Source organism: Chenopodium album, chromosome 7 (genome assembly GCF_948465745.1).
Source record: "Chenopodium album chromosome 7, dcCheAlbu1.1, whole genome shotgun sequence".
In the NCBI taxonomy this organism is placed as follows: domain Eukaryota; kingdom Viridiplantae; phylum Streptophyta; class Magnoliopsida; order Caryophyllales; family Amaranthaceae; genus Chenopodium; species Chenopodium album.
The window spans coordinates 37,906,900-37,978,988 of record NC_137840.1 but is presented as its reverse complement, the minus strand read 5'-3'; the positions used below and the strand labels follow the sequence as shown (position 1 = coordinate 37,978,988).

Genomic DNA, 72,089 nt, shown 5'->3' with positions numbered 1-72,089 from the left:
TTTCTAGAAAATTAATTTTTTTTTCGGTTTTCATTGCTTTAATAAAATAAATTTAAAGTAAATAATTTAATTAAAAGCTGAAATTTCATTAATAAAATAAAATTACATTATTGATGGAATTTAAATAAAGCTTAAATAAATTAACTTTAAATAAAAAAATAAACTAAGTCTAATAATTGAAAATTAAGTAATGCTCTTAATCTTCTTTTTCTTTCCTAGCCCTTTTCCAATTTTTGTCTGCTTCCTCCTCCTCATCCATAACCTTAGCTAGAAGGCATCATTTAGAGGACCTACATTCAATCTTCGAGTAGATAGTTTCCCCTTCAGCTAGGACTCCATGCTTCTTTTTTACCCAAGCTTTTTTCTCTGTGGTGTCAGCTTTCCTTTTTCCCTTATCTTTTGTAGTACTCTTCTTCCTAGGCATTGTAGATGTTTTAAACTCAATTCTTTCACCTAAACATTCCCTAACAGGAACCACCTTGTCACCTAGACGACTCTTCACATCAGTTTTACCCTGATTTTTCTTCAAGTCCTTTGAAGGTTTCTTCAGCAGCCACTTCTTCACATCATTGGGCAAGGAAGGAGGAACCTTTTGGATAATTACTTCCCATAGAGGTCTAGCGCTCCAATAAGCATCAAATTTGTCTACTTCTTGGGAGACAGTGAACTCGTAGGGAGGACGAAGATCTCCGGAAGGAATAGTCTGAAGTAGGTCGTATTGTCTTTTTACCCTGCAGGGATAGTAATAAGTCATACGGGACAAGCTTGGAAGACGGCAGAATGGTTGCTTGTTGACACCAACCATCCTTTCTATTTTCCACCAAGGGATGACCTACTTGATGGCAAAATTGCAGGATTCGAAGACCCTCTTCCATTCGTGGCGCCCCATCTTAGAGAAGCGTTTCTTCCTCCTCACGAAGCAATTCGGAGTGTACTTCTCAATGTTGTCTGGAGGGCTAATTAATTCCAGCCTTTCCATTAGCCACATCTGTAAAAAAAAAATAATTTGCAATGCAAATAAATTATTATTATTATACAAAAATATATTTTTGATTTCTGTAATTAAAAATACTATTTTTCTACCTGTAATAAAATTGGAGAGCCCCGAAAAGGTGCTTTTGGGTTCCACTTTAATTCATCGAGACTAATCATAGTCTCTCCAACTATTAAGGGCATTGGATTTCTCCCTGATTCAATTTGTTCTAATATGGTGGTTATAATTGATTGACCCTCATTATTTTTACCACTAGAAAGAAAAAATTGATTAAGCATACAAATTAAGAAAGCCCTTCTTCTATAAACATGAAAAGATTCGGAGCAAGGTTTATCAAGATAATGGCGAGCAAATTCTTTCAAATTAACTATGTTGCCATCTACTATTTTTGATAGATCCTTGTCTTTTAAATTGAAGAAGCGTTCAAAATCCTTATAATAATATGCATCTATTCTAGGGATTACTACAAGATCTATTACAGGGAAACCTAACATAGCACCAAATTCTTCCGGCAAAGGGCTAATTTCATCATACCCTATTCTAAAGCAATGAGTATCTACATCCCAATATTCTAGAGTGGTATGAATAAAATCTAAGTCAAGATCTACCCCTTTGATACCATAAATACCCCCCAAATGAAACACATCTAATTCTTTTCTTTCTTTGGCATTAAGAGACCGACACTATTCATGGGTGTAGTTAGTGAAAGACTTGGTGACTAGAGACATGATATTATTTTTTCTAAAGCTAAGAAATATTTTATCTAATGAAATTATGAAAAGAATCGGTTGGGCAGGGGGCTATTTATGCACGAAATCGGAGCAGTTTTAATCTGGGAAGGATACGGAGTCCGCGCCCTTTAGCGCCAGACGCTACTATTGGTGCCTGACGCCAAAGCCTGGCGCCAAACGCTAAGTGTAGCGCCTGGCGCTAAACCAAAACGCGTAGCGCTAGCTGGCGCCAATTTGCCTCATCGTACGCGCTTTCTAAAATCGCGTTTTTAACTTAATTCGAGTCTGGTAATGACTTTACGGCTTCCTTATCTTTTTCTAAATATTCATTTATTCTTTTTTTAATTAATATAGCTATTATATTAATTATATTATTCTTTTTTTGGATTTTATTTAGACTAATTTCCAAGTTTTTATAAATCCAATATTTCATTTGACTTTTCCTTTTTTCATTTTTTTCTTTTTTGGGGGGGAAAGTCGGATACCCTCCATCAATAATAAAAATGACGGAATTTTTGCGCAAAATTATTTTTCACATTTCCTTGCACACACAAACATGCACATAATAATAATAATAATAATAATAATAATAATAATAATAATAATAATAATAATAATAATAAATGAAAAAACATGATAAATAAAATAAACTCATAATAGTATGTATATACAAAATATGTCTAAAAAATGAGTCTAACTAAAAGGCAAAGTTCTATACAAAGTCAAATAAATAAATAAAAAGCACAGGAACAAACTACGGCGCCGGGGGACGTAAACCCATCATCGCATAAAACTCCGCGGTACGAGGAGTAACCTCTCCACCAGCTCCGGCTCCAGCTCCAGCATCAGCTCCAGTCTCCGCAGGAGGAGGAAAGCTCAACATAGGACCCGTCCACCCGAGATCTACCTGAGGCTGAGGCTGCGGAGGCTGCTGCGATGACGAGCCAACCTCGTACATCCCACCACCTCTAAGAGCCAAGGTAGCCTCTCCCTAGCCTACCGGCGCAGCATGTGCACCCTAAGAGGAAGAACCTGAGCCCTCTACCACATCAGTACGGGCAGCCTCAAAGCGACCGCCTCTACCTCCAGAAGTAGTGCGGCGACGTCTCGAGCTAGACCTCGCCGGATCCCTCCGCACCTCAGGCCTCGTGCGGGTACGAGAAGGAATGGGCTGACCCTGCAAAAGAAATCAAAATCAGAAACAGGAAAACTCGATGCGGTAATATAAAAACATATGAAAGGAAGACTACCTCCTGAACGGCGTTGTCCGGACGGCAGGTAGCCACGTTCCTCATCCGGACAAGCTGGCTCCGAAAGGCATCTATGCATCGTGCCATCGCCAAAACCACCTCGCGTGAGAACCGTCAAAGAAATAAGTCAGTAAACATGCATAATATATATAGACAAAAGTTGCAAATAAATAAGCTTACCCGAGTCTGGTGGCGAGGAATCGACCGCTATACGAAGCGCTCGTCCTCAGGAGCCGGAGGAATCATCTCCTCAATCGGCCCATATGTCCCCTGATAATGGATAGACATACGGGGTGGCACGAACTCAACAACATCGTCCTGATAAAGCAAAAACAAAGTCAGTGAAGCATCACTTGGGGGCTACTTGACGAAAGGTAAAAGCTGAAAAATCATACCGCCACATCCTCAGCCGGTACAGGAACTGGAGCTAACAACGGCAGTAGCTCCTCAACATAGCATCGCCCAGGGATCGTGTAAGATCGCCAAGGGGTATCAGCTCCCTCTGACATGCTCAACAACCTCGCGGCGTTAAACATGTGACGTGGTGGAGGAGCAGGAACGACGAAGGTATCGGAGGAATGCTGAATAGCAACCCTCTCACCAAGGTACGCGACCGCTCCATAAGTCCTAAGAAATAGCGACGCTCAGCAGAATACTGTGCGGCTAACCCAGGGACTGCCAGGTCGTCCCACGGTCGGTTCAGCACCTCAGGCTCCTACAAAAAAAGTCAATCAGGCAAGAGTCTATCTAAGGCATCACAAAATGTTGAATAAGAAAGGAATCATACCGAGTTGATCCAATCTCGGACATATGCGGTGGACATCCCCACACGGCTGCTGCCCCAAGAAGCACTAACCGAAAACCTGCGCGGCGACGGTCTCGCCGGCGCAGCTGAGGGGAAGTACTCGTAGAACCAGATCTACAAGAAGCTAAAGTTATCAGTAAATGCTAGCTAAAATGTAGAGGTAAACATTATATGGAATAAGGTTTACATCTACGACCCTCCAAAAGCTAGACAAAGCCACATTCGTCGCAAAGGACCGATGTCGACACGAGTCCCTCAGCGCTCGAATGAAATCAGCATAGGCCAAGCTGGCCCAGTCATAAGTCCCAATCCGGTGTAGATTGCGGACGGCAAGAAGGTATTAAAGCAGCGCCCTACTACCCTTGTCAGGGGAGAACGTCCCTGACAACAAGATGAGTGCAAAGATACGCACCCGCTGCTCACGGGTGGTCGCACCATCGTCCAAAGCAGCTGCTAGAGTCGAGCGGCGAATCCCCCTAGCGCTAAACTGAGACGACTCTACCTCAGCTCGAGCCCGAATAGCAATCGGACCCAACAGCTCCTCGACCTCAGGGGAAAAGACGTCGATCCCGCTGTCGAACGGCAGTGGCACAGAACTAAACTCCAGTCCTCTTATGAGACTGAAGTCGGTAGGAGTGACCATCATCTCACCCCAGGGAAAGTGGAAAGTGTTGGTGGTGTCCCAAAAGAACTCCACTAGAGCACGAACTACATGGTGACTTCCGCTGGAGGCAACCATTGCCTCGGAGGTCTCGTACAGCGTAGTAAGACCGCAAGACTCCCATAGAAGTCTCGCTTGATCGTCTCTGGCGATGTACATCTTGTACAGATCGCCCAAGCCGTCACAGCCGGAACCATGACAGCGATCCTCCCAACGGTGATACCCCGTCTCACCCTCTCAGAAATGTGGTGGACAGGGGAAAAGAACAAGGTCCGCTCATCCCACTCGGGGAGTCGATCAAGCGAAGTGGACGGCTCGGCATCGTCCTCTACGGGCTCGTGCTCCCGTCGAACGTCTCGGGACCGTGAACCAAAACCTTGTTGTCTAGCCATGCTACATTGTGCAGAATTATCATAAATTAAGGTTCTATAGTATCTAAGTTTCGCCTAGCCGCATGATACTATGTTCACAAAAAAACAGAGTACGTAGTACTAAAACAGAGCACAAATTCAAATTGAGCATAACGACATTTTTCAAGCAATCAAACAATTTCTTGCAATACTATAGTAATTATTGTGACAAATTGGACAAGAATTACTAGCAAAAACATCAAGAACAAGCCACATTGCATTCCCGACCTTACAATGGCAATTTGTTCATTTCTTCACCAAATTGAGTCAAACAAGTCTCAAATTACTCCCAAGGCAATATATAAACATAATCAAGCAATTTCATGGCATAAAATTTCACAAACAAAGAGAATTAAGCATTCTAAATTTCGAATTTTCATGAAATTCGAGAATAAACACATGCAAAATTCATAAAAACTAGTGTGATTTTGAAGAAAACTTACATCAATCGGGAAAATGGATGGAATAAGCTTTGATTTGCAACAAATTTGAGCGAATTTGGTTGAGAAACGAGCAAGTACGAAGCAATTGAAGTTCAGGAAATTTTTGAAGCCGAAATGCGAAGAAGATAAGGGTATTTAAGGAAAACCCGACTTTGGCGCCAAGCGCCAGACCTTGGCGTCAACAGATAGGCTTGGCGCCTGGTGCTAACTCCAGCGTCTGGCGCTATAGTCAGTTGTGTGGCGCTGATGTTATTTCAGCGGCGCCAAAACGTTCAGCCACTCAGTATGGTTGTTCTAACCTTTGGCAATATATTTTGGGTTCCTTGGTACGCCAGTTAGCCCCTCTAAGCAATTTGACACGATTTTTAGTAATCGTCTTGATTGCATAAAGTGATCGACCTGATGGAAGATCGTCTCACTTAGCTTAAAGCGCATAAGCATTGGCTCATCGCAAAAAACAACGACATACTGGTTCATTTGCAAAAGGCACCAACGTATTGGTTCATTCATTCATCAAAAGGCACCGACATACAGGTTCAAGAAGTAAAACGCCGACGTACAGGCATAGCGGAAGCAAAGTTCAAGCGAACTTTTAAAGATCGACAAGCGGAGGTCTTCGGTAATTTTCTTTGGAAAATTATCGCAACAAATGAGGATAGCTTCAAGCGAGGATATCTTCGACAGCATTCCCTAGATTGTGGAGAGTTGTCAAAAACAACTGAGGGTAATTTCAAGCGAAGTTATCTTTGATCATGTTCCCTTAGACGTGGAAGATGGTCACAAAGCGGAAGAGGATTGTTTCAAGCGAAGCAATCTTCGATAGTGTTCCTGATATGAAATAACCAAGGAAAGACAAGTAAAAGGGAGGAGAAATCAAGTAATAACAAGTTCAAACCAACAAACCAAGATAACCTATCTCAAATTCACAAAGATAGATGAAATAGGGGTCTTAATCAAAGCCAACACCAAGTAAAGCTAAGATTAAGGTGTAACCACAAAGATTACAAGAGATTCAATCACAAAGAAAGCAAGATAATCACAAAGATTATGGTAGAGAGTGAAAGTCTCTTGATTACAAAGTTCAACAAAAATTAATATGCAAAAACGTCTTAAAACAACTTAAATAGTTCGCACAAAGTGGCAGAAAAACGGGAAAAGGTTCGGCCGAACTCTGGGTAAGTTCGGTCGAACTTGTAGGTAGGTTCGGTCGAACTTTTTGAGTTCGACCACTCCTGCAAAGATGCAAAAATCAGCTCTGAAACTGCCTGGGAGTTCGGGCGAACCACAGTGTAGGTTCGGTCGAACTCCCCTACTCCTGGACAGCTCAACTTTAAACGTTCATAACTTCTTCGTTTCTCGCTCAAATTTGGCATGTGACTAGTCGTTGGAAAGCTCTTGAACTCTACTTTTACCTCCAACTTAAATCACCTAAAAATTCCTTGTAACGAAGGAGATATGGCTGAATGAAGTAGCTGCATCATATATTGATGAGCTTCTTTTCTTCAAGTGTGATGATGGTTAGCCCCAAAAGGTGACCTCCAAGGAGCTTGGCCCTACTTCGTGTCATGACACGTGGCATGTCTTCCACTTCTTCCACTAAGTTCCATGCACCCGCGTCAGTTCCCTGCTTTGTGGGATATTATCAAAGCGGAAGAAGATTGTTTCAAGCGAAGCAATCTTCGATAGTGTTCCCTAGTTTGTGGAATATTATCAAAGCGGAAGAGGATTGTTTCAAGCAAAGCAATGTTCTATATTGGAAGCAGTTACAAGCGTAGCGGTTTTCAAGCAGGATGACATTCTCTTGGAAGGAGGTCATCAAAACAGTAAAGCGGCAGCAAATCGGTTACTTTCAGAGACGTGTGCTCGACGGTGCAAGATACGCATTTCTTAACTCTTTTATCTGTTTTAACTAACGCTAGTTTTGCAGGTATCGGCGTTACAAGAATGATTAAGGATTGCAGAACGTTCTGAATCATTCTCCATCCCTATCGATACTTTGACTTTTGTTTTCGAAACTTGCGTTTCTCCAAACTTAGTCAAAGTGGGGGCTTCTGTAGACACCCATTTGTGTCTCCTCAAAACCAAACCCAATGATGAGTACCTTTCACGTTGAATCATAATAGAATGAAGTGAAAGTGTGGAAAGTTTAGTGTTGCGGATAGTTTTTAATTTCTTTTCTCTTCTCTCTGTTTTTGAAAACCTATTTTAAGAAAACGGCCAATCCAGTTTGGTTGGTCCATGATATGGTTCCAATAATAGTGTAGTTGGATGGGTCTTGAAAAGAGCTTTCCAACGATATGTTATAGGCTCAATTCCGATGAATATTGAGGAAGTTATGGCCAAATTACTGAACTGGGCCTGGTTTGAGCCTTATATGCGGCCCAATGATCTAGGGGAGGGCCTAATATAGATTTATCATTCCTGATGCAATTAGGATTGGTTTTAGTCTTCTAGATTCTTCTAGAAGGTTCTTTTCATTCCTAATTCAATTAGCATTGATAAATTGACTTTTGTTGACTTTTTAGAGTTTTAATTAGAATCAAAGAACGTTTTTTGAGGAAAATACAATTTTATCTTCCTGTACGGCAATTTCTATCTGATTTTAAGAAAACGCGTGGATTTCTGAGTCAGCGCCAAACGCCAGCTGGAGCGCTTGACGCTACGCTTGGCGCCTGGCGCTAGCCTTAGCGTCTGGCGCTAAGGTCAGCGTTTAGCGCTAACGTGGCTTTTTGCGTCAGAACTCTGTTTTTGATGTTTTATCTTTTTGGCTGATTTTCTCTATAAATAATCTTCTAAAAACTCTGTTTTAATTCACCAACTCTCATCAAGATTTTCTTGATTACTCTCTCTCTCTCTCTCTTTTTTCTAAACTAGCTTTCTCTCAAATATAAAAATTCCGCATTCATTAGATTTAGATACATCTAGCCATATTCAAAGTTGCCTTCACCCTAGACGTGAAAGGTTTAATTTCTGAGGGTTTGGTCCCAAATCTCTCTTTTAATTATTTAATTTAATTGTTTGTTTATTATTTTCCTTGAAGTTACTAACGTGTGTATTTTGTTATTAGATTGAGGTACGAGGCATCCAAGTAAGTGCTTTAATTGATTTATTGATTTTATGATATAGAAATCATGCTTAGATTGTTATTTTGATTCCTACTATCATGTTTAGGGTAAAGAATAAGTTCCTTAAATCAAGTATGATTGTTATGATGCTTCCTATTTTCTTTCCTAATATTCATGTTAGTATCAGGTTAGAGTTATATATTTGATTTTTATTGTTTAGTGACATGCTAGGGTTTGTTATTAATCTTGTTAGTACCATACCTAGGATCTTGCTATTAATATTATGCTTTAACATGATCATGATTATTTTTATGATTATTATTATTATATGATTGTTATTTCAACCATGATTATGTTGCTTGATATATATTTATTGTTATTTCTTGATCACACCTTTTATGCATGTTTAAAGGGAATTTGTACTTGTAATCACACTTAATAACATAATTAATAATCTTGTTTAGGGTTAATTTGATTATAATTCAAGTGATCGCCAATAATAGTTTTATTTGTGCATTAATATTCAACCAACATAGATAAACAGGTTTAGGGTTAATCATATTGATTGCATGTTAGTCAGAAAGTGCACATGAATATGATCTGAATAAAGTAGAGGCCTATTATTATGGCAGGTTCAATCTCTTTTAGGTTGGATTTGTACCTTCATCCCCGAACCCTATTTGGTTCAAGACCTTATGGAGTTGACGATCTCTTGGATCGTTAAGGGGTGTAACACACCTCGTGAACGGTTTACAAGTTCCTAAAAAAACTTGTTGGCGACTCTTTTGCTCTATCTTCTTTCCCTTTGGACGCTGACAAAGGGAATAAACGCGTCGTCAATTGTCTATCCCTAGATCAAATACAATTTATACAACCTAAACAAACCTAATACGAGTATAAGGCAAGCATAGGGGTCGAACTACAGAGAACGGTAAACACCACCAAATGTTATCGACAATTAAGCTAGTCCGGAATAGGAGATAAATAAACTAAAGTATAAAAATGCTAAAACAAGAAATAAAACGTTAAGGCACCAAGGGAAATGGGTAGATGTAGACGTCACTTGATCATGCAATAACACAGAAGCAAAGAAATGGTAAACTAAGCATGCAAGAATATCGAAATAAAGCTCGATCTAACCGCCTTCCGGGGTTAATCGATTTCTCCTAACATAGCCTCTATGTTTCCGCATTAGAACCATATATTAGAAGGTGCAAACAAAGAATTATCGATAGTAATGAATCTCAACTAAGTCAACTTCCGTTACTTGTTAGTAAAGACTCATCTTTGATCAACTAACAATGTGCACTTGCAAGAAAGACCAAAGAATATCAAGCATGCAAAGACTTTAATCACCATTAACATAACCCCAACATTAAAAGCATGAACAATTAGCAACTACACCATCCCCACACCCTTGGCTAGATGACTACTCACAAATCATGTTGAAAACAATATCAATCATCAAATCAATAAGCATCAACATGATTAATAAGCAAAGAAGAAAAATAAAAGCAAATAAACAAAATCAAGAACAAAGGTAAAGAAAGAGAGTAAGAAATTGCTCATTAATTGAAGATGAAGGTCTACAAAGGATTGAACAAGCTCCTTCTTCAAAATCCAAATTCATTAATGAAGAAAACCTCACTTTCTCTCTCTACCAAAGAAGACTAATCCTAACCTAACCTAAAACTAATTAGAGAGAAGAATCGATGATTATTGAATCCCCCTTGAATGTTTTAAGATCGGACTTATATAGTCCGTACAGAGCCAGCTGATAAAAGGAGAGGTCCGACCGAACAGATGGGAAGGTTCGGCCGGACTACAGGGTAGGTTCGGTCGAACCTCCCTGATCCTAGTCTGGTCGAACTCCTGTGGTTCGGCCACTCCTGCAAAACTGCCAATTTTCATCTTGCCCCTGCCTCAACGTTCGGCCGAACCACTGAGCAGGTTCGGCCACACCTTGGTTCGGCCACACCATCAGGAGGTTAGGCCGAACCTCTTCTGAATCATGCTTCCTCTAGCTTCCCTTGAGCTTAGCTTCCTCCTCTTGAAAATCTTGATGGTTCCTCAGACCTTGAACCTGATTTGGACTTTGAAAATCGAGCATCAACCTGAACACCAAAAACACGAGGGTATTACTAAGAGATAAAATAAAATAAAATAAAACAAAAGGTAAAATAAAGTAAAATAAAATAAGATAAATAACACTAAACTAATAAAAATTAAATAAAACTATACAAGTAAAGAAAGTGAAATAAAATAGACTAAAAACTAATTAAAATAAATAAAAGTAAACTAGAAAACTTTCAAGGAAAAATAAAGAACGAAAAATAACAAATCAAAAGCAAATAAAATACGAAAATAAACTAAAAACTACGAAAAGAACTAAAACACGACAAAATTACCAAAATAAACAAGAAATGTCATTAAGAGAAAACAAGAGAAAGAAAGGGAAAATAGGATAAAATAAACGGGAAAATGACTCTAAAAATACTTCCATCAGACGCCACCGTACTTTAGTGTATGATCACAGTGGGGTTCAAACTAGGGGTTAATGCTTGAAATATTCCCTACACATGGAAATTTGATGTTTAGTTTATCTAATTGGCTTGGTTTTTAACAATATAAGATCCATTGGATCTAATCATTGCATTTGACACATTTTGGTTCGTTATTAATCAAGTTTAAACATGTATGAGCACGTTTTAGGCCTAATTAGTAATTGAACAAGGCTCTAAGATAACTTGGTCTCAAATATATGTTTTCACTTACTTTGTAACACTCCAATAATTCTCCCTTTTCCCAAACCACTTAATTTAAATAAAATAGAAGAGAATCATTGACATGTTACCACCACGTGTTCAAACGTTAAGGCTATATCAGAAATTAGCTGCAGAAAAACTAATTCAGTTATTAATAAGTTTCAAAACCAATAAACAAAACCAAATTAAGTCTTACAACTTGTAACCATTAAGGTCCTTATTCAAAACCAAAAATAATAAAAGTGATAGGTAAATGAAACCAAGTCGAAATAAATTCAAAAGTAAGAAATAAAGTAAATTGTGAATGGTAATCAACACTCCACTCAAAATCCCACCACCTTGATGCAAGTTCATAACATGTAAAAACATGTGGTTAATATGCTCCCCAATATTACAAGTGTAAAAATTGGATCGTCACAGGGTCATTGAAAGGTGAAGGTCATGACCAAAGAAAGACACACAAAGCACATAATCAGCAAAGCTGAGTACATACGGGCTACAAAATATAATAAGAAATCTCTAGCATGCTACTAACATTCAATCATCGCACACAATTAAATTATAGATTCAACACGCGACACAACTGTCAGTTTTACTATGACTTCACTAGTTAACAATAGTTAAATTATTTCATTTTATTCATTGGATTTAGGAATATACAATGTTATCCATCCCATGCTCCATTGGAACATTAATAAAAGAAAAATCCCATGCCTTCTTTCGAAAACATCAATAAAACATCCAACGACCACGGGCGCGACTCCGTAACCGTAGATAGTATGAGATCTCATCTAACTCCTAGTTTTTGAAAAGTATTTGAAATAAGAGACTCGTAGATCAGACGGCCTCAAGAAAAGTGCACGGCTAATACCCCGTGTACCCCAACCCATGATTGTCATTATTCCAGATGTGCACAAATCCAGAGTTTTATTGCTCATCCATCTTGCACTTTACGTGAATTACAAGTTTAGACTTGGTGATGACTCATATGCAAAACAATACAATCAATCCAATATCAATTCAATCAAGTAAAGCAAGTTTTCAATTTCAATTATTGATTATTTATTAGTGAAAAGCAATATTTATTATTTATTCCATTAACTACCCCGGTGTATAAACACCTTGAGTGCATAAAGCACCCCTCAATCTTAATCTCGTCTTATAAGACTTAAATTTCCTCCTTTACTCATTCTATCTCCATGACCATGAACGAGTAATAAATGAATCATTTCACCAAATCACATACCTTTGTCTCTAAGTGCATCTTACATAATTAGAGCATAAACAATACGTGCAATACAGAATAGTGCACAACATACGGAAATCACAATGTACAACCAAACAATTTAGCCCAGTCTTATCTATACATGATACTAAGTTCTTGATACATCCCTAAACATGCATCTAAAGGCAAAGTTTCGTAACCCGTACGTACCTTGAGAAATGAATTGGTATGCCACTTTACTATCTAGAAATCACCTTCAATAAACTCCTCTCCTAAACCAAACAATAAAACTTCAATCAATACCCAAACAATCAAATTTACAGCAATATTAACTTACTTAAGACCTTTAAAATCCAATTAATAAACAACATTAAACCTTTCCTTTAATTAAAATTAAAAGTTTATATATAGTTCTTTAAATTTTCCTCATGAAAACCTTAAAATACACCTTTTTTTTTTTATAGAATTACAGAAATTTTAAAACTTTATAAAAATCTTAAAATTATTTTTAAACCCTTAATTAATCTCTCTTTTAATGGGTAATCAAACCCCTTTCATTAAAATCACAACACTACTTCTTTAAATAAAATTCTAGCAATATAAATTTGATTAAAACTCCTTAAAACTTCCTTTAAAATATGTTTTCATGCTTAATTAATCATTAGAAATTAAATAGGAACAAAATCTCCAATTTAATTGCTCATTAGAACCCTAGAATTCCAATTTAAATAAATTGAAACCCTAGGTTTATAATTTATAAAATCTGAAAATTAAAACAACATTATAATCTGAAAATTATAAACTTTATACCATCAAAATATAATTTGAAACTAAAAATATAAGCTTTATACTATAGAATCAAAACATAAACAAAATTAATACTTTTAAGTAAAATAGGAAAAACAAAGGGGAAGAGAATGATAGGAGCAGCCACAAGGGGCTGCTAGAGGGTCGGTTCCCGGCGACTGGGCCGCGGCAGGGAGGTGCGCCGGTGGTGGCTAGGCGGCAGCAGCAATGAGGGGAGGAAGTGAGCTTTGCTCACGTAAGAAGAGGAGAAAGAAAGAAGAAAGAGAAAAGAAAGAAAAATAAAGGAAAAAGGAAAAGAAAATAAATAAAGGAGAAGGAAAAATAGAACTAACCTTTTGTGAGAGAAAACTTTGGAGATTAATGGGGTATTTATAGGAGATAACGTTGTAGGGTAAGTAAGAAGATTGGGTTGTTGGGGTTTGGTGAGTCCGACTCACCGCGGAAACAAACCCGAAAACAAGACCGCACTCGCAATAAATAAAATCATAAACATAATTAAGTTAATGACAAGATTAAGATAACAATTATACATTTGACGCGTGCTTCGCCCGACCTCGAAGGGCTCTTACTTCGAAAGCTAGCATCGAAATTACGACAACTTTCAACGGAAGTCCACCCACAACTCGAACACCGACTAGGGTCCAATGCCTAGGAGTTAGCAAGGCCCGACCTAAATTCGAGTAATTGAGTTCAAATGTTTTCACAATGGTGATGCATTTTTCAACTCTTGAGTTCAAAGGTTTTCACAATGGTGATGCCTTTTTCAACTCTTACTCAAGTGCTTTTCCCAAAACCCCAAGTTGGGTATTTATAGAGAAATGCAACACTACTAAAATTCGGTCAAATTGCGACCGTTTTTTTACGACCGTCATGTAAACAGTTGCAAAATATAATATTTGCGACCGTTTTTAAGGCGGTCGTAGATTTGCGACCGTTTTTAGGCTATTTAATAGTCGCAAAGGTATTTAAAATTTTCTTAAAAATAATATACATGTTAAAAATAATTCTTAATAAAAACAATTCTATTGCGACTGCCAAAAACGGTCGCAAATTGCGACAATTACGACCGTTATAGAAACGGTCGCAATTTCCAACAATTTGCGTCCATTTAAGGCGGTCGCAACAGGGTTAATATTTTTTTCTTAAAAAATGGTATAAAAGGAGTACTAAACTAACCCTAGGCTCCCAAACCCTAACCCACACGCCGGTCATCTCATCCCTCTTCTTTCATTTCTCTCTCCTCTCTCTTTCTACTCTATACTTCATCAAATTCTTCCATGGCTCCATCTCCTTCTCTTTCCTTCTCCTCTTTCTTTCCTCTTTCCTTCCTCCTTCTCCTCTTTCGTTTCTCATAATTTCTTCTCACTTCTCTATTTGCATCTCACGCCTCTCCATTTTAGTTCTCTTTTTTTTTTTCATTATTTCCAGATCTAACGTTTTGGTGTTGATTTTAGTTTTTGTTGATTTTGTTTGAAATTTGTATAATTTATTCTTGTTGATTTTTTTCTTAAATTTTCGTTAGTTTACTTTGATTTAATAAATTTTTTGGTGTTTGATAAATCTGTGGGATATTTTGTGGTTAAGGGTTTTTTTTGGGTAGGTTGTGGACGGCGACGGTGGTGTTGGTGGGTGGAGGTCGCTTGATTGGGAAATGGCGGTGGTGGTGGTAGGTGGAGTTTGCTTGGGTGGTAATGGTGGTGAGGCTGCTGCCTGAGAGTACAGGCAGTGCTTGATTTTTTTTAAAATACTTTTAGCGACCGCCTATAGCCGTCGCAAATACCCTTTTTTGCGACTGCTGCTCTACCGGTCGCAATTTTTTATATTTGCGACCGTCTTAGTACTTGTCGTTGAAAATAAAAAAAACGGTCGCAATTATTTTGCGACTGTCTACTGGTCGCAATTTTTTTTTTGCGACCACCTCTTTACGACCGTTGACGGTCGCAATTGTTTTTTGCGACCGTTTTTGCTATTTTTGCGACCATTTTTGGCGGTCGTAAAAACCTGAAAAGCTCTCCCATAACCGGCCACCTCCCCCTTTAGCCTTCCAATTAGCTTCGGCCACGTGGCAGCTCACTTGGGTACCCATGGCACCCTTGCGGGCTGCCACGGTGCAGCTGTGAGGCCTCGGCCCAGCTCACCTCGCACCCAAAATGCGGGCTGCTGGCTGCCTCGGCCTAGCAAGACACGCACCAAGTGTGTGGGCTGCTAGCTACCGTATGCTAGCACAGCCACGCACACTAGTGCGAGCTGCTAGCTGCGGTATGCTAGCCTAGCCCCGCACTTGGTGCGGGCTGCTAGCATTTGCCGCACCCTAGCACTCGGTTTTCCGATGCTAGGGGTATTTTGGTTATTGTTGATTTATTATTATTATTTTCAAGTCTCGTCTTTTTACTATTTTTGACTCGACTTCCAACGCTCGGTTTCGACACTCTAAGCTCGAAATTTTAACGTCTAAATATTAATTACTCGGTCAACTTATTAATTAATTCCTAATTAATTCGTCGCTTCGGGTCGTTAGTTGCTTGGGTGTGACCCGAAGGATTCAGTCAAGATAAAGCTATAATATTAATTATGCATTAATATTACTGATCGGAAGCGGCCTCCACCCAAGCATTCCGATCACTTGACCTTACTAAAAAATTAGCTTTCTAATAATTCCGAACCCCCTATCGAAATAATACACTTGTTCGAAGGACACCATTCCTTTCATGGGCCTCATAAAATTAATGGGCCAATTAAGTAAATGAAATGGACTATGCTTTGTTTGTATGATCATGAATTGTAGAATATAGGTTTATAAAATAGTTTGTGTTAAAATAAATTTCGACCTATTATAATAATTTGAAACATTTGAAATTAAATTCCGAAAAAATACAAATATATATTATAAATAAAATAAAATTTCATTTATAAAACATTTAAAAATACGGGGGATTACATCATAGTGCATTTGTAGTCCATAAACACTTCATCTTTGATTTAGCATGAAGAACGAGTTTTTATAACATCATCGCCAAAAGTAGGTGTCTATACTACCATTAGCGTTTTCCGTCAAAAAAATCGTTAATGGGGGTCACGTTTTCACATTTCCCACTTAATTAACTTCCCTAATTACCTTCTCTCTGCTCCCTACTTAACTTCCCCTAAACCCTAGAAATCAAAACCCTAAATTTAGACATTCTACCAATTACAACGGCCAATTAGACATCCTACCAATTACAATGCCAATTAATAATTAAAATGCAATTGAATTCAATCTTATAGTCAAAATAATCGAAACCTAGAACTCAATTGAACCCCTAAACCCTAGAAATCGAAACCCCCAAATTATTTGAACCCATAAACCCTAACCCGAATGACTAATTTACACCTAATTATGTTAATTGTGTTCAATTAAAACTTGTAAACAAATACAATAAATAATGAATTAAAAGGAAAGTGTGAAACATTACTTGAATAATTGAGAATTTGTGTTCAATTGATTGAGTATGTTCTTTTGCATTTATTGAGTGAGAACTGAGGGGAAGTTAATGAGGGAGGAGAGAGAAGCTAATTAGGGGAGTTAATTAAGTGGAAAAAGTGGGCCGAATAACGTATTAATTGGACGGAAAATGTTAATGGGTAGTGCTACCCAAACGTTTCGTAACTTCTGAATAGTTTTAAACAAATAAAAAATGGGTAGTTGTTCACAAATGATGACCCTATATTTAGGGTAGTTCTAGAAAAAATACAAGTGCCTAAAATATATTTATTCTTAATTTCTTATATAAATCACATACATTAGTCAAATTGTATTAGATGAATAGTACAAACAATCAAAACGTTTCACTTATTTAAATACAGTGGTAATATAGTGTTAATTATAAAATAGTTAATGAAAATATTCATCTAAATCAAAATGTATCTTATCAAACCGTGCATGAGCTCTGTTCATTTCACCTTAAACATAATATTCATTATAATTCAATTCTATAAAAATAATTTTATTTAAGTAACAATAAGTTTAGTTCAGTAAAAATGAAATAGGTTTAATTCAATAAAATCAGTTATTTTAAGATCGAAATATATTACATAGATAATAATATAAATACTTTCTATTCAACAAAAATATTTTAGTTAAGTAAAAACAAGCTTATGGGCATATTATTTTCATCTTAATTTCTGTTCAGTTCAGTTCAATTTCAATCAATTCAGTTTTTAATTTCTTTCTCTCATAAAATATTCATTTAATCTCTATTCAGTTCAATTTAATTCAACTTCAATCATTTCAGTACAGTAAATCAGATAGGCCATAAGGAAATAGAGTTTAAGTGTCTAACACAAAATAGTTAAAATAAAGTCCACGCAAAAAGACAGTCTTTTATAGTTCTGTCTGACTTCACTATACCGCTAAATTTCATTTTACGCGCTATCTTAAAATTTTCAAAACATTTCATTTTTCAAATTTTGAACTTTGACACAAAAATCACAATAACTCCTTTCTTTTTTCATTTTTTCCATTCTCTCACCTCCATTTTTCTCTCTCTTCTCTGCAAATCTGGAGAGCTAACAAGCAAGAAGGCGAACGAATTCCCGGAATTTTATTCAATACCCATCAATTTCAGGTACTTCCCCCAAAAAACCCTAGTTTTAATTTTTCATATCTGAGCTCATTTCATCTTTAATTTCAATCCCACTTTGAATTGAATTGAAACCACAAATTTGAAGTGAATCATGGTTAGAGAGCAAAAGGTTGAAGCATTTTACTCAAAATTAAGGGATTCGGCTTTACAATTGTCGAATTATTCTCCAGAATTTTCTGATTCTGCTTCAGCTTCATCCCCTTTATTAATCTTTCCTTCTACTTCAGATGTAGATTCTTTGTGTGCCCTAAAAATTGTTTTTCATATACTTGAATCGGATTCAATACAGTATGCTTGTTACCCGGTATCGTCTTTCGAAGAGATTCATAAGTATTTGGAGCCTAGTTTGAGCTTATCACCTGATACGCCTCTTACGTTGTTGCTTATAAATTGGGGTTGTCATAGGGATTTGAGGAAGTTGTTGAGTTTGTCGCAATCGATTCGGGTTTTTGTTGTGGATAGTCACCGTCCTATTCATTTGCATAATTTGAGTGATGGGAATGATAGGGTGGTTGTGCTTTATACTAAGGATGATGAGGAACAGGCTGATTTGACCTATGATTTCGATATCTGGCAGTTGGCTAATGTGAGTGATTTGAATAGTGATGATGAAGGAGGGGAGGAGAGTGATGAAGAGGAGAGCGAGAACGATAGTGATAGAGATGAGGAGGCAAGAGATGGCGATGAGGCCGGGTTGAATAGGAAGAAGAGGAGGGTTTCGGATGAAGGAGAAGCTGACCCAGATAAGCTTTTCAGGAAGTTGAAAAGACAGTATTATCAGATGGGTACATTTCATGGTAAGCCATCTGGGTGTTTGATGTATGATTTGTCGCATTCTTTGAGAAAAAACACGAATGAACAGCTATGGTTAGCTTGTGTGTCGATAACTGATCAGTTTGTACATGAGAGGTTGACCACTGAGAGGTACCAAGCAGGGGTTATGGAGCTGGAGCAGCATATCAATGGTCTTGGGAATTTGGATGCTGTTACCTCAGTAACTCTGAAAGATGGGACAAAGATTCGTGCTCCTGAGTCTTCTAGGATTGCATATGAGGATGAGCCGAGGTTGATGTTGTTGAGGGAGTGGAATTTGTTTGATTCAATGCTGTGTTCTTCTTACATTGCCACAAAGATGAAGACTTGGAGTGACAATGGGATGAAGAAAATTAAGCTTCTCTTGGCTAGGATGGGGTTTGCACTTATCGACTGCCAGCAGAAGTTTCAATACATGAATATTGATGTTAAGCGGAAAATGAAAGATGAATTTGAGCGATTTTTGCCTGAATATGGGCTCACTGACTTCTATTACAGAAGTTTTATGCGGCTTCATGGGTATAGCTCAAGGGTTTCTGCTGCAGATGTGGTATATGGGGTCACTGCCCTTTTGGAATCGTTCATCAGGTTTGATGGTTCTTGTGCTTCTAAGCAGTTTGGGGTTGCTTATGATGCACTGTCATTGAATAACTTGGATCAGTTGAGGCTTGGAATGCAGAATGCAATAAAGGTACAACGAGCTATTCTAAGACAAGGAAGTACAGCTATAACCAAAAAGGGTTCCCTAAGAAGTGGGAGGAAATTCAGGTGGGTTAAACTCGAAGATTCAGCAGACACCAAACTATTAGGATATCCTCAAGCATTGACTAAGTTCTGCTACTTTGTGATGGATGCATTGAGAGAGAAAGGGGCAAGAATGAAGCCTCTTCTGTGTGCTTGTCTAGCACAAGAACAAGATAAAGTGTTAATTGTTGGGGTGACAGGGAAGCCTCGACTTGGGGCAGTACAAGGTAATGCATTTGGCATGGCTTTCAAGAATGCAGCCCAGGAAATTGGTGCTGAATTCTTCCATGAGCTCTTCGAATCATCATGGATAATCTTGGATAGAGTTGCTGTCAATTCTTTCATGGTTAGGCTAACTGAAAAACTTTAGTATTGGAAAACAGAATACTGGAATTTCTTTTCCTCATATTGTACTACTAGTAATTCTCAAGTGTAAACGAGAGTTGAATTGGCCCCTGTTAGCTATGTCTAATTACATTTTATTGCATTTGTGTGGTCGTTTCTTATCATACTCTTGATTGTTGGAATGACTTATGAGCTCTACAAGGTAGAGCTGAGCAATAAACCAAAACTAAATTTCCAATTCATATATTAGGTTTGAATAGTCTTACTTTGCTATATTTCTACTAAAGTTAAGTAGTACTTCGTATGTCTTTTGTAAACTAATGCTCCCTCTGTTTTTAAATACTTGCTCCATTTTTCCATGCGCGGAGTTTAGGAGAAATTGGAGAAAGTAATAAAATATGAAGGTAGTGGGGTAGTTGAAAAATAAAAAATTGTAAAAAGCAAAAGTAGTGGAAGAATAGGAGGATAGAGAGTATTATGTTGGGTCCACTAAGTGTAAGAAATGAATTAAATATTGTAAAAGGTTTTCATAAAAGGAAATGGAGCAAGTATTTTAAAACAGCCGGAAAAGAAAAGTGGAGCAAGTATTTAAAAACGGAGGGAGTAATGGGGTTTGTCTAAATGTATATATTTAAAGCGCTTTTATTTTGGTTATTATTAATACAAGTAATATTGTTATTATTAATCAGTGTGAATTGCATTGAGACTGAGAGACTTGAGACAAAGTATACTCTCAATTTTAAGTTTTTTGTAAACTAATTTTTTTTTAAGTAACTCACGGTAATACTAGATTGATGTTTTGTTGTTCACTACTTTTGGCTAGCAGATAGGATGTCCCCTGTCAAAGACTCAAGGTATGATCTAGTTTTGCAGTGTCTGATGAGTTTAATGGCTGATTATGTTAGGTTCTACCGTAATTCGATCAACTGCATGGCAATCAAGTTAGCTAAAAATTATCACTACTTTGGTTTGTACTCTCCTCATCACTTAAACATTATTCCATTTGACTTTTCATGATCCCAAACTGCTTTATAGTCTCCCATTACTTAAATATTGTCCCATTTAACATTTTATGATCTATACAAAAATCTGTACATCTCCATTTAGCATGCAAAATTTATTAAAAAATTAGTATTAAATCGAATCTAACAAGATTTTACATGATTATATTATTTCCTATAGATAGCCATTCATTATTCTCTCCCCCTTCTCTTTTTGACCCTCTTTGTTTTGTTCATGCTTTCATATTAGCTTTGATAAAACTATGTTTGAGTATCCCTTACGCTATGATTTATTCAAGTTAAATTATTTGAAGTTTAATATAGTGTAAAATGTTTCATAAGTAAAAGATTTGCTTGGAATAGAAAAGAAAGTTTTTCTTTTATAACCAGATGAATCAAATAAGAATTATCTTTATGATAGGTATAATAGATAGATAACCATGGTAAAGGAGGGAGATAAAACAGGGATGAGCTAGCATGGAAAAAAAAAAAAAAAAGAGCAACAAAAGGCAACACTACCACAGGGGTGGCGGTGAGTCGTTAGCAAATAGGCCATGGGTGAAGGCTTCGGTGATGGCATTAATAGGAGCAAAGAAGGAAATAGGAATTTGAGAGAAAGTGGCAGAAATTTATGCTGTTTTGGGGCAGCAATTGCTGGTATTTCTCGATTAAATCCAAAAAATTATCTTCAATGGCCATTACCTCATGCAAAACAACTAAATATGTGTATCTAATATGCACCAGACAGGTCAGACCTCTGTCAAGAAAACTTTTGATTGATTATTCCAGTTCATTAAGCATTCCCATTTACTTTGTGAGATGCTCTTTTTCAGTTCTATACCTATTCTGTGTGATCCTAAAATACGGCTGCTTTCAGCAGACTATTGGGTGCATGTGGACGTTAGCCTGAAGACAGGTGCAGATCAGAAAATCACCCACAGCAAGGGGTTGTGACTCGTAGCAAACCGGTTTATCAAAAGATTACCCATAGCAAGGGATCATGCGTTACAAACAACTAAACAAGAGTACTAGAGAATTACCTACTACTATATGATTAGCAATATATGTAGACTCACTAATTGTTGTAATGATAGAAGAAAATTAGTGCTCACATGTTCATAGACATACATGTGTGGCACAGCTATGCACAATTTTATGTAAGAATGATATTCAGTAACCAAAGGCTATATACATTTGAATGATTTGACAATCACCAAAGCAGGTGAGGAGCAGAGAGGATAAATTGAATGTCGGTTTCATGCACAGCATGCCCAATTGACTATGAAAATATACAGATTGAGATGTCATTGCTATTTTACTTCCAAAGAACATTTTCCTGACAAGGCAAGGATGTCGAACTCATGAGGCATGAAATCTTCACTCGGTCTGTAGTATTTATCAGGAGAGTATAAGCTCAAGTTTGTTACTTGACTGGTGTAAAGACAGGCAAATCTCTCAACCTGCAAAAATAAACAAAAATGTCAGTGTTCGAACCTAAATGTTGTGGGTACACTTCCAAAAATAGGTCCATCAAAATACATCATTATCTTCAGCAAAGAATCAAAACAAAACTTATCCACTAGCACTCGCATCGAGCCACAAACATTGACCTAGCCAGGTGAGATTACTCATGCCCTCAATACAATGCTGCCCTGTGTCTACCCAATGAGTATGGCAAGTACCTTTCTCTATGGACTATGGCTTTACTCCCTAGAATACCTTCCTTTCCATATTTCATCCTTCAGATTCTCTAGGGCACGATTTGGTATGAATATCTTTATGGTACCAATATCATGGGGTATGACCAGAGGCACAAAACCACAAGCAACTCCCTCTCCGTACCCCCACTTTATTAAATGAAGACTTAATCCTGAATGTAGGTTTTGATAGGTCGGAGCACCTAAACTCCGCTACTTCCATTGCCCTGATTTTGGATTTGTTTGATCATCAATACCTACTTCAGTTGAGTGATATAAATCAACATCAACATCTATATCTATTGCAGTATCTTTATTCAGATAAATTATTTTGCCAAATTATTAGGCCTCCACTTAAGTGCTTCCTGATTATATGTTATCACACAATCAAATGGGAGTTTCCAAATATTCGTAGCGACTAAATTGAATGACAAGAGCCCTATGTGAGTGCAAGGAATCAGCCCAAGACTAAGCCCAGGCCTGCTATACGGTTCACCTATGCTCGAAGGAGAACTAATTCAGCTGGGGAATGAGCTGGAACATTCTGTTAGAAGTTTGTTAGCCTTGAGGGCAGTTTTGTACTTCCTTTTGTTATTCCCTAAAATCAGTTGGTTTGTTGAGGCTAATTGTATTTAAGTAATGGTTGGCTTGAGGAGGGGGTTATGCAAAATATTCTTGAGTAAACACTTTTGGAGAGATACTCTTCCTCTCGAATGAAGAGTAATTGTATTGTGTGGTTATCTTGATCATCAATGCAAATACCCCCTGCTTGACTATTCTTCTGTAATTTTATTCCTGCATTACTCTGTTTTTAGCTAGTATCTAGCAAATTGGTATCAGAGCAGTCTCGATCCTCGCCGGAGAAGAAGATGGCTCGTTTGACCCATGCGCAGCACTTAGACTTGCTGGAGCAAGAGATTTGCCGGAGTTCCTGGTCGAGTAGCCCAGGAGATTACAGAGGCTTTGGAAGCATTCAAAGCTGACCTTACTGCTCAGTTTACTGCCGGAGCAGAGAAGAATCGGTCGGAAAACCGCTCTTCTATGGGGAATGGACCACCTTATGGGTGGGATAATCCTTTCGCCGGCTCACAACCACGACTGGATTATGGTGATGGTGGGCAATCGAACTGGAAGCTGAGAAAACTCTATTTACCCCCATTTGATGGCACGAATCCAGATGGTTGGATCCTCCGAGCCGAGAGATTCTTCCATTTTTACCGATTAAACGCTGAGGGTCAACTGTAAGTCGCGGTGGTTGCGCTCGACGGCGACGCCCTACTGTGGTACCAGTGGGAGCACCGACGTCACCCCTTGCTTAATTGGGAAGACTTGAAGGAACTCATCCTCCGTCGATTTCGCACCACTGCCACCAGCATACTTCACGAGCAGTGGCTCGCTCATCAACAAACCAGCACGATGGCCGATTATAGACGCCGATTCATTGAGCTGTTAGCTCCGATAGAGGGGGTGCCTGAAGAGATCGCAAAGTGTCAGTATAAATGGGTTGAGGGAGGAGATCGGGTTGAAGTTCGGATCCTAGATCCGGTTACCTTGGATCATGCCATGGAGTTATCCATGAGGATTGATGAAAAGCTGAAGTTCAGCCCAAAGCCCAGGCCCACTAGAAGCTTACCCAGCTGGAGAACCCCAAACCTGACTTACAGATCGAACCCACAAACACACTACCCAAATAACCCGAACCAAAACACATCCCCAAACCAAAATACAAACCCAAACCTACATTCCACTACCCAGAACTCACAAAATCGACTCACCCATCAATTCTCCAAACCCACCGGCGATATAAGGCGGCTGATGGAGAAGGAAGTTCAATAGAAAAGGGAACAATGGTTGTGTTTCCGTTGTGATGAGAAGTGGCACCTCAATCACCGCTGCCGGCGCCGCGAGTTGAGCGTCCTGCTCACGGTGGGAGACGAAGAGGAGTAAGAAGGTGACGGTAGTTGAGCTCGCCGCCGCTGAGATTGAGCCCATCACACCACCACCTCTCGTGCTACAGACCGACACCCCACCTAGGGTTTCCCTTTGTTCGGTCATGGGCATCACTAGCCCAAAGACCATGCGTATGGAAGGGATGATTAATGGAGGGAAGGTAATTGTCATGGTGGACCCGGGGGCGACCCATAATTTCATTTCGACGGTGGCAGCGAATCATTTACAACTGCCTATTACCGAGTCCAGGAGTTTTGGTGTCACGCTGGAACAGGCAGCCGTACAAGGAGAAGGGGTATGTGTTGGGGTGTTGTTGGAGCTGCAAGGACTCACGATCATGGAGGATTTTCTTGTTCTTCCCTTGGGGAATTCTGATGTGATATTGGGTGTTCAATGGCTTGAAAAATTGGGGACAATTTCTTCGAATTAGAAGACCCAATTGTTGCGATTCCAAGTTGGTGGCAACTTAGTGACTTTAAGGGGTGATCATATTAAAAGCAATGGTGAAAACCATTCAGAGGAGGTACCACAGCCACCAGCTGCTCTCAGGCCCGGCCTTGCTCACCGAACACTCCATCACCTTGAAGAGTGGAGCAAACCCACTCAGTGTTCGTCCTTACAAATATCCACAGAAAGATGAGATCGAAAAATTGGTGAAGGACATGCTTAGTGCAGGTATCATCCAGCCCTCAACTAGTGCTTTTTCTAGTCCTGTACTTGATAAATTTTCCATACCTGTAATTGATGAACTGTTGGATGAATTTTTTGGAGCAACTGTGTTCACTAAATTGGACCTTAAATCTGGTTACCATCAGATTCGGGTTAGGGAAGCGGACGTTCATAAAACCGCCTTCCAAACCCACGACGGTCACTATGAGTTCTTAGTGATGCCGTTCGGCCTCACTAACGCCCCTGCCACCTTCCAATCTTTGATGAATGAAGTAGTTAGGCCGTTTCTCAAGAAGTTTGTCTTGGTTTTTTTTTACGACATCTTGGTTTATAGCAAGACTATGGCAGAACATCAAAGCCATTTGCAGCAAGTTTTGTCCACTTTGGCTTCACACCAACTCTATGCTAACCTGAAGAAGTGTGAGATTGGAAAGGCTAGAGTGGCCTATCTAGGTCATGTCATTTCGACAGAAGGAGTAGAGGTTGATGCAACAAAAGTCCAAGCAATGCTAGAGTGGCCTGTTCCTCAAAGTCTCAAAGAGCTACGTGGGTTTTTAGGGCTCACGGGGTATTATAGAAAGTTTATTCAGAATTATGCCTTGATTGCTTGGCCTTTGACTATTCAACTTCGGAAGAACTGTTGGGGTTGGACAGCAGAGGCTACTAAGGCGTATGAGTCTTTGAAAGAAGCTATGACTCGAGCACCCATCTTGGCTATGCCAGATTTTTCTCGGCCTTTTATTGTGGAGACCGATGCATCAGGCATGGTTTAGGAGCTGTGTTGCTACAAGAAGCTCACCCGATTGCTTACTTCAGTAAAATATTGGGAATACGTGCTAGGGCAAAGCCCATCTATGAGAAAGAGCTCATGGCGATCGTGTTTGCCATTGATAAATGGAGACATTATCTCTTGGGACGGCAATTTGTGGTTTGGACTGATCAAAGAAGTTTGAAGTTTCTGTTGGAGCAGAGGGAGGTTGGGCAGGCATATCAAAAGTGGGTAAGTTGTTTGGATATACTTTTGAAATCCATTACAAGCCTGGTCCTTGCAACAAAGTGGCTGATGCATTATCACGCCAATTCTCACCAGAATATTCTGCCTTAATCTCTACCTGTGGTATGAACTGGGAGTTTGCACAGGGGTTTATTAGTAAGGACAAGGCTTTTCAGAAATTGATTGCTCAAATGCAGAAGGGGGAAGATGTTCCCAAGTGGTTTACCCTGGAAAATGGAATTCTAAAGTATAAAGGCAGAGTGGTTGTCCCTAAGCAATCTGAGCTCATTACTCTTTTTCTCAGGGAATACCATGACTCCCCACGTGGAGGACATGCGGGTGACATAAAAACTTATCAAAGGTTGGCAGGGGAATGGTATTGGGAAGACATGAGGAAGGATGTCACGAAGTATGTCAAACGCTACCATGTTTGCCAACAAAATAAAACTTCCACTCTTTCTCCTCTCGGGTTACTCCAACCTTTGCCAATCCCGGACAAGATTTGGGAGGACATCTCCAAGGATTTCATCGAGGGATTACCCAAATCCTTGGGTTGGGATTCAATACTCGTGGTGGTGGATAGGCTCTCTAAATATGGTCACTTCATTCCCCTAAAGCACCCATTCTCTGCTCAGACCATGGCTCAAAGCTTCTCCAAAGAAATAGTTCATCTTCATGGCATTCCATCCTCTATTGTCTCTGATAGGGACAAAGTGTTCTTGAGCATTTTCTGGTCGGAATTATTCAAGCTTCAAGGCACACAGTTGAGAAGGAGTACTTCTTATCACCCGGAGTCGGATGGCCAAACTGAAGTTGTGAACAAAGGTGTAGAGTCTTTCTTGCGTTGCTTTGTGAATGGGCAACCTAGGACTTGGCTACCTGGCTGCCTTGGGCAGAGTATTATTACAATACTGCCTTTCACTCTGCCACCAAATGTTCTCCATTCAAGGCTGTCTATGGGAGGGATCCACCCCATCTGTTGCGTTTCACACCTGGCAGCACCAACGTTTCTTCCTTGGAGGACCAATTGTTGGAGAGGGATGCTATCTTGGATGACCTCAAGTTTCACCTCACAAAGGCTCAGGTTTATATGAGGCAGCATGAAAATATGAACAGAAGGGATGGTTCATTTTTGGTTGGTGACTTGGTTTATGTTAAACTCAGGCCTTAACAGTCTTTGGCCAAAAGGAAGAATGAAAAGCTCTCTCCACGCTACTATGGACCCTATCCTGTGGTACAAAGGATTGGTGAGGTAGCATACAAGCTGGAGCTCCCTGCTACAGCTCGGATTCATCCCGTTTTTCACATTTCCCAACTCAAGAAGGCCTTAGGAGTTGGGCATCCTGTTCAGCTCACCCCTGACTTAGTGCTTGACACTGAGCCAGAAGCAGTGCTTGGGGTGCGCACCACTCAAGCTGCTACTGAGGTGCTCATTCACTGGAAGGGGCTGCCAAATTGGGAAGCTGCCTGGGAGGATTTCACTGAGATTGATTGCAGATTTCCCCACTTCCACCTTGAGGACAAGGTGAATCTTTGGGAAGGGGGTATTGCAAGGAATCAGCCCAAGACTAAGCCCAGGCCTGCTATACAGTTCACCTATGCTCGAAGGAGAACTAATTCAGCTGGGGAATGAGCTGGAAGAATGAGCTGGAACATTCTGTTAGAAGTTTGTTAGCCTTGAGGGCAGTTTTGTACTTCTTTTTGTTATTCCCTAAAATCAGTTAGTTTGTTGAGGCTAATTGTATTTAAGTAATGGTTGGCTTGAGGAGGGGGTTATGCAAAATATTCTTGAGTAAACACTTTTGGAGAGATACTATTCCTCTCAAATGAAGAGTAATTGTATTGTGTGGTTATCTTGATCATCAATACAAATATCCCCTGCTTGACTATTCTTCTGTAATTTTATTCCTACATTACTCTGTTTTTAGCTAGTATCTAGCAGTGAGATTTAACGAATAAAAGGTCAAACAGCTTTAATAACAGATTCTGTCAGGTGCAAGTAAAAAGACAGCACAGTAAGAAATAACGTATTATAAAGTTAAAAAGCATAAATAACAGATTGTGTCAGGCAAAGTAAAGTGACAGCATGTAGAATGTATAATGCAGTGTGATTAGAAACCACACAGCACCATTGGATCATGAAATGGACTGAACAAAAAGCTATAAAGCATGGAAAATGACCTAAACTATTAATTCTAGCTTACCTGGTGTGCAAAGCGAGAATTCTGATAACCAGTTTTCATAAGTTGTCCCCAGACCTTGTGAAACTGATGATTAACAAAAAAAAAATTGTGAAAAGGCTAAAAACATAGTGAAACCATGGGTCAGCACTTCATAAACAGCAACATAGAGATTTTACAAGAGACCCTTTGCATAAGCAATCAATACATTTATTTATTTGCAACTATGTCCCAATTTAACTTAATTGCATATATGCATGTCACACAATCATTTAATAATTCCCAAAGGCCTAAATGTTTGTAGGAAAGTAATTAACTAACCATCCAACGGAAGAACTTCGAAAATTTTCACGCAAGAGAAAAAAAAGACTTTACATCAAAGTCTGAAATGCCGACCAAAAAAAAGATGGGTATCAAAGAAACCATCTAACCTTTTGGTGGCTTTTACAGAGGATCTGTTGATGATCAAGTCGAACCTGCTCTCTTTGTGACTAACAATTAAAGCCAATATAATATGGTCAGAAAGGAGTTACAATAAAGTACTTTGATGCACTAAGTATAGAAGAAAGAAGACAACGATCTAATTTTCCAAAATAAAATACTTGTAGTACGTTGATGCACTAAAATGTTTTCAGACAATATCTAAACTTCTTAACCTGAAATTCTGTAAGCAAAAAATGTCATGAACAAATAATGTCCACATGATTTCACCAGGGGGTGATTAAAATGATCAGCAACATTTAAATATACCAGAATGTTTTCACATATTAAATTCAATTTAAAATACACGAGTAAATGATAGACTGAAGAACCGTTATAAATGTAATTTCATCTATAGAGGCACCAACAGTCACAATAGGTCAATAGTAAATAAGAACAATTTGCATATATACCTCCAAACTGTCAATGGCAGACAATAATTTTTGCTTCTGATCAACTTCAATATCCTCAAATCTGCATAAATGAAAATTGTATCAACAGAAATAAAGGATGCAGACTAAGAGTACATAGATTCCTCCCCCCCCCCCCCCCCCCCCACTCTCTCTCTCTCTCTCTTTCCAAAAATAAAGTTAAATAAAATAATTTTTTTAAAGAAAAAAAACATGTTCTCTAGCATAAAAAAGAAAAAAGATATTACTGGAAACACAATCAATGAAGAAGTGCATATAAACAATATAACCCAACTACATGCAAGATAAACATATCATGCAGCAAGCACAGTCCACTAAATATGCTGCAAACTAAGCGGTCTGATTATAACACCTTCTTGCTTTTCAATGACAAGAAATATTTAACTGAACAAAATCACCAAAAAATAAATAAATAAATAAAATAAAATAAATTAAAATTACAAGAGAGCATGATATTCTCATAGGGAAACAGGGGTAAAAATAAACACACATCTACAAATTAGTGGCTATTTTCTCAATTCCTTCGCATCTCCCTATTTAATAATTCAGGAAAGCCCCGAACACCTTAGCCTATAAAGAAGCCAAAAAAAACTAGGTAAGTTAAGAGATGTGGCATGAATCCATGTTGGTGCTTTGACTTTATATTATTTACTTTAGCGCCCACACAGTTGACTCCATTAAGTGGCTTGTTTGAAAAATGAGTCAATCACCTTCAATAGTTTATTGGTGACAGAAACATCAACATGCAAAACAATTTCCACAAGAAATAAAAGTGCTTAAATACACAACAGTGACAAATATATTTACACATCAGGACACCAATATGAAAAGAGTGTAAGCTGAAAACACAGGGCACCGAATTTGAATTATGACAAACCTCAAAAGACCAAAGTGAAATTTTTTCGATAGTATTTTCTTGGAGATGTAATGAACTAATGATAACAAATGGCAAAATGATAATCAGTATTATAAAGAAGGATAGCATAAAAGCCAGGCAAAATAAACTCTTTACTTTAATGAGTTTTTTGTTTTTACCACTGTCCAAATTTAGTTGTCAATTACTAGCTCAAACCAAGTTCTCAGTTTTTCAATTAATTCCAGATGTAGGTACTACACAACAATTACTACTTACATGACTTGCATCGACAAAAGTTTACAATGCTAAACATCACAACTATTGCTTACTTGAGAGACCACTTTGCATGATGGAGTTTGTCTTCAATATGATCACGATCACACCTCAATCCTTGGAGTTGCTGCCAATCATAAAACAGATAAGAAATAGAAAAAAGAAACATGAGACAAAAAATCTAACACTGATCAAGGTTCTATCAATAATACCTCTGACTATATTACGTCCTTGAGTTTGACATCACAAAATAAAAAATATAAATATATAATAGCTACCACCACTTGCATAAAATCAGAAGACTTATTCTAAATGGCGATGAGACACAAAATAGATGCTAATACATAAGATTGAAGGACTCCACTTTTGAATGCGTCCCCCAGTACTTTGATCTCCATCTAAATTAAAGCTGGTAATGATAGCTTATTTGTGTCATCTTATGTTTACAATGATCCTGTTTAATTGGTAGCTAACCCTTTTATTTTTTTTCATTTGGTTGTCACTAAAATACAAATTTTATTCTTAACAGTTGCTGGAATTGAGGTAATATAATCCACAAGCCCCTTTCTAGCTATGAGACCATGAAACTGGTAAATGCTTAATATATTGTCAAGCCAACAGCTAGTTTTACATTACAGTAGCTTAGTCAAAGGCATGGAGAGAAGGCCTCTTTAGTAGAGCATGAACTGCACCAGAAATAAATTATGAATCTATGATTCTGCATATGCCACTAATAACAACATAACATGGAATAATGTAAAGGTTGCCTGTCCAATAAAATTAGTTTAATCTTTTCCACAAAGAGTACATCGTAAGGTGTATATCCATGATAGATATGATAATGGGCCTAAAAAGCAGCTGAGACAAAAAATTCCAGCATCATGAAGTGGCCAAGATTGAGCAGCTAAGGATCAAAAGCTAGAGAAGGATTCAAAAAATGAAGGAAGTATTATACTATATGACAAACCAAACATCACTGACATCCTACCCTCTTAAGACATATGTAGACATTTTAGCGCAAGAATATTTATCCATTAACCTTAAACATTTCTTGTGCTGACAGTTATATAAGTGTATGACAAGGTGCGCCTTAGGTCCTAGGTGATAAGGGTATAATGGCTTTTTTGCTCTAGGCGAGGCACATTCAAAGAGGCACACGAGCAAGAGCGGGGCAAAGATAGTAAGGGCCCTATGCGATTTTGTAAAATTGGGCCCTTAATTCATGATCCAAAATAAAATTCAGATTTTGAAAATAAAATAAAAATACTGAGTTATATATCATAAAACTATCTAATTAGATGGTAAAAACAATTTAAGATTTAACAAGTTCACTTAAAAACTGAAGCACTGATTGCATTTTTTTTTTTTTTTTTTTTTTTTTTTTTTTTTTTTTGATAAAATATTTTAATTGCATGTTTAAATAAATTCAATTACACATTGAACACATTGAATCTTGAGTGAAAAAAATTGCTACATGTGAAGGATGTCAACAAAATAATTCTAGTCAAAGATAAGAAGATGAAGGATAGGTGGAAAACTTTCTTTGATAACCTATTCAATGGTGATCAAGAGTTGGATATTTGAGATAGTATCTTCATTGACATGATAAATCAAGAGTTTATACGGAGAATTCAAAAGGAACAAGTCAAAATGGCACTAAAGAAGATGGGAAGAAGAAATCATCGAGTTCGATGACATTCCTATCAAGGTATGGAGAAGTTTGGGAGAGAGGGGAATTGAATAGTTGAATACAATCTTCAACAAGAGTAATAGAAGTAACAAGATGTTAGTATTGTGGAAAGAATGTACTTTAATCCCTTTGTATAAGAACAAAGGTGACGTCCAAGTTTGTGCAAACTATCGAGGGATCAAACTAATGAGTTATTTTTTAAATTGTGTGAGTGAGAAAATGAATAAAAAGTTAGGGAGTATACAACAACAAAGTCTTAGTCCCAAAATGATTTGGGGTCGGTTAACATAAACTGTCATAAGGAACCATACGATATAAAGAAAGGGGCATAACAAGATAATTAGTTGAAAGCATATGAAAAAGGTGAGTAAAGTGAGAAAAAGAAGAGCATTCAAGAAAAATTAAGGGAGTTTTAAAAAGAAAATCAAGGATAAAATTCAAGAAAGTTTTAAAGAAGTGGTTAAAACGTTGGAGTAAGAAACATAAAAGTTTTATGGAGGAGTATGAAGATCCAAAAAAAAACCATTTTGGTTTATGCTAGGAAGATCAAGTGTAGAGGCAAACCATCTTATGGGACAACTAATGAAAAACTATCAGAATAAGGACTTACATATTGTTCTCATTGATTAGGAGAAAGCACATCATGTCGTGCCAAGAGAAGTACTAGGGTGAGCATCAATAAGGAAAGGTGTTTCGTAGAATATGTTAACATTACGAAGAATTAGAGATAATTATGGGGGAGTTAGCATGTGTGTCAGGTGTTAGGATTAGGAAGACAAAAGACTTTTCTATTACAATTGGAGTACATTGAGGAATTAACGAGATTAATTACAAGATACCATGGTGCATGATGTTTATAGAAATAATGGGTTGAATGATGAGGCGAAAGGAAGATATTGTGTTAAATGATGAGACAAAAGAAGGCATGGAAAACATGTTGGAATTGTCGGGACAAACTATGGAGTTCAAGGTCTTAGTTTAGGACGTAATACAAAATATTTGGATTGTAAGTTTAACAAATAAGATTTAGGAAGATCTCCTTGAATGGGAGTATTGTACAATTCTTCTACTATCGATGATCACTTATTCAAAAAGATAATAGGGAGACATGAATCATAAAATTAAAACGGGGTGGCAAAAGTGGAAGAATGCTATGGGACTCCTATGTGATTTTGGCATTCTCATAAATTGAAGGGAATATTCTACCACATGATAAGGAAGATCTCCTTGCTGGGTTATGAAACATTATCACATTCATAAGATGAATGTGGGGAAATACAAATGGTGAGATGGATGTGTACAAATGCTAGAAAGGATTAGTAGAAATTAATCCATACAGTTATTTAGAGCTCAGTTATTTGCAGGTTACACTTTTTGCAGTTTATAATTAGATATGATGCCCTAGTAGATCAGCATTTTTATAATGCTCCTACAACACTTCACTGCAACCTGATCCATCCATCTGCAAATCACACACGTCAAACCTCTTTGTTCTCTCTAACCTTTGACTCGCTCAGCAACCTTTTTTTACCTCTTCATTACCTTCCTTCCTCTTCAATCTTCAGGCAGCAGCCCCTTTATTGTTTTATATGTCTTTTCAAACTGTAAAAGAGTGGCTTTACAGATTTCTGCTTTCAAACATATTTATCTCATCTTCTCTTACTATGGGTTAGGTGAGGTCTCCACTCCTACAATGCTATCTGATTAATGAAGAAATAAGCCCCTTCCCCCTTCTGTTTTCCTTTTTATATTCTTTAGTAACTGCATTTATTTTGAAGTATCAGTCGTACTTTATATGGGGCCTTTTCAGCTTGACCAAAGGGGACCAGCGCTTCTACAAAAGGGTATTTGAGACTGCTCAATAAATGAAATGCAAGATTTTCGTTTTTTGGAGTCCGGGAAAGAAGCGGGGGCAGAAATAAGCAAAGTCTCGTACAATCCAATAAAAAAAATAAAAATAAAAATAATAAAAAAAATAAATAAAAATAAAATTAAAACCAAAAACCAAAGAAGACTTCCTCCACTTATTATTGGAGCTTGCGTAATGTATTAGTACTTAAGGCTACATTGAAGTCGTGGAAATGCCATGTCAGGTGCACCTATCAGTATTGATTTAAATTGACAATAGACAAATAATAATAGAGACAATATCCCCTTGTGTCAACAAGGAGCAAGATTTTACCGTGCACCTATGGTCCAGGATCCTTTTTCACTTTGGTACACCTCACACTTTTTAACCAATGAACTGGAGATAGTACATAACAGTGACCAAAATCAGTGCACTGTCTTCAATAAGATGCCAAATCATTGTTGAGCATTGATCTTAACAATGTATTTGTCAACACAAATAGTTTTATACAGATCCCCTATGTTATTTATTGTAATTTGGCAACACTCTTAAGTGTCACTATATGATTAAAGTCACAAACCATCACTACAACATCGAAACAAACAAAAAAATACAATGTAATAATAAATAAATAAATACAATTGTAGAAAAATCAACGGCAAGTTAAACTAACTTAAGCCCAGCTTCAAAGATCCAATTGAATCAACAACTATCAAACTATTTACAATTTACGAATAGCAACTTGATGGAACTATTTTAAATGTCTATAGGAAAGAAAATGAATTAAGTTTATTAGCTGCATACCTTCCGAGATTCCCTCAGTTGCCAGAGAAGCTCAACTTCTCTCTCAAGTTCGGGAACAACAAGCATAGTTCTCCACCCTATTAAGACAAAGAAATGAAAGAATAAATGAGAAAAAAATTGCATTGCAGAACAATAAATTTGTTAAACTAATATATATTACATTAGATGCAATTTTCTGATCTTCCCAAATCTATTAAAGTATAGTAAGCAGCAACATTTCCAAAAAATTCAATAATTCAATTATGTCCTACTATAGATGAAATAAAAATACAAAGCTGTATAGTTTTTTAATATATAAGACACACCATCCCCTACAGCTATATTTAAAGAGATTTCAAAGATAGAAACATTGATTGGACAATAAAAAAAATCTTTCATTGCCATCTAGATTTGTAAATTCCCAATCAAAACTTCTCTCAGCTTCACTATGAAGTGATGTTTTTTACAACAATGTAGAAACATATACGCCAGAAATGAGGCTTCAAGTCTCCCATTCATTTTGACCCTTTATTTCATTGGCAGGGAAGGGCAAGACAACTATTCAACAAGTAATGAGAAAATTCATCACTTGTTGAAAAAAAAAAAGAAAGAAAGAGAGAGGAATCAAAACACTAGGGGAAAAAAAAAATCTTACCCAGAACCTTTTTACTGCGTAATATGTCACCATAGATGTGATCTCCAACATAAAGAACCTACTAAAAATTCAATAGATAATTAAGAGTTAAACATAACATTTTCTTTGCTTACATCTAATCATGTTATATTAAGAAACCATTTGCATAAAAAGGTAAACACAACCTTTTGCCAAACATGCTTTTCAGGAAAAAATAAAAATCTTTTTAGGTAAGAAAATTGTTGAATGACAAAAACAATCAACACGCAAGATCACACAAAAATCCACAAATTTGGAGAAGACAAAATTACTAAATCTTGACTCCAAAAACAGAAAAGATCTTACATAACTATAGCTCCATACAAACCAAAATCAGTGTTAATAAAATTTAAAGCTGGAAGTGTGAAGGACTAATAGCCAAGCAGCAATTCCTACTATTTCCTACATTGTCCGCATGTAATCATTATTGACAGCAATATTTCTCAATACCGAGAAAAATAAACTTAGAAATGGACTACTTTGCAAGCTTCACCGTTAGGAATGGTAGGGTAATACTAAGATCAAATTTAAGGGTAGCTATTTAGATGCTAAGATCTATACAAAGTTGTATGGGTGATTTAGTCATGTGGTTATGCGTCAAGATAGGGGTGTTCAAAAGCCTGTCCAAAATGGAAAAATAGACCGAAACAGACCAGATCGAAGAGAACCGATCAGTCTTAGGTCTGAGAAATAAAATTTCCAATTTCCATTTGGGTCAAGTCCAAAACCCATTAAAAGTCAGTTTTGACCGAAGGCATATATTACTTATAATATATGTATATTAAACTCTAGGATAATTAATTTTCTACTTCGAAATGTAGGGAGGATGCTATGGACCCAATTCATAGAGTAACAGCGAGATAAAGAAGATGGAAATAAGAGAAAGCTTAAGTATTTGATTAAGGATGATTTGAAGATAACGGTACAAGAGGAGATTGCTTTAGGGCTACACTACTTCTAGAGAGTAAACTACTGCTAGGTCTGCTACTGCTAGGCTACAATCACTTCAAAAAATCACATAACATTCTCTGATTGTTCATTCTTATATATCAAGCTCTCCCTAACAAGGTACTATTGCATTAAACTTCTTTGTCTTGTTCTGGCAGAATACCCTTTACCAAAATGCTTAGTGGAACATTAAAATTCTTTGTCTTCTTCTTGATTCCCTTGCTGCCCTTCCTGTCCCTTGCTGTTTTGTTTGTGTCTCCTCTCGTACACCTTGATTGGTGGCGGTTGGTGTGCTTTGACTCGTTCCATTGCATCACTCCCCTCCCGGACATTCACCTTGTCCTCAAGGTGGAAGAATGGAAATCGGAGGTTGATAGCATCAAAATCCTCCCAAGTAGCTTCGAAATCAGAAAGGTCTTGCCATTTCAGCAGCACCTCAGTGCTTGTCCTGCCCCCCTGGTGTTTTCTTTCTCACTCCAAGGACTGCCTCAGGTTCTGTCACTAGTTCCAGCTCAGCAGTGAGTTGATTGGGAAGAGTGGGGTTGACAGGAACACTGCCCACAGCCTTCTTGAGTTGCAAGATGTGGAATACCGGATGCACTCTACTCTCCTCTGGCAGCCTCAAGCGATAAGCCACCTTTCCAATTTGCTGCAACACCTCAAAAGGCCCATAAAAACGCGCGGCCAGCTTCTCATGTGGGCGTTTATGGTTTGCTGGCGGTATGGCTGTAATTTAAGGAACACCCAATCACCAACCTCAAATTCAACATCCCTCCTTTGCCCATCAGCATTAGCTTTCATTAACTGTTGAGCCCAATTGAGATTCATCTTCAACTCATCCAAAATTAAATACCTTTCAAGCAGCCCTTCTTCCAAACTCTTCACCACGGTTGAGCCTTGTTTCACCTTCCATATTTTCAGGGGGTTCCTACCATAGACAACTTTGAAAGGTGTCATATTGGTAGTAGTGTGAGGGGAGGTATTTATAAGAGTACTCTGCCCATGGGAGCCATTAAGCCCAAGTTTTCGGTTGGCTTGCCACGAAACACTGGAGGTAAGTTTCCAAGCATTTGTTCACCACTTCCGTTTGACCATCTGTTTGTGTGTGGTATGCGGTAGTCCTCTTGAGATTGGTGCCTTGGAGTCGATAAAGCTCCTTCCAAAATATACTCATAAACACCTTGTCTCGATCCGAAACTATGGATGAAGGAAACTCATGTAAGCGAATCACTTCACGCACAAATATGTCAGCCACTTTGAGAGCATTAAACGGGTGTTTCAACCCCAAAAAATGACTGTACTTAGACAGCCTATCCACTACAATCAGAATTGAGTTCACCCCCTTCGAGAGTGGTAGTCCCTCGATAAAATCCATGGTGATATCGTCCCAAATCACTTCCGGAATAGGGAGTGGCTGCAATAAACCCGCGCTTGCCTGCTGTGAAGGCTTACTCTAGACCGTGCATTGTCGCATACTCCCCCATACCTGACCAAAACCACCCTCCTGCCAGCCGCAAGTAGGTTTTTACTTCCCCTTCATGGCCCCCTGTTGGAGTATCATGGTATTCCCGAAGAAGTATGGGAATAAATTTCAAATTTTTGGGAAGAACCATCCTGCTCTTGTACATCACCCTACCACCATCTCCAATGACTACCGTAGCCCATCCAACTAAGTATCCCCCTCCAATTCCTTCTCAAGCTCGGCCTAATCCACTACTTGAGCGGAAATTAAGGCCCCAAATTGTACAGTGGCACTGCCCTTGTGAGAGAGTGCGTTGGCCACTCTATTGGATGGACCGGATTTATGTTGGATCTCAAAATCCATACCCATCAACCTTCTCATACACCGTTGATACTCACTTCCCACCTCTCTTTGTTGGGTTAGGAACCTTAGGCTTTGTTGGTCGGTCCTAACCACGAAATGCCTCCCTAAAAGATAATGCCGCCACTTGGTCACCGCTAAACTAATAGCCATTAAGTCCTTCTCATAGATAGACATTGCTTGATTCCTCACTCCAAAACTTACTATAGTAAGCTACGGGCCTCCTTTGTTGCATCAACACGGCACCAAGCCCAAAACCCGAAGCATCCGTCTCCACCACGAATTCAAGCTGAAAATCCGACATTCTCAACACCGGAGCGGTTGTCCTGGCTGTTTTGAGGGCTAAAAATGCTAAAACTATCTTTCTTCAATTGTGAGGTGAGTGGTCCGGCGATTTGAGCATAGTTAGCCATGAACTTTCGATAATACCCGGTTAGCCAAGGAAACCACGCAATTCCCTTAAATTTTTGGGCTCTTCCCACTCCACAATTGCCTTCACCTTATCCATGTCCATGGCTATCTCTTCTTCCAAAATCACGTGACCCAAGTATGCTACTTCCCTCCTCCCAAATTCTCACTTCTTTAGGTTCGCATACAATTCATGCTTCGACAATTGCTCCAACACTATCTTCACATGTTCTTTGTGCTCTCCCTCCTCCTTACTATACACAAGAATGTCATCGAAGAACACCAAGACGAACTTCCTCAAGTACGACTTGAATACTTCGTTCATGAGGGATTGGAAAGTTGTCGGTGCATTTGTTAAGCCAAAAGGCATAACAGGAATAAATATTGCCCTTCGTGAGTACGGAATGCCGTATTGTGGACATCTTCCGGTCTCACCCTAATTCGGTGATATCCGAACTTTAAATCCAACTTTGAGAACCATTTAGCCCCATGTAGCTCATCAAGCAACTCATCTATCACCATAATTGGAAATAATTTAATTGGTCAAAGCCCTATAATCGACACAATACCTCCAAGAACCGTCTTTCTTCTTCACAAGAATTACCGGGCTAGAGAAAGGACTTGTTAAGGGTTGGATGATCCCAGCTTGCAACATCCCTTGAATCAACTTCTTAATCTCATCTTTTTGTGCTTGGGGTTATCAATATGGTCGTACACTACTGCCATTTTTAGAACATTGTTCTGGTGGTGGAAGCCAGCCGACATCTCAAAAACAGCCTGATATTCAAGCAGTAGCTCGGTTAGAAAATTCGGGGGGTGCTGGTGCCTTATCTTGTTATGTCCCTTCTTTCTCCAGCCTACTCATCTCCATCATTATTCCTTGCCCTTCCTTACACAAGCTCCATATTATCGCCTTCAAGCTTACTTGTGCTGCCTCGAGCAAAGGGTCGCCGGTAAGTGTCATCCCTCCCATCCGAAACTTCATGATATGCGATTTCCAATTGGTGGTTACCGCTCCTAATTTCTCTAAAATTCGCCCCCTCTTGTCATCGGAATTGCCCTCTCACGCACCACCTCTTCCGCAAGGAAGTTATGGGTGGCGTCGGGGTCGATCATTACCACCACCTCACCTCCTGTCAATTCTTCTCTTAATTTCATGGTTTTGGGATTCGAAATTCCAATCACAGAGCATAGTGATACCTCCGCAACCGTGTCACCACCGTCCTCCACTTCTTCTTCCATCGCCTCCTTGTCCTCCCCAGACACTAATAACACACTCATCTTCTTCCTTTTGCACCGATGACCCACACCCAATTTTTTGTTGCACCGGAAACAAAGTTTTTTCGCTCTCCGTTCTTGTATTTCGGCCTCCGTCAAGCGTCTTTCGGCTTTGGGTGTTGCCTGAGTTACTCGACATATTAACAGAGGTTGAAGCTTGAGATTCTGGGGGCTTGTTCTAAGTCTTACTAGGCCCAGAAGTGTGATTGGGCACTCCGTAAGTCTAGGTCACTAGATCCATCTGATTTGGGAATGTTAGGTGAATTAAATGAGTTTTGGGCTGGCCAAATTTAAACCCACTCGTTTGAGGCTTCCTAAATTGGCTAACTGGTTCTTTTCTTCGATCCGACCCGCGAGTTCCATAGCACCCTTCAAATGGAATGGGTTCAGCATCCGGAGCTCCGTTTTAATCTCTCCTTTCAATTTATTAATAAACTAAGCCAACATGATGTTCTCTGGGATACCCTCCAACGGGCAGCCAGCTCTATGTACCTCCTACTATACTCCTCTACCAAACCTACCTGCTCCATCGCCAACCATTGTTCATATAACGACCCTGTATACGATGGTCTGAACTCATATAACACTCGTACCGTGAGGTCTGGCTGGACCACCGGCCGTCTTTTCTTCTCCCATTGAAACCATTTGAGGCCCCATCCATGGCTACCACCGCCGCTGCGATTTTCTCTCTCAGTAAATTGGTAAAATTCGAAGAACATCTCCGCCCGTAAGATCCAATTATATGAATTCGTCCCTTCAAAGAGGGCATTTCCAGCTTACGGTGTTTCCAATAGCCGCCACCTCCTCTGACTGCTGCCAGCCTCTACCGGGTTGCCAATTCCACAACTCAAACGGTTCTTCCTCGCCCTGTCCGTCGCCTCTCTAGCCCCTTCTTAGCGTAGTTCGAACCTGGTTCTCTCCTTGACCATGGTTGCGACTTGATTCGGCCTCATGGTTAAGAATGGGTTGAACGATTGGTTGTTATTGCGGTGGTGGTCTAGTTCCATGACTAGCCGCCGCCTTTTTCATCTCCTCACAAAACTTGTGATTGTTCTCCCTTTCAATCACCGCCAATCTGTCATGATCAATCTATCTGGAAACGATCGATTCTATCCTCCAAACATGTGATGGTTCGGGTTAAAGCCTTTTCCGTCCGCTTCCTCTCCGCCTCCAGAACTCCGGCCACCGCTGCCTACATCGCTCTCTCAATGGTGGCCTCTTGTGTCCCGAACCTTTCACGGATGCTCCTGAGCCTCCTGTAAGGCGAACTTCCCTTCAATGAGCTGGGTTTCCACCGTTTCAAGTTTATCCTCAACGGCATCAACCCGAGTCATCAAATTACTCACCATGACTGGAACCGCTCTGATGAGAAATTAAATTTCCAATTTCCACTTAGGTCAAGTCCAAAACCCATTAAAAGTCAGTTTTGACCGAAGGCATATATTACTTATAATATGTATATTAAACTCTAGGATAATTAATTTTCTACTTCGAAATGTAGGGAGGATGCTATGGACCTTATTCACAGAGTAACAACAAGATAAAGAAGATGGAAATAAGAGAAAGCTTGAGTATTTGATTAAGGATGATTTGAAGATAACGACTACAAGAAGATTACTTTAGGGCTACACTACTTCTAAAGAGTAAACTACTGCTCTTGCTAGGCTACAATTACTTCAAAAAATTCACATAACATTCTCTGATTCATTGTTCATTCTTATATATCAAGCTCTCCCTAACAAGGTACTATTGCATTAAACTTCTTTGTCTTGTTGTGGCAGAATACCCTTTACCACAATGCTTAGTGGAACATTAAAACTCTTTGTCTTCTTGATTCCCTTGCTGCCTTTCCTGCCCCTGTGATAAGGAAGGAAGCTCGGAGCTCCTTCAATGGCGGATTTCTGGGTTTGATTAAGAAAGAAGAGAGAGAAACAAAGGAAATTGAGAAGAAGAATTGATTTGTATATTGAATGTGTATTCTGTTATGTTTATTACAATGATTATATTAGTGGAATCCACGTCATCTTTGCACTTACATCTCACCCAATTATTCTAACTAACTCCTTTACTTAACTAACTCTTCCACTAACAATAGTGTTACAGGCTCTAACAAACTATTAACACAACAAAAATATGATTATTTCTATTCATTTACAACTAGCTAATAACAAGCTGTATCATAGCTTCCCCTGTTCAAAAGACTTGACCTCAAGTCTAAGGAATCTGAAAGTCAGGAAAACGTTGTTCAAAAGACTCAGAAGGTTCCCAAGTAGCCTCATATGTAGGAAAACCTTCCTAATGAACAAAGTACTACACCTGAGCTCTATTCTGGAACTTAACCCCTTTCTTGTCCAAAATAACAACTGGTTTAATCTCATCTGACCCCAAAGTGTCCTGTCCTTGAAACACCGGAGGAATGTGAGCAACTGAGGGAAGTTGTCCTCAAAACTGTTTAAGTGAAAAGTGTCATGAATCTTAGCTTGAGTGTGCAATTTTAATTTGTATGCCCCAATGGATGCCAATACTTGGAAAGGACCATAGTACTTATGAGAAAGGTTCTAGTTATTTCTTTTCTGGACAGTAGGCTTGCAGCTTTAACCAGACCCAATCACAAACACTCCTCTGGTTGAGTCTTCATTCTATTTTGAGCCCTCTCCAAGTGAAATTTAAGCTCATAAATCATCATTTCTCTTCTTTGCAAACTTCTATCCACCTCATCACCTGCCAAATATGGTAAATGAAGGGGTAGAGGTTGATTATAGACAACCTCATAAGGAGTGAGTTGCAAGGCAGAGTGGTAATTAGTGTTATACCACCATTATGCTAGTCATACACCTCATAAACACCTGTTAACCACTTCTGTTAACCACTTTTGTCGGAGGATAGTAGCAGTAGATAGTAGAAACTCAGTTCCATGTAAAGAGAATAGCCCTTTCCAAAATTGACTCAAGAATGGATCTCTGTCACTCACAATTGATCTAGGTCGGCCATGTAATTTGAACATATTATCCAAATAACACTGAGCTACCTAAAAGGGTGAGCAAGAGCCATGAAATGGGCAATCCAGTGATGAAATCCATAGAAATGTCCATCCAAACCTCCACTGGAATTGGTAAAGGCTTTAAATGACCAAGGTAAGCTGCAGTGTCATATTTTGCAGCTTACAATTCCTCACAAACTGACTGATTGCTCTAGAAAGACCTTTCCAATAAAACATCTTTCTAACTCCTTTAAGAGTCAACTCCCTACCACCATGTACACTCTCAGGAAAATCATGATGCCAAGAGAGAATTTTGTTTCTTAATTGCATACCAGGACCAACCACAATATTCCCTTTTCTTCTGAGAAAATTATTTTGCCATTGAAAACCTGGAACTTAATTGTCATCCAACCGGTAACTCTCTTAGAGAATGCAAGTTTGAATCAACCACAGATATTGCCATACACAGAATTTCAGCCCCTTGGACTCTAGATAAGGCATCAGCAGCCACACTGTTTTTGCCACACCTACACGGGATTTCATAGTCAAATACCATTAACTTGTATAGCGAGAATTGTTGAAATGGTGTTGAAATTTTCTAATGTAACTGGGCTCCCCCCATTTTTTACCTGCAAAAACAATTGCTAGCAACACCTTATCATATACTGACAGCTTTTGCCATTTAGGCCCCAAAGCTCTCCTGATAAAAGCTAAGGGATGAATGTCCTGCATCAATACTGCTCCAATTCCAGTTTTAGAGGCATCAATCTCCAAGACAAATTGCTTGTCAAAGTCTAGTATTGCTAAAACTAGAGCTGTAACCATATAGCTTGCTCATTCCAATTAAAGCCATTTTTCTACAACTATCTGTAAATGGCTTGTACAAAAAGGCATAACCCTTGATAAACTTCCTATAATAGCCTTATTAAGCCCAAGAAGCTTCTCAGCTCCTTGATATTTGAAGGTACTCCAGCTACTAATGGCAGCAATCTTCTTAGGATCAGTTTCTACACCATCTTTAATGATGAAATGTCAAGATACTCAACTCTTGATGTGGCAAAAATGCACTTACTCTCCTTGGAAAACATATTATTCTGCTTCAAAAACTTCAGCTAGGTGTTGCCAATGGTCTGCCAAAGACTTGTTGTACACCATTATGTCATAAAAAGACCAAAACACACTTCCTAAGAAGTGGTCTGAAAACAAATTCATCCATCCCAAGCAAGAGCATTAGTTAAACCAAAAGGCATAACTAAAAATTCATAGTGTCTTGTATGGGTTTTGAATGCTATTTTGAATACATCTTCAACTTTAACCCTCATCTAGTGGTATCCTGCCCTCAAATCCAACTTACTAAACACCGAAGCTTGATGAATTAGTTCTTCAATGACTGGAATAGGAAATTTGTTGTTCACTATAGTCAACACAGAGTCTCCAAGTGCCATCTTTCTTTCCCACTAGAACCAAAGGTGAGGCAAAAGGACTTGAACTATTTTGTGTAATTCCTCTATCCAACATTTCTTGTACCAGCTCAATTATGTCCCTTTGTTTCAAAGGATACCTGTAAGGCCTAATATTAACAAGTGTACTCCTGGCATCAAGGGAATTGAGTGATCATAGACTCCCCTCTCAGGTTGTAAGTCTTTAGGCTCTTAAAAAACAACCTCATACTGCTCCTTCAAAGCTGAAAACTCTGAACACTTGAGTTGTCTTGTTCCATCTGCGTTATCACACTCTCCCCTTCTATGACCTGCATCAAACAAAGCTGGCCACAGCCATATTAACACCTTCCTTGCAGGGCTTCCCTCAATCACAGCCAGCTTCCTAGATGGCATTCCTTTAAGGATGAGATGCTCATTATGCAGATGAAACTCCATCCTTAACTTCTGAAAATCCCAATTAATAGGACCTAATCGTCTCAACCATTGAATACCCAAAACCATGTCACAGCTGCCTAATGGATTTAACAACACATCGGCATCAAACTCATGACCTTGCATGTCCCAAGTGAAACCTTTACACATTTGTAGACAAGGTATATGATTCCCAACAGAAAAGGAATTGGACTTAGCTAACACCCCAACTTGCTTGTAACATTGACATCAACAAAGTTATGGGTACTGCCAGAGTCTATCAAAATATATAAATCCTTCCCATTCACCTGTCCTTTTACTCTCATGGTATGAAAAGACTGATTACCAGCCAAAGCATGGACTGAAATCTGTGGGTCAAATTCAGATTCAGCAACATGGTCAAACTCCTCTTCATCATCTGAGTCCATATCACCAGGAATTTCAACTGTAAAAAGTTGTGGTTTCCTAAACAGACATTTATGCTCCCTGTTACAAGGTTGGTCACAATAGTAACACAACCCTTTAGCTATCTTTTCCTGTCTCACATCTGCTAGAATGTGTTTGTAGGTTCTTGTGTTTGTTTGGGCTTGGGTTGAAGAAGAAGGAAGGGGTTTAGTTTGAGGTGTTGGGAACAAAGGAGGTAAAGTATTGGTTATAGGTTGTTTAGGGGTAAAAGAATACTTGGATTGTTTGTAATGTACAGCAGCAGAAGTGAGAGTTTCTTCCTGCAGCCTCGCATATTCAACAGCCGAGCAATACTAAAGAGCTTAAAGGTTTTAACAAAGGGTTTTACAGCAGGTCTTAAACCACCAATAAAACTCTCAAGGATATAAGAATCAGGTAAACATGGCTATTCATCATCATACTAAGATTCTCAAATTGATCTACATAATCTTCAATTGAACCCATTTGCTGCAATCTATTAAAGTGCTCTACCACATTCATTCCAGAATCATCCTTAAATCTTGCATACAAATCAGCAACAAAATCATTCCAATCAACAACAGCTCTTGTAACAGACAAATAATTCATTACCCAATTCTCAGCTTTGTCAATCATGTTTACAGAAGCTAAATCAACTTTTTGTTCATCTAAAATCTTGAATAGATTGAAATATTTGCAACATTTCTTGACCCAAATCCTAAGATTACTACACTTGAATTTAGGAAATTCCAAATTAGGGTTCATACCTAAGGTCCTATTCAAGTCGTCTGAAGAAGACGAAGGAGAAGAGGAATCAGTACAAGATGATGAAGAAGGAGCAACTCTCTTAGCTCGAATCGACTGCATCAACTTCATTATTTCCTCCATTCGTTGATCGATTTTGAAATTTTGTTCGTCGAGTCATTTTTCCAAGTTCTTGATGTGAACTTCCATTGCTGCTACTCGTTTCATTAATGGCGGAGGCGCCAGAATCTCTTACTGATAGAAACAGTAAGAATGATGTGATACCAATGATAAGGAAGGAAGCTCAGAGCTCCTTCAATGGCGGATTTCTGGGTTTGATTGAGAAAGAAGAGAGAGAAACCGAGCAAATTGAGAAGAAGAATTGATTTGTGTATGGAATGTGTATTCTGTTATGTTTATTACAATGATTATATTAGTGGAATCCACGTCATCTTTCCACTCACATCTCACCTAATTATTCTAACTAACTCCTTTAATTAACTAACTCTTCCACTAACAACAGTGTTACAGGCTGTAACAAACTATTAACACAACAAAAACATGATTATTTCTATTCATTTACAACTAGCTAATAACAAGTGGTATCACCCTGTCCCTTGCTGTTTTGTTTGTGTCTCCTCTCATACACCTTGATTGGTGGCGGTTGGTGTGCTTCAACTCGTTCCATTGCAGAGGATTACTATATTATAAACTAATTCATTTAAGCTTCCAAAATAGGCATTAAACAATTATATGCAGACTGCAGAAAGACAATCACCAGCCTGGCAGGTGAACATAGCGTAGTCTTTGGTGAGCTAAACCATCATAGATTTCAGAAGTTTTCAGTTTACTCAAGAAGACGACAGAAGCAAAGAAAGACAATTGATTTTCCATGTCATTATTTAAGAATAATCATGCTGGCTAATGCAACTAGGTTAGGACACTTTCCTTATACAGCCAACAAGGATTATCAGATTTCAAACATTGAATAGCAGAAAATTTACAGAGGGAATATTATTAATCTGCAGCGATGTGATTAGGTATCTGTGGAAACTTCACCTGGGAGCTTGACTCAATATTGAGTAATTTATGGAGATGACCGACACTACCACCCTGTAAACCAAAGTGCTAACTGATCAGTACAGCTTAATTCTATAAATCATGCAAACCCTAGACCAAAAAGAAACCACATATGTATTGTCAAAACACACAGCATGAGGTATTGACAGGGTACCTGGAAAACTCGGCAAGCATAGTTCAGTCCATTTGTTGCTGGCTGTAGCACAGTGCTTCCGACCTGTATTAATTCAAATGATAAACAATATATTAATATATTAATAAATAAACCTACAACGGGAAAGCTAAAACTAAAAACTTCTTGTACTCACTTGAGTCATAGGTGTTCCATTGTCAGTATTTAGAAGCATTCCAGAATCAGGGACAACCTCAAAAAGGTTAGCCCGGTTGTCTTCATGGAAAAAGCCAGGCTTTGCACTATATACCAAAACATCAAATCATTGGTATAAATGCCACAGAACCAATAATATAGGAATAATAGATTTCAAGTAAGCCAAAACTACTTACTTAATTGACCAAATAATGAGTATGTCCATTTCTTAATTTACAAGGTATCCAGTGGTCAAAATTCAGGTATATATTAGTCAAAGAATGCTTGGTTTCATTAATGTCGTGTGCAATTTTTTTTATTTTTTTTTTATTAGTTCCATCTTCTACTTTCATAACCCTTCAACATGGATTGTTAGTATACGTCTTTAACTTGAATAGTTATCATACCTCTTTAACTCAAATTATTATCATAGCCTTTCATCTTCTAATTTCACACTATATATTTATACACCATAAATTCATTAGCTTCCAATTTAATGATTGGAAATATTCTCACTTTATATATCACAAATATTCTCACTTTATATATCTAAGCACATTAGAATTTTTTTTTTTTTTTTTTTTTTTTTAATAATCGAAGCACATTAGAAATATCGTATACTTTTTAAAATTTTAAATATTACTAAATAAAAATTTAATACAGTATTGTCATTTTATGAAGTTACATGACCCTTAAAAACAGTAGAAGAGCATAGTGCATAATTTTGTTCAATTTCACAGTAACAAAACAACGATGCATACTCATTTTGAAGGCAACAGAAAAGATGAAGAAAATTTTGAGAAGAAATTATAAATATAACCTGCCAGTAATAATGACATCAAAATACTTTAGCCAATCAAAACTGAGAGGTGCATTTCCATTTCCAGTTCCTTTCCGACAGAGAAAATTCATCACAACATTCGTGTAGTCCCACAAACTGGAAAAAGTAATAAACAGATGTCATGAAACAGAACAAGTGACTAAACATACCGCATACCAAGGTTTCCTCCCACTTTTAATCTTTTTACTTGGAAGCATGGGAATGATAAGATCTGTATGTCAATAGATTCAGAGGAAAAATATATGATGTATGCATCATATCATACATTGCAGGTATTTCTTGTATCCACTTTTTCTAGTCCCAAATTGATTTGTGTTCCTTAAATTCATAGGGGTAACTTTACTTTTCATTGGGATCACTATAACCAATTGAGCACCTCATGAAACTTGTTGTAAGACCATCTCATCCAGCATACAAATATATAATAATGAGGGTAATTGGATAGGTTACATAAAGCCTAACTGCATTACATCACAATATTAGAAGTTCTTGCAAAACATGACAAACAAATATCACTCAAAAAATAGAGGAACAACAATATCAAGTTTATCAGTTCAGATAGCTTAGGAAGCAAATAATGACTGGGGGTAGCATTTTAAAAAATGAGCTGTAAGAAAGCGCCTATGAAGCAAATTATCGACTGTTGAAAATGTAAAGGGTTATTAGAAATGTGTTTGTTGACATTTGTGAGGTGTCTCAAAATGCCAAAGGTGTTTAATACAAAATTGCTGGAAACAGAGGCTAATAAAAAAAATTAAAAAAAAAAAAAAAAAAAGGTTGTCTATGGAGAAAATCCTACGTAGTATTAAATTATGCTAAACAGGCGTCAAAAAAGCCTACCTCTCTCTCCCTGTACTCCCATTCTCTCTTCTTTATACAGGGTTCATCCTATAATAGGAATATTGCCGGAAAACAATAAAAACAACTATGGCCTATGGCTTTATGACAATGGTTTATGATGTGTGAGGGCTTGGCTTCAGCAGCACTAACAAGGTCTTTACATCAAAGGCAAAACATATATTCTACAACAAGAGAAAGTAAAAGTTTTAGGCCACATTTATTTCGACGAACAACATATTCTTAAAAAAATTATTAACCTTTTTTTATTGTTTGGTTTGTAATGGCAGAAAATAATTATCCCAAAGGTGGAAAATAGTTTTCCCAAGAGTGGAAAACATTTGTTATTTTTACATTCCTCCTTACTACTAAGTCCTAACATCATTTTTATCCTCCCTCAAAATCCCATTCAATTTCCCTCTAAATTTTTTTGTAAGGAAACAAAGGAACACTAGTTCACAATTAAGTTTTCTCGTAAAAAAATTGTTTTCCATTTACATTTTTCCTGAAAATGCTTTCTATTAAAATAAACGAAGGCTTAGAGTAAAAACAAAGCATAGGGCATAGGATGGTCAAACAAAATAAGGGGTGATTAAGAGTTACAGAATACTCTAGAAGATAACAAAACATAGGACACATGATGGAGATACAAAAAGGAAACAGAGGGAGAATTACAAGTATTAGAATACTCTAACAAAAAGGACAATTGGCCTTTATTTTTTCCTAATAATAAACTCTAATTAAAAAGTTGGTAAAATAGTATATTTCATATTTAAGAATAACTTTTTCAAGGTGATCAGATGATGTAGGAAAACGAAAAAATATACATCTTTTTAGTATTAGTTTCACATATCCTACTATCTTTAACATGCCACATCTGCATTTCTGTTTCCATGCTATGCAGCATATAGCCAGCTAGCGAAGACAAAATCCACATTTCCTTAATAATTAGGACATTAATAATAGCTTCAAGACCTCAGTATTTTATTATTCTGATAGCTTATTAACTTTATAATCTATTTAAGATAGGAACTATTACCTATTAGTCACCAAAAAGGTTGAACGACCTGAATCTCTAAGCATTTCTAGCATCGGTACGATTGAAGTATCATCAATAATGTACCTGATACACAAGTGGCAGCAGCAAATTACTCAGAACAAGTCCATAGGAAGGCAAGCACAGTTTGATTTATTTTTAAAGGCATGCGTAAAATACTAAGCTGCAATAATTACAAAGTAAAACATAAAATATAACTCTGACAATATACAGAGGTTTCTGCAAAAAAGTAACTTCCTCAGCCTACAATTATACAGATACCCTCTCATAAGGTTGATTTTCTTTCTCTATTAAAAATCTTAAAGGTGAAGCAGAGCCTAGGACACAAGATTATTAAAGCACCATTAAAGGCCATTTCGTCAATCAGCGTGTTTTGTCCATCAGTAATAATCACCAAGGCCGCCGCAAGGAAAAACAAAAGTTTCAGGTTAGAAAAACATAATGAATAACTTTGTTTTACTAATGTGTTTGGTTGGGTTATTTTTTAAATTCATATTCCCCGTTATCACCTTTGCTTTTCCAATGGACCCCGCTAGCTAGATTAAAATAAAATAAAAAAAAGTGGGGGACTTCACGTAAAAAGAGACACCACCTGATTCTCCAAAAAGTAAGACATAGGTGGAGTAACGGAAGGGCTAGGAGTCCCCAACCATACAAATCTCATTGATCATCCTATGCCAGGAAACAACCACATATTTTAACAAAAAGCTCCATAGAATGGAACCATGAATCAGATAAGTTCCCACACAATCCCAATTAGATGCTCTGCGTCATTTATTTCTACCAACAATAAGTTTTTCAACCCTAATGCCTATCGGCTACCATATATAAATGCATCTGTGGATGATCTCGATAAGAGACATTAAGAGCACGCACAATATGCCATATTCGGCCCATGCAAGGAAATACTTTATCATATAGCATTGAGCATATCTAAAAATTCAATCCTTAATACAGCTACTATACAAAATAATGAAGAGCCAAAGGCATCTTACTAGAAAAATATTAATTATATTAAAATTGAAACCTTTTAATTTATTTGATACTACCTAGGGTTTGTTTGTTATCTTTTTTTTTTTTTACTTTTTAAAAAACAAAAAACCAAAAAACTAGAAAAAGTAGTTGATTTGGGTATTTTTACCCGGCGAGGTGGCCCAATCAGAAAATGCCACGTGTCCTTAGTAAAGGTGCCATTTGGACCTATGAGATGATGACACGTGGAGGGCAGACATTCTGCCCTAAGCAGACGCCCTAAACGGACTGATGATCCAGCATGGACCAATCAGAGGGCGACGCGTGTCACCCAAAAAGATGCCCAAAGGCCTTTTGGGCTCAGTGACACGCGTCACTCAGGCATCTGGAATGGCGGCCTTCAAGGGCCCAAACCTTGAGGCGCCGTTTTGCGGCGTGACCTAATCCCTAGGTCACCAGATCCTAGGAAGGGCACACTTTCCAAAAGTACCCTATAAATATGCACATTCTTACATTTATGACAAGGGAGAATATACACGCAATACGAGACAATACGTCACTTACTACAGAGCTGTCATTTTCAAAGAACAGACAGCAATCCGAGCAGATAATTTTACTTCCGCACGTTTTATTACCGAACGTTTACTAACTTAATCTTCGGAGGCGGACCACCGACCATCCGGCGGTCCGTTTGCCTTCAGGTACAGGCGTCCTTTGCTGAATCCAGTCTCAGTGTTGTAACTCTTCCAAGGGACAAAAACCCCCAAACAGTAGTTTTCACTTTTATGTTGTCTGTCTTATTAATTGCCATGATTTCAATAAGTTAGACGAATTTTAGATTTTTTTTATATGGGTCGTGTTTGGTAAACAGCTTATTTGAGCAAAATTAGCTTATTTGACCAATATTAGCTTATTGACTATTAAATAAGCTAATTCAAGATGTTTGGTGGTAAGCTTATTTGAAGAACTTATTCCACTAAATAAGCTCTTTTTGAAAAAGCTCATTTTAGGAGCTTTTTCAATTAGCTTATTCATTAATTATTGTGAAATGACACTTATAACCTCATTTAATTTAAAATCCTATCTAAACTACCTACCCCACAATTAGCTTATTGGTCATTTCACATACTCAGTCACCTTTAAGCAATCACCTATTTACCAAACACTTTTATACAATCAGCTAATAACATAAGTTAGTCAAATCAATTAATACAATCAGCTAATAAAATAATTTGGTCAAATCAGTTAATACAATCAGCTAGTCAAAATCAGCTAACATAATCAGCTTCACCTTTCAGCTTTAAGCTATTTATCAAACACAGCCATGATACATCATGACTTTAAAAAATTAAAAATGAAAAACTACAGTAATACCAAACAGTCCCTAAGTTATTTTAAAAGTTTCAAATGTTTCAACTCATTTGAATTTTTATTGCATTAAAAAAACAAATTTGAGAGCATGCACATAATATGTACAGATATTGATATAAGATTCCTGCTTCCGGCCTAATTTGGACATAAAGCATGGAATGAACAAAATTTTCCCAAGTATATCAATAACGCTTAGTTAAAATTGCTCTTTTTGAAGTAAAAATTCTTAGTTCCTGAATCCTGCTGACATAAGCCTCACTGGAGACAGTTTCTTTTCTGGAATGAATTTCCTTATATGGAGCTGATTAGGTTCTTAGGAAACCTGTGTGTTCCCATTAACTTCACTAAGCACTTGCAGCTTCACTACCTTGCAATGACACAGGTAGAAACAAGTTTTCTACATTAATGACAAAATGCCAGACTATTCACATGTTCACCCTGCAGCCCCACCACCCCCCTCATCTCCTGAAACCCCTAAGATCACTCCTACAGGTACAAACCAACAATTCATTGCAGCAAATATATTTCCATAAGCTCGACACAGTCAAAAAAGAACATTAGCATACAAGATAACAAAGGTCAGGCAGAAAAAAAAAATCATAAATCCTACTAATACCAAATATTTAAGGAGTAAAAGTTTTGGGGCTGAGATGGATCCTTTCAACAACTTCAACTTATAGAAAAAAATAAGACAATATATAACCTTTCAGGATCTTTGGCAACCATCTGCTTTAAGGTCCCATCACGATGACACAGATCAACAGCAGCTCTAACATCCTTGTACATACGAGCATAACTGCAGACAATGTCCAAAAACATTTTATACAATCAAAAGTAGCTAAGTTTTATAAATTCTTTCTCAACACCAGGTCCAGAATCGCGCACACACAACTAAAAATGTCCGTAAACTTACTCAGCTCCTGCTGGGACTCTTCCAGGATTTTTGTCCTTGAAATCAACTAGCTGTGCAAATAAATAGGTCTCTGCTAAGGAAAAGAGTGTATCGATGAGGGCGTAGTCAGGCTCGTCAAAGGAATCTCTTGTCAAAGTATTCCCGTAAGTTTCAACTTTTTCTTCTTTAGACATCTCTCTAAAGCCATGGTATGCTACTTTCACGTATTTATGTCGATCCATCTGCAATAGAGTAAGGTCAAATACCACTTCAATGTGCAACACAACGTATTAAACCCATTCTAATGCAATTTACCTTCAAAATATTGCCTCTCTTTTTATCAAGAACCAAACCTCTAACCATGTACTTTGAATCAAAAGACCACTGCAACAGCTGCAAGGAAATGACAATTGTATGATAACTTGTTACACTCAATTTATACCATAGTTAACAGAAACCAAAAAGAACATGCCATAGGGGAAAAAAGTCATATGGGGTCTCGTTAAATTCGTCTCAATGTACGCTTTCTAAAAATCAAACTTATTTTACAAGTATTATTTTTTCCTATTGAAAATTGAAGATATTGATGTTTGAAATCATGCATTAGCACATGTGCCTAAACAAAAGTGTCAGCGAATATGGAACAGAGGAAGTATTTGACTAGGATAAGGAGTTCATGCACCCATATTAATTGTTTTATCTTTACTAGCAATTTGCTTTAGACACAAAATATCCCTTTCAACAAAATCAGTCAAAAGATATGCATTTAGAAACTGAAGTCAAAACCGATTAGTGTCAAATCCCTAACTTCAACATAATGATCCTTATTACACGCTATGGGTGAAAAGGCTACTTAAATAGAACAAGCACTAACAAAGCCAAATGTCTTCTTTCAAAAAAAAAAAAAAAAAAAAAAAAAATGGAAGAAGAAGAAGAAAAAGAAAAAAAAGCATATATCTCTATTTAACCCTTAATCCACCGACCCTATATTTTAATGTGGAGAAGATAATAAAAGAGGCACATCTGTACAATAGATGAATTATTCCAAAATCAATTTTTCAAAATCAAAATGTACTTATCCAAAGCAGCTCTAGGATGTATATCTAGAAATTCTACACCAAGACAGGAAAGAAACCTAATCCAGGATATCACACTGGATGTAAAATGATACAGAGGGAACTTCCAAAGTAAATAGCATCTAAGGAGCATACCAAAGCCCCTTGCGATCCCCAAATATCAGTCTCACGTTTCCATACCCACCAAGGCTTACAGGCTTCCAGCCATCAACAAAATAAAGCACCATTCAATAACATAGATAAAAAGGCAGCTGGTAACACCACACTCAAAAGGATTTTCACACCCACTAATCTGAGAGAGTGAGAGGACAAGACTAAGAGAAGACATTGATGATATAACATTCAGTGATCACAGTGCACAATATTTAGAACAAAGAAAAAATAAAACTGCAATTCTTTCCCCATATAAAAATACTGGCAACAATACAAGTTTACACTTAAGTACAATTTCTTAAGTTTAACAAGTGATGTTTAAATTATTTCCTTTCATTCTTCCTGATAAATAGTATCAACTAAAAAAATTTGGTAAAGAAAGCTTATTATACATAGCATAATTAATTTAGTAATCACTCAGGATTAGGCAAATACATTTTTACAGACAATAGAAACAGAATAATCCCTATGTCTAATATCTTTAATTTATAATTTCTATAATAAGGTGAAGCCTTTGTTAAAAATAGACAAATTAGATTACTCAGCGATATATGAAATAATAGCCTAGCAAGAGTGCAATCAAAACTTGTACAAATCAGTCCCAAGCAGTAGTTTCTGCCACATAAAAACTACTGGAGATACCATAACAGCTTTATTGATAAGTAGAAACATGAAATGCCCAAAGTTGCAGAAAATGGACGTCAAAATCTGCCTCACAAAAACAACTAATAAAAAACTTCAGACAAACCTCAGGAGGATATCCCAAGTCAAACACAAGCTTCTTAATGGTCCCTTCATATGCAAGGGATTCAAATGTCTCTGGCTTGTACTGTGCTAAAGTATAGTCCATATCAAACCCAACAGCAACAATACTTTTCATGTTCAAGGATCTATTGCAAAAAATTTGTTTTCCCAGCGGAACGTTAAGGTTATCTCCGCCTGATGTGGAAGACCAGATACATGGACTTTGACCAACCTCACTTTGAAATCGTGCTTCTTTGTACTGTTCAGCAGTCACATTCCCATCCATTGGAGAACCACTGCGCAGCTTACAAGATCCTGATAAGAATCAAAGATAATAATAAAATCAGGCAATATGACAGATCAATAGCCATAGAAGATGAACAGCCTATAAGAGCAAAAATAGTATAACTTGATACAACAAAGCCAAATTTAAATTCAATAATCTCAAAAATCAAATGTACTTTGAAATAATAATTCAATAAACAATATTAAAACATTCTATCCAATGTCATAATTTCCTCAATCCCCGAAAGACTCATTTTACCTTCAATCACTTCCTCCAAACTTTCTAAGGTCTTCTCCATCCATCACTTTGCCACTCTTCAAGCCTACTTACTAAAGCCTCACTCATTCTCTGTCTTAAATGGCCAAAGCATCTTAGGCTATTCTCACACATCGTGTTCTCAATAGATGAAATCCCTATTATCTTACTGTCCATCTCAATCCTAAACAGATCCCTTCTTGTATGGCTGCACATACAACACCAATTTCTTAAAAAAGCTCTCACTTTATGAGAAACCCTTGCCTTCTGGATAATTTTGGCCACCAAAAAAATCTGGAAACTGAAATGTTTCGGTCAAGCAAAAAGGAAATGAGTAAAAGACCCTAATTGTAATACCCAAATATTTTATGATTAATATTTTATATTTATATAATAGATTTATATTATAAAATAAGTAATTTTTAATTATTCTTAACTTTCCATAGTTTGAATTTTATACTTTGGAAAGTATAAAACCTAAGTTTATATCTTATAGGACTCTTGTTGTTTACGAAACTATAAATACTCCTTATTCCCTAATTAATTTCAGCTTTGCCTCCACTCCAATTGATCTTTTGTAGCTAAACCAATTTCCTCAAATTTCTTTCGCAGATTATTGTACTTTTGCACCAATTCCTTTGCAATGCAAAGCAACAATTGGATTTTATACAATCCAAGTCAACCCATCATTGTAATCTAATCATGCGAGTAGCAAATATACGCCCATATATAATTTCATTACCACCATCATGGACCAATTACTACAGCTAGGACTTTGCAATTCATTTCTTTTGTCGTGGAATTGTTTCCGGAAGGTAATCACACTGATCTTCTTTGGAGTTGTTTGTATAAATGTTTTATATTATTATTGTATGATTTGCTATTCTTATGCTTGAGTTTAATTTATATGTATGATTAATGTATACAATTTTATTATTTGATCAGATTTAATTTTCTTATTATTATTGTTGTATATGATTGATCTTGTTAATATGCTAGGTTAATGTTGTTGTTCGAGGGAGTATTGTTTTGAGGTTTAGAGTTATTAATGCAGAGTATTATTTTTAGGTTGTGAGTTAATTAATTTTGGGTACTAGTTTGATTGCCCTAAGAGTTGAGATATTTATAAATTGAATTATTATATTATTTGGGAATATGTGCCATTGTTAAGATATTATCTATAAGTTGTGAATGATTATTTGATCAATGTATGAGATCAAAAGGTTGAGAATTATATTTTGTTCTTGGTTTAAGACTCGGCGATTATTACCTTAGTCCTTGGCATAGTGGTAAGGAGATGATAATCATCCGTTAAGAATGAGATACAATCTTTATTTATTATTTTCTATGGTCCCCTATAGTGGGATTTGGCCGTATGTGGTATGATTCAAGGGTGTAATCTAGTTATTGAAAGTATTCAAGTTTTTTTTTTGTACTTATTGGTTTGTTATTCAAATTACTCATGTCCAAGCCTAGGTATAGAACTAAGAGCACGACACACTTATGTGATACATGAGTTAATTGAGTAAAAGATCATATTATTATTCGAGGTTGGATTTGACAAAGGTTGCTTCCAGAGTACAATGTATAATGTAGCTTTAAACTACATTACTTAATTGAGCTAGTAATGTTGATTATCCTATTATTCTTTGTACTATGATATGTGTTTATTACTTAGCTTTTTGGTGACGTGGGTATTGTTTTGTTGTGCTACATGTGTTTGCGGCCATGTGTTTTTCATATAGTGGCCCTGCGACGATCTATTTTGGAATTGTCTTTAATGGTGAATAGTCAAGATTTTCTAAGTAGGTTTAACAAAAATAATCGTAGCTAAAGGAACTCAAGTGTTTCGATTAATATGTTATAACGAGTTTGTAAAGTTGTATAAATAGCTCACTAAGTTTATTGAGTTGTAATTTTTGGCATTTGTAAGCCTTAACACTTGACAGTGTGGCGGTGATACCCCGATTTAGGTGTATGATTCCACAATTTTATTAAAAGGTTGTCTATTGTTCCTTTATTAATTATTTATTATTAGTTAGTAAATTGGGGGTGTAACACTAATGAGTACCCCATCCACACCAAAGAATCTACTACGGCTGCTAATTAAAGATCCAAAGCTTGTATGAAAGACATAATGCACTGATTACTCCTATCATGTAGGGGGCTTTGAAAATGCAACTCCCAAGCATTATTGCAATGAAAATTAGAAGACAAATGTAATCACAAAGAGAGAAAAAAAAAAAAACAAACAAAAAAAAACATAAAAGCTGACCACCTCTCCAAATATCTTGCCATAAACAAATTCGTTAACCATACCCTATTTTTAATCTCACTAAAGAAAAGAAGAAAGTAAATACATGTGAAATCAACTTCTAAGGGTACAGACATGTCAACATATGTCACTGTATAACTCAAAGTCAAAGTGACTCAAAATCAAAGGAAAACGCCACAACCATTTCCTACATGAGTAAGTTCGCTTCTTAGGCAATGGTCACTATACTATGGCGCAATTCTTGATTTGAGATCTACACAATCACTGAAGTTCTTCAGTTTGTTATTATTATTCTTTGATTTCATTGGTATTTACCGACAATTGTTTCCATGTCCAAATTTTTAGGTCTCATAGTCTTTAATAATTGGGTATTGGCTGGTACCCATCAGCCTTAACTATGTCTAAGAAATAAAGCCCTACAATCTACTCCAAGGAGACTTAGCTATAACGCAGCAGCATCAATACCAGCTATGTAGTACTGAACAAATTCATCATCTGAAGTTCTAAACAATAACAATAAGTAGGGTGATATTTATATCTTAAAGCTACTTGGAGAATATGAGATAAACTCTATGTCCAAATACCACTATAACTGCAACTCACCCAATACTAACAACTAAAATGACAAGACATACATGGTACAAGTATTTCCTTATATAAAAACCTATAAGAGTAAGAAAAAAGAACCCTAGATGACATAAAAGCAAAAATAATACTACCTTCGTTAATTATTATGTGCAACTTTGGAATATTTTATATCTCACATATAATACCCCAAGATTGCACATAATAATTAATGGAGGTTGTAGCAATATTCCTAGTTCATTTTTTTAGTCATCAACTATACACCTCTCCTAACCCATTTTAAATTAAAGATCCATAATCAATACAGATTTTAAAAAAAGAGCACTCATAGAGTAGTAGTTATCTCCTATATTACTTAGACTCTTCATTTTACCTCAAGTACCCCGTGTTTAACACTCACATGGGTATGACACTAGGACACTTCATTTTAGTTCAAAATCATATATTTTTTTTTTTTTTTCACAAAATAGCCGAGTTAGCCACTTGGACACGAATTCGTGTCGGACATGGGTATTTGAGTCCGAGTAATATAGGTTATCTCATTGAACAATAATGGGGAAAGAAATATCAAAGGATAAAGATAGGTATCTACTGTAACATTCTAAATGACCCAAACTGCATAAGTTACATTCCTAATGATGAAGAAAAAAGAAAATATTTCCTTTGTCAGCAACAAAAAAAAATAAAATAAAATAAATAAATAAATTCAAGCTATAGGTCCAACAAAAGTAAATGCAAAAGTTTCTAAAATATCATTGACTTGTGGCTGGTAAGGAGCACTAACTAATCTAAGTTCCACTTTTTGTGAACTAATAGTAGGGAAGAGAATCATATAGGAGATCATTGATATAGGCCCCAGTTGCTATTAGATTGGTGTTTTAATCCAATCAAAACTAATTCTATGGCAAGGGGTATCTTGTGAACAAGCCAAGAAGCAAGTTTCTTTGCAAGTATCCCCCCTCTTTTGAGATATAATCATGAGTACCATAATACGGGACAAATAACATCCTTTCTAGCGCACAAAGAGAGTAGATACTAGACATGGGACGAATTGACAAATACAGCCATAATAGTTTCCCATGTATTAGAAAGAAAAGCTACTTTTAACATAGCAAAACTAAAGGGAAATTTATAGCAACTCCATTGGCATTTATATCTATCAATGATGCCTGACAAAAACAGTGACAACCATTATCAAATGACAACAACCCCTTATCCTGCAACCGGCATTTAGCACGAATTGGAAGTTTTTCAGACCAGAAATGTATTCTATCAACTATTCTAAGATTATTCCCTACTTTAACTCAAACCATAACTCTAACACTAGTCCAAAACTTATCAAATCATATCAACAAAAGCAATGAAAGTCAACAAAATGAAAACACAGACTAATAATAGATATCTAACAATCATCAATTCCATAAAGAAAATCAAGTAATTTCACTGTACTGTTTCCAATTAATAATTATGTCACTATGAACCCTTTATTTCAACTCTAAGTACCGGTGTCGGATACTCCACAATAGGAAAAACAATATAATAGACATTTTCACGTATTCATGTCCGACATAAGTACCCAAATCCAAGAAACATAAATTAGACAAAAAATAATAATTAAAATAAAAATAAAACCAATAATTCAACATTAATTTATCTTGACTCGACAATTATTGCATCAAATTTCCAAGATTAATTCAAAAACTACAGAAAATTGGAATTTCAACTAAAATCAACCCAAAAAATGCAATTAAATAACAAAAACAAGCATAAAAATCACAAAATAATAACCTGTATGAATTTGATTCCGCTTCAGAAGGATAGGGAATCCGGAACTAAACCTGACTGTAAAGGAAGAAACAGCAAGAGAAGATGACAAGAATTCGGAAGGAAGATGAGATAAACACAACGAAACGTTTCTCTTGAAAATTCGCATTTTCTGGATTTATATAGACATTATAATTATAATTATAATTAATTTTCCATCTTTGGGAAATTGAAAAAAAAAATTTTAAAAATAAATAAAAATAATAATGACGGGCTGATAAATTGGTAGGATGAATCAGATGCTAAAGTAGGAAATCTAAAGGGATTTTTGTTGATTAAAAATGTGATGAAATAAATAAAATGGAATTATAAAGGGAAAAGGTTTTATCCAAAGAATTTATTCGAAAATTGGTACGAGAAATTGGAGAAATTGTTGTTGCTACTGTTGTTCAAATTGAGCAAAACCAGGGGATGCTATTTATGAATGGGTTGACAAAATATAGAGTGAAGCCACGTTGGAAATGGAACACGTAGATGAGTGGATAAAAAAAAATAATAAAAAAAAAAATTACTCCCTCCGTTTCATAATGTTAGTCCATATACTATTTTGGACATATTAAAAAAAAATATACCCATATTGAATATATTTCATTTATAATTTGATTTTTTTTTTTTTTTAATTAATAAGTTGTGCATTGATAACATGAAATCCGCATTTTTTTTTGAATTAATAAGTTGTGGATTGATAACCCTAGCCTCTCTTTCCTCTCTTCTATCTCTAAAACGCTAACCTCCATTGTTGAATTTTGGAGGGGCTTCCATCGATTTTTATCGGTAGAAAGCCCCAATTGTTTGTTTTTGTGTGCTTTTTCTATTGTTTTAGGTTTATAATAATAATTCTTCCTCTTATAAGAGGAATATTTCTCCCTCGAAAGACATGGTTTTTCTTCTTCTTTAGGAAGATTTGGCTTCTTCGAAAGACCGGGTTTTTCTTCTCTCTTTTGAGGGAGGATTTGCATTTTTTATTTTATGAATTGCTATAGAGTTGTTTCATGGGTAAAATTTTGTGGGAGATCGAAAAAGAGGTTAATATGTCGATTACAATCTAGCGAATCAGACGAAAATTTTCTACTGGGCTACAACAGATCGATAGACCCCTCGCTAATGAAGGCTGTAAATCACAGCGATATGAAAGAGGGTATGAAAAATGTACAATTTGCAACAACGATCGTAGCTTTGTTTATGGAATGTTTTTATTTGATTCAGTTATTATGTATTCATTAGATCTAAATCTCTTTATAGATGTCGTATGACTTTAATTATGAATCAATTTTATTTCAAAAAAAAAAAATCGAAGTAAGGAAATAATTACCTTAAATTATGCAATTATGACTTATGTTTTCCTAATAAAAAAAAAGTTAAATAAGGTAAACTAATTATGAATTATGGTTATTAAAAATCTCTATTTACCAAAAATAAAAAAATAAAAAAATAAATTAAAAAATTATGAATTATGGTGTACTTTAATGTTAAACTCCAAATATATATATTTTTTTCTTATTTTATGTGATTGATTCCATATGGGACTAACATTATGAAACGGAGGGAGTATTAATAAGCACTGATGAGGATTTCCATGTAAAAAAAAAAAAAGAAGAGCTTTTTGCGTGGCTTTTTAATATTTAACTAGTCTTTTGCCCTGTTCAACGAACGGGTTGTAGTTCATTTTATTTTCCTTGAAATGTGTTGTTTATTTGTATTGCATGTGTCGGTGATTTTTTTGTAATAATTTGCTTAATTTTCTTACTTATAATTTGCAAGTTAGGAATACATAAAGATTTTAACATTAAATAATTTTTTATTTTAACTTTTACATTAAAAGGGGTATAGAGAGGAGTACAACTTTTACTTTTTTAGTGAAAATGGAACACTCCATTTTCTTACTCAAATTTGCAAGTTAGGAATGCATAAAGACTTTAGCATTCAATAACATTTTATTTTATCTTTTACTTTGTATAAAGAGGAAATACTACTAATGGATGTGTTATGTGGCATATGGGTTAATTAGGATGATATGTGTCATATAGGTGATTGTGGTTTGTCTTTTTAAATACTAAGTATAGATATAGAAGTATAGACTAGACTGAATCAGCCCTCTGTGCTGTATGATGGATGATTCTATGAACATAGAAAATATTATCACCATAAGGTCAAAGTGGGCCTAATGAGGTGTCACCCTCATGAAATTTTTTCAGTGGAGGCGGATGCACCATGCTTGGTGCATCCGGTTTTCTTTTAAAAAAAGGCGGAATGAACATTCAGTTGTTCAGTAAAGAACATATACTTGTTTTATGAAGAACATATAGCTATTTTATAAAAAACATCTAGTTTTATATGTTTTTTTTGTAAATCTAAAGAACATTTGTAATATTAGTAAAGAACATGATAATATTAAAAAAACATTATTCATATAGTAAATGTACATTTGGTATAAATGACCATGTATGCATATAAAAAAAGTACATTTTATTGTATTATAATGTACATTGTATTATATTCTAATGAACATATATGTTATAATGTTGGTTACATGTTTAATGTACATTGTATTATTTGCATCATGTAAATATATGAAAAACGAACATTTTACTGTATTTTAATGTACATTGTATTATTTGAATTTACAACTTTTTCTAAAATTGTCTATTTGCTTGCTTTATTCTTCAAAAATGGATTAATCGGACGATCTTCTTCAAGAACTTCATTTTATTTCTCATTGCAACAACAAAATAACATCAAAATCGCAATTAATTCCCAATAAAATCAAATATTACAATTTTCAATCAAATGTATAAAAAACAAACAATAAACTCAAAATAAACAAGTATGAATGTCAAATAACAAGTATGAATGTCGAATTTGGTCTTACCTTTCGTTTTTATTTGTCATCTTGAACAATTTTGGACTCAAAATTTCGAATTTCTTGAAATTTTGCTTGAGGTTTGAGGAATCTAAATGGGTTTGAAGTTTTGTTTGGAGAGAGAAAGTGAACTTTAGGTAAAAAAAAAAAAAAATTGAAATGATTGTAATTAATGTATGGTAAAAAAAATTATAGTACTATTTATCTATTTCATTATACAAAAAAAAAAAAAGGTATATTATTATACAAAAATTACAAATTTGTTGCACAAAATCTAATGTACATTATAAATTAACACTATGTTCTTTTATGTATATGTCCATGTACATTATAAATGAACACTATGTTCTTTTATATGCCCATGTACATTATTATATACCTGCATGTTCATTCCGCCTTTTTGTACTTTGGAGTGGATGCACCATGCGGATCGTGCATCCGCCTCCACGAACCAAACTTTAGTCACCCTCATGGCCACAAAAATAAATAAGTAAATAAATAAATAAAAACCTCCTTCATTTTTAATTTTCCAAAAATTCACTTTTGTAATTTTCAAAAATACTAAAAATCAATTTCAAATTAGATTTTCTTATTTTAATATCTCAGAAAATGAAATAATTAGAACCTTAAAAAAAATTAATTAGATTTTAAGATTATTGATGTTAATTACTCTCTCTCTCTCTTAGGGTTTATCTAATCCCTTTCTCTCTCTTTTGTAGGCGAAATGTAATACTCCTCATGATTGCTTTAAAAGGATTTGATATACTACTCATATTTACAAGGTGCATTGATATATCCAATTTATATAGTGTTTTACCCCCGTCCCGCGGTCATAATTAGTTAGGGCTGGCAATCCCTGACCCGACCCGATAACCCGAACGAACCCGACCCGAAGTTACTGAGAGAAACCCGAACCCGACCCGATCCGAACCCGAATAACCCGAATTCGACCCGATTTGACCAAAATTTCATATTTCGTAATAATTTTAAGTTTTGCACTATTTTTGATTATTTCTAAGCATAACCCGAAATCTGACCCGAACCTGACCCACTGACCCGAATTGCCACCCCTATAATTAGTAGTGTTTTTGGCTCCTTAGAGCCACTTTTATTACTAATTTGTGTGTTTATAGTGTTTTCGTAGTTTTAGTTGTATTTTACAGGAAATTGCACTCTTGGAGCATTTTCCCGGGTTTTTATGTATCAACTACGGAAGCTAGAAAGACACGACCACTCTTGAAGCCCAGGATCGGTGAGAGCCGATGATTAAGGGCTCGGTATGAGATACCGGGGCTATTGGATCGATTAATCAAGACCCGATGAGGAAACTTAGATTGGGCCAAGGAATTGACCCCAATCGAAACCCAAGCCTCGAAGAAGAAGACCGGGCCCGATCGGGCAAGCATACGTCCGATCGGGCGGCTGCGCGCATAAAGACCCTCAAGGAAGAGGCGCGCCCGATCGGGTGAGCGTAAGCTCGATCGGGCGCAACACACCAGCAACGGGCAAGGCAAAAAAGGCGGGCCTGATCGGGCGCGTGTTTTTCTGAGAGCTGATTAGATTAGTTTTAATTTTTGTTTTGAGGAAGGTTTAAGTACGAATTATGTACGTAATTTTGGATTACCTTCTTTTTTAGATTTTCTTTCTCTACTTAGGATATTTCTCTCTCTTAAATTCTCTCTCAACATTTGTTCTTAATTACTTTCATTAATCCAGATTTCTTTTGGTAACAATTTCTTCTCTTTTAATTTTAGCTATTTCATTTACTTCTTTGATTAAGTTTTGTTTTATTTATTTGATTAGTTTAGTTATGATTATGTCTGAGTAGTTTAATTCTAGGGTTTATGGGGATCCATAATTAATATGAAGGGATAATTTGTTATTATTGATTATTGGTATTGCATGATAATTTCTTATTGAATTGTTTTAATTCTTTGCAATTAGATTATGAATCGAGCAGATGTAATTTGATTGTGAATGTTTAGCAATATTGAATTGATGAATCGAGCAGATGTTAATTTAATATTAAAGACTATTTTTAATAGGAACTTAGATCTAGTAAATTGCGAGAGCATGTCAGATCTATGTTGATTAATAAATTGCGAGAGCCTGTTAATCATGTTATTTGTGCAATGTTAATTATTAATTATTATGTTTTATCCCGGAATATTAATTATTGGTGAACCTGTGACCCTAGGCCTTCTTATTATTGTTTTTCTCCCTAAACTTATTCTTCGTAGTATAATTCCTTTAACAACAACAAATTGGTTACTTTAATAGTTTAGATTATAATTGATTAATTAGGAATAGAAAGACCAGTTTCCCTGTGGATTTGAACCTACTTCCCTATCTACTTCAGTTAGAGGACTTAGGTAACACTTTTGATTAGGTGATACGACTTTACCCTATCAAAATTTGGCGCCGTTGCCGGGGAAACGGTTTTATTTTTATTTTCTGATTATTTTTTTGTAAACTAGATTATCCCCTTTTGTCTCAGAGAATGTTAGTTCTTTGAGGCAATTCTCATATTTGTCTTTTAGTTCCTTGTTTATGCCCAGGTATTCTAGATCAGGTTACATCCCATTCGATCCTGAGATCGAGCGCTCTTTTCATAGACAAAGGAAAATCTATAGACAAATTCTGGCGGGTTCTGAGGAGGACAACAGTCGAAGAGATCCTCTCTCTGATTCTAGTGACACAGTTATTCCTTCAGATTTAGAATCAGAGATGACGCCCCAGAAGAAACTCAGTGACTACTCGCAGCCGAAGCTCACATATTTCCCGCACCTTACTCCCACTTCGGCACTAGATGGAGTTCAATTCGAAATCAAGCCCCAATTTATCACTATGATAGAGAGGAAGCAATTCATTGGAGCTAAGGGTGAAGATCCTAATCTTCACATCGCAGATTTCTGCCAATATTGTAACACCATTAGACAAGCCGGGGTCACGCAAGACCAAATCAGGGAGATTTTTTTTCCTTTTTCATTATGTGGCAAAGATAAATTATGGTTTAATGGTTTGAATAGAACTGCACTTGGTATTACTGACTGGGAAACTCTTGCTTTAAATTTTTATAATAAATACTATCCTCCAGATAGAACAGCGGTACTAAGGAGTGCTATTCAGAACTTCGCTCAAGAGGCCGACGAAACGCTATATGAGGCTTGGGAGAGGTTCAAGGATCTACAGAGAGAGTGCCCCCACCACAATCTAGCACAATGGCAATTGATCCAAGCATTCTATAATGGACTTGGAAATTCTTCTAGATCAGTGCTAGATTCTGTAGTTAGTGGGAGGTTCATGAATTTAAATGTGGACAATGCAGGACAGGTTATCGAAGACATGGCCATACACAATTCCCAATATGGGAATCTGAGAGGGTTTGCAAATAAAGGAAAACATAATGTCGATTCTGTATCCTTTTTGCAAGCTCAATTAACGTCTATTTGTCAAAAATTAGATAATCTTACTGTTGCTCCTAACTCTGTAGCTAATGTCTCTGTTGTTGCTAACAATGAAGCTTTTTGTGAAAATTGTGGAATTGTAGGGCATTGGGAGCAAGATTGTAGGAGCTCTATGGAACAAGTTAATGCCTTTCAAACCTATGGGCAGAATAACCCATATTCCAATTCATACAATGCCGGTTATAAGAACCATCCATATCTTTCATACCAGAGCACCAATGTACAAAACCCTCCACCTCCACAACAACCACAACAGCAAACCCCACCACAGCAAAAATATTATCATCCTAATTCCGGCCAGAAAAGCCAAGCATCACCCTCATCATCTTCCGATCCTACCATGACAGAAATTAGAGCAATGCTTGCCAACATGCAAAAGCATATGGAGAGTAGGGATGCGCAAATTGATTCTATCCAAGCCCATAATAAAATCATGGACAATCAAATTGCACAACTTTCATCTACCCTACAATCTCGTCAGCAGGGAGCTCTACCATCACAACTTATCCATCCTACAGATCATGCCAATGCAATCACTCTAAGGAGTGGTTCACATTATGATGGACCTCCTATGCTAAAGGAAGATGGACCAGTTCCTGATCTAGATTTCTCTATACCAAATGTTTAGGGTAAAAATACCCTAGACACGTGGACCAATGAGAGGAGGCCACATGTCGAGTTCAGGATGGCCCACGTGGCTTAATATCCTCTTGACACATGGCCCCCTTAGATACATCTCTGAAATGGCGGCCTTCAAGGGCCCAAATCCTAAGAAGCGCCGTAAAACGGCGCAGCCCACTGAAATTTAGGTCAAGTGATCTAGATAGGGGCATGTTCTCCAATGAACCTATAAATAGGGAGATATTTCCCCATTTTGGGGACACATTCAATCATTTATTACACCTACATTCTCTCTCATCAGAGAAACACCTGAGCTTGGAATCCAAGCAGATCCCCACCTAAATTTCCGTACTCTTTATTCTCTTTCAAGTTACTAACTTGATCGTCGGAGGCGGAGCTCCAACCACCCGGAGTCTCCGTTGTTTTGCAGGTACAACTCAGCCGGATCAGACTTCGTGACGTAACTCTCCCGAGGGACAAAATCACCCAAAACATTTAGTGCCGTCTATGGGAAGAGTACCTCGAAGATGGTTCAAGAGTCTGTACCACCTCCTAACCGTCCGGGCGATGACCCGGAAGTTTTTACAGACCAGGAGGATGAAGATCCTCAAGTCGAAACCTATACAGCCAATGATGGCTCTCTGATAACCAAGCGCATCCGACCCAGAGACACTCTGGAGCGGGGTGCCTCCCAGGCGGGTACAAATCGACCCCCTGGGCAGCCGAAAGGGGAAACCCATACGGCAGCTGGATCAGCACCTGTCACCCGAGACGAACTCATGAGATTCATGACAAGTTTCAAGGGTGAAATTAAAGAACTGATCACTAAGACCCGGGCTGGCCCAAGTAGGGGTCAGTCGGTCAAGAAGACTCCTCTAGAAAAGGGGAAGTCAGTCAGAGATTGGCAGCCCACTCCTCATCCAAAGGAGAAGGCATCCGGGACCATTGATTGGTCCAAAATTCTTCTTTCTAAGAGGAATACCAACAATACCCGCCGGACCCAGCAGCCGGTGGGAAGTAAAAAATCAACTCTTGATGCCCGGGAGATCATCAACCGGAAGAGAAATCAACAGTTGTCTGAGTCGGCTTCTACGTCGAATTTTCCAGACAGCTTCAACAATACTTCTGCAGGGAATGCACTTTCCTTGCATGAGAGTCAGACAGGCGGTAATGCCGTCCACTCTGGCCCTCAGATGATCGGGACTGCACCATATGTACCTTCTCAGGTCTACGGTCAGTACCCACCTTACTATATGCAGCCGGCTTTCTTCGGAGGTCAGGCGGCATATCACAATGTCCAGCCACTGGACTGGCAGCTCTGTCTGCTTCGCTTGGGTGAACAACCTTCTGCGTTCACCCGGGAGATAATCGAGGCGGCACAGCTGGACAAGGTTAAGAATGTATTGGTAGGTACCTATGATGGTACCACCAACCTGGAAGATCACCTCATGGCTTACACCAACCTCATGTACTTACAAGGGTTGGATGATGCCACTTGGTGTCGATGCTTCCCGGCTACGTTGAAGGGCATTGCCCAACAATGGTTTGGCAATTTGCCAGCCGGGTCCATTGATAGTTTCAGGAAGCTTGCCTTCCTATTTGCTTCCAACTTTTCAATGAACATCCCTGCTAAGAAAACAAGCCTGGACTTGAGCACCATTAAGCAGGGGGAGAGAGAAGGGTTGCGCTCCTATGTCAGGCGGTTCAATCTGATTAGAATTTAGATTCAAGGACTGTCTGATGAGGTAGCTTTTACAGACTTTTTCAAGGGTCTGAGAGACGGGTCGACTTTTAAGTTTGACCTAGTCAGAAAAGGGGCTTTCACTTTACAGGCAGCCCTGAGGGAGGCGGAAAGCTATATTCAAGCAACCGACCTCTGCACGCCTGGTAATCAGTCGGACTCCAAGAAGTCTGACAAACAGAAAGACAGCCAGTCTGCTCAGCCGGCCAAAAAGAAAGAAGAGAGCATGAAGAGAAAAGAAGTCTGGGTGGTTAGTGACTCTGATCAGCCGTCCCAGAAGAAGAAGAAAGAATTTAAACCGTACGTCCCTAAGTACGAGTTTAACAAGGACTGCAACTCCATCCTCATGGAAATTAAGGACCGGCTGTCCCTAGAGAAGCCGAATCCAATGAAAAGTTCCATTTAATCAAGGAACAAAAACAAATTCTGCCACTACCATGAGGAAGTTGGCCATGACACCAACGACTGCTTCAGCCTTCAACAGTCCGGGGCATGTTAAAGTCCTACATTTCTAAGTCCAAAGGGATTTATAAGAAGAATCCGGGGCAGTCGTCTAAGACCCCCCAGCCTGCTAGTAGTTCGGACACTGACAAGGAGCCGGTCTACACAATAACAGGCGGGTTCTCATACGGTGGCCCTACCATCCGGGGCACCAAGAGCCATCTTCGAAAGATGGACAAAGATGATGATGAGCAGGCGTCTACAGGCTCCTCCTTCCCAGACGTCCTGATCACTGAGAAGGACAGGGGCAGCGTCTGCCGCCCGCATGATGACCCGGTCGTCATTGAATGTAAGGTTGCCAACCAGCTGGTTGGGCGAATCCTTATTGACACCGGTTGCTCATCAAACATCATCAGCCTCCGATGCCTGCAAAAGCTGAAATACAATGACAGCAGCATGCATCCGGTTACCCACCCCTTGGTTGGTTTTGGGGGTGGAATGGTTTACCCAGTCAGAAGGGTTGATCTACCAATCCGGCTGGGTGAGAAAGGAAAAGGGCGACACCTGGTCGTCAAGTTCTTGGTCGTTGAGGAGCTGACCGCCTACAACATTATTTTGGGCTGGCCAACCCTCAACGAAGCCAAGACTGTAATCATCCCTTCCCTCATGCTCATCAAGTATGAGAGGGATGACGGCTCTGTTGGTTCCTTAAATGGGGATCAGAAGACGACCCGGGAGTGCTATCTCTCAACCGTCAAAGATACTGTGGCCCCAGACGGCCAGGAACCAATAGACCTTGACAATGTCAAGGATGCCGACCCAAGACCAGCCCCACCAGCAGCCGGGAAGAAAAGAAAGGCACCTCTACTGGTGGAGGTGAAGAAAGAGAAAAAATAGCAATCACTGACCGGTGAACGGTCAGATGAGCTCCGTCCCCAACCGGCTGGAGAACATGTTGATATACCTCTGGACGACAGCCGTCCGGAGCGTAATGTGAAGGTTGGGACGGTTGCTTATGCTAAGTTGGGTGCAGACTTGCACCTTGTGCTGAAAGAATTTAAAGACATTTTTGCCTTTGAAGTGGAAGAGATGCCAGGCGTCAGCCCGGATCTTGCTGTCCACAAACTCGCCGTGGACCCTAAAAAGAAGCCTATTCGGCAAAAGAAAAGAAATCACGGCGAGGAAAGAGGTCAGGCGGCAGCAGCCAAAGTTAAAAAGCTGTTGGACGTTGGGTTCATTTGGCCATGTAATTTCCCTGACTGGGTGGCGAATGTTGTGCTTGTATAGAAGCCGAATGGTACCTGACGTATGTGTGTTGATTACACAGATCTCAACAAGGCATGTCCCAAGGATAGTTATCCGCATCCTAAGATCGACAGTCTGGTCGATTCGATAGCCGGGCATGCCTTGATGAGTTTTATGGATGCCTACTCCGGCTTCCATCAGATACTCCTGTGGAAGAAAGATCAAGAAAAGACGGCCTTTGTCACTGATCAGGGGTTATTCTATTACACTGTGATGCCGTTTGGCTTGAAAAATGCGCCGGCTACGTTCCAACGGATGATTAATACGGTCTTTATTAATTAAATTGGGAGGAATGTAGAGGCGTACATTGATGACATGATAGTCAAATCCAAGCAGCAGGCGGATCACCTTGCTGATCTCCGAGAAACCTTCACTACACTCAGGCGGCATAAGGTTATGTTAAATCCTAAGAAATGCGTCTTTGGTGTTGAGTCTGGGAAGTTTCTCAGATTCCTGATTAATCAAAGGGGGATAGAGGCTAACCCCGAGAAGATACATGCGGTAATTGACATGAAGTCACCCCGCACTGTCAAGGAAGCACAGAGACTAACCGGTTGCCTGGCGGCCTTGGGGAGATTCCTCAGCCGGTCAGGTGACAAATGCCTTTACTTCTTCCAAGCAATCAGGAAGAAGACCAGATTTGAATGGGGGGATGATGCTGAGGCGGCCTTTCAACGGCTGAAAGAACACTTGCACTCTTTACTAAGGCTTGTTAGTCCACTTCCTAAAGAGATGTTATACATGTACCTAGCCGTCTCAGATCATGCCCTCAGTGCCGTTCTCCTTGCTGAGAAAGACGGCGTTCATCTTCCGGTCTATTTCATTAGCCACGTTCTAAAAAATGCTGAGCTCCGGTACCCCATGGTAGAAAAATTTGGCCTTGCTCTGTATATGGCCTTTAAGAAATTGAAGCCGTATTTTCTGGCCCATCCGGTGGTAATTTACACCGACCAACCCCTCAAGCGGCCAATGCCTACCTTGGAATCATCCGGCAGAATGCTGAAATGGGCTATTGAAATGCAAAGTCTTGAAATCACTTTTGAACCTAGAAAGGCAGTAAAAGGTCAGGCGTTTGCCGACTTCATTGTTGAAATGACACGACCGGTGCAACCGGATAACATTGACCAGGTTTGGAAAGTGTATGTAGACGGAAGCTCAACGAAGAACGGTTGCGGTGCAGGAATTATATATGACTCCCCTGAGGGGGACAGATTTGAATATGCACTGCGGTTTAAGTTTCATGCCTCAAATAACGAGGCGGAGTATGAAGCCCTGCTAGCCGGAATCCGCATGTGTAAGGCAGCAGGGGCAACTAAAATTGACGCCTATTTTGATTCACAGTTGGTCGTTAGCCAGTATAAGGGAAAATATGAGGCAACTCATCCGGCTATGATCAAATACCTTCAGGCAGTCAAAGAAGAGGCTGGAGCACTTGAG

At 37.7% G+C, this 72,089-nt stretch overlaps 2 protein-coding genes across 3 annotated transcripts; one reads left to right on the top strand and one right to left on the bottom strand.

Moving 5' to 3' along the window:
- The first annotated feature begins 17,653 nt into the window (after positions 1-17,653).
- Positions 17,654-19,845, top strand: LOC145641063 (cell division control protein 45 homolog). Its single transcript, XM_081692251.1, has one exon. It carries the CDS (start codon positions 17,870-17,872, stop codon positions 19,703-19,705), a length of 1,836 nt encoding a protein of 611 aa, XP_081548377.1. The 5' UTR covers positions 17,654-17,869; the 3' UTR covers positions 19,706-19,845.
- A 1,862-nt stretch (positions 19,846-21,707) lies between these two features.
- On the bottom strand, positions 21,708-60,718 carry LOC145639002 (uncharacterized). 2 transcript variants are annotated; one of them, XM_081690101.1, is made up of 17 exons: positions 60,182-60,716; positions 54,997-55,307; positions 53,335-53,412; positions 53,041-53,261; positions 52,831-52,923; positions 49,767-49,850; positions 47,870-47,986; positions 47,051-47,156; positions 46,897-46,959; positions 46,722-46,775; positions 35,189-35,246; positions 34,555-34,631; positions 30,268-30,338; positions 29,065-29,125; positions 28,603-28,662; positions 28,196-28,258; positions 21,708-22,141 (listed from the first exon to the last, which is right to left on the bottom strand). In XM_081690101.1, the coding sequence occupies exons 1-17, from the start codon at positions 60,324-60,326 to the stop codon at positions 21,992-21,994; spliced, it is 1,812 nt and encodes a 603-aa protein (XP_081546227.1). In that variant the 5' UTR covers positions 60,327-60,716; the 3' UTR covers positions 21,708-21,991. The 2 variants fall into 2 exon arrangements, with proteins under 2 accessions (XP_081546227.1, XP_081546230.1); XM_081690104.1 differs by lacking the exon at positions 28,603-28,662 and having other exon boundaries at positions 60,182-60,718.
- Between the last annotated feature and the right edge of the window lie 11,371 nt (positions 60,719-72,089).

What these genes read in the sequence shown, in the direction of transcription:
- LOC145639002 (XM_081690101.1), bottom strand. Translation starts at nt 60,326, where the DNA reads ATGCGAATTTTCAAGAGAAACGTTTCGTTGTGTTTATCTCATCTTCCT. An exon ending in AGAGTCCCAGCAGGAGCTGA is followed by an intron (nt 52,924 to 53,040) that starts GTAAGTTTACGG and finishes CATTGTCTGCAG; the next exon opens with TTATGCTCGTATGTACAAGG. An exon ending in ATGGAACACCTATGACTCAA is followed by an intron (nt 46,960 to 47,050) that starts GTGAGTACAAGA and finishes GAATTAATACAG; the next exon opens with GTCGGAAGCACTGTGCTACA.
- LOC145641063 (XM_081692251.1), top strand. Translation starts at nt 17,870, where the DNA reads ATGGTTAGAGAGCAAAAGGTTGAAGCATTTTACTCAAAATTAAGGGAT.